General features: G+C 36.5%; 1 long non-coding RNA gene and 1 pseudogene across 2 annotated transcripts; both read left to right on the top strand.

The window, feature by feature from the left end:
* The first annotated feature begins 14,507 nt into the window (after positions 1-14,507).
* LOC145094780 (uncharacterized) lies at positions 14,508-15,771 on the top strand. Of its 2 annotated transcripts, none has more exons than XR_013703552.1 (3): positions 14,508-14,669; positions 15,028-15,096; positions 15,708-15,771. It is a non-coding gene; the product is annotated as an uncharacterized LOC145094780 (long non-coding RNA). The 2 variants fall into 2 exon arrangements; XR_013703553.1 differs by having other exon boundaries at positions 14,508-14,673.
* Positions 15,772-22,199: 6,428 nt separating this feature from the next.
* Positions 22,200-27,879, top strand: LOC145095965 (villin-3-like; annotated as a pseudogene).
* Positions 27,880-72,089: the final 44,210 nt, after the last annotated feature.

Genomic DNA, 72,089 nt, shown 5'->3' with positions numbered 1-72,089 from the left:
ATATATATATATATATATATATATATATATATATATATATTAAAAGCTAAATTTCGATAATTTTAACTATTAATTATACGATTTTATAAATGTGAATTTTCTACCAAATATGATAATGTACTTTCATTTTATACGCGAGTAATATTTTTGGTCATTTTTATTTTTGTGACTTATAATAGCAATTATGTTATTATAGCAATTTACTTATAATCTTGTGATTTTTCATAATAATTATATTCATATTTCACGTACAGTATAAATATATGATCTTTTAACAATCTACTTTCACTTATTAAATTTATTGGTGATTTATCACATTTTTAGATTTCTATTTCATAAACTTTTGACCAATAATATAGTATGATGTTATTTCGTATATAAAACTTGAAAATCATCAAAACTTTAATAGACACGCATATATTCTCCCCCAAATATTAAAACCGTAAAAGAGGGGCCGTAGAAACTCACCCTTGAAGCATGAGTTCGATTGTTTGGAGTTGGTTCATTCGTGTGAAGCTTCGTGTGAGAAACCGCGATCTGCACTTTCTTGAGTCGAAATAAATAATTCTTGAACTTTGAAACATTCTCACGACTACTCTATAACCAATTGAACTAAAGGGACTATTTTTGGCAATGGCTCATACAAAAAAAGGGGTTTATTTTAACTCTTGTAAAATAATTTAATGATTGTTTTGTAATTTAGCTAACACAAGGGACCTGATTTGATTAAATATCTCAACAAGGGTTGTCATTATTGAAAATACAATTGTGTGTATGGGAGGAAGGGTGGGGGTGGTTTTGCCAAGTCCATGAAATGAAAAAAAAGGTGTGTCTTCTACTCCCTCAAATCGAGCAAGGAACGGACGAACGCAATGGGGAGGAGGATTCGATCCCGATGCCTCTCCGTGGGTTTAATATGCGTCGCCGGTGGCAGCAAACCACGGGGAAGAAGAATGCAAACGACTATCGACATTTAGGGATTTACTAGTTCCAATCAGTAGGAAAAAGAAGAAAGAAAAGGGTGATTTTCTCGGTGGTTGTCGCCATAGTATGTGGTTGTGAGGGAGGTCGCTTCGGTGGCTCCCTTTTTGTTTCTTCCTTCTGTAGTCGGTACCAAACACGAAAGGGAATGGAAATGTTTGGATCGACATGAAAATGGAGTAGAAGCGAATAGGGAGAAGTTTCCCTCCGGCGAGCCTTCGGCTTCGATTGGTCATCGCCTCCGTCTACTTAGGGAGGAGAACGAACGGAAGTAGTCAAAAGACCAGTCGCCGATGGGTGGTAGCAGTCGTCAATCGAGGGGTGTTTGGGGGGTGCATCTCAACAATCACATGGGTGTTTGGCAGCTGGATTTGATGAAAGATAATGGAGGGGAGGAGGGCTTCCATCGCCGATGAAGGAGGGGATGCAACCACTAGCTTGCTCGCAGGATTTCCTTCCTCATCGACGGTAGTGTAAGAAAGAAACAGAGAGAGAGAGAGAGAGAGAGAGAGAGAGAGAGAGAGCTGCCATATTTTATAGTTTACAGAAAATGATAGAAAGGAAAATATATCACTTGAGTTTTAAATATTTTGATAGATTTGCAATGATTTTGGTTGTACAAAATCAGTTTTTTAAGGATATTTTGTACAAAATCCAATGCAGTATATTTTTGTGATGTAAATCCCGATTTCTTGATTATCGTGTTATCATACGGTTTCTTAAAAAAAATCTGAAAGTGTTTGTTTATTTTTCTGGTCATGGTGATTCCAGAAATATAGCCGGATTTTAATTTGGATATATTACAAACTCCGAAAACTAGTGTTTATAGTTTTGTGATTAATTGTCCCTGATTCGATAGATTTTACAAATCTGATTTTAGCCGAGATTGAAAATGTGACAAGAATGAAATAAATTAATATACCATGATCTTAGTTCAAAAACATGCTCGAAAGTAATTTACGAGGTTCGTAGCTATTCCAAACGAAGCAGTACACAATTCGTTTCAGGAAAATCAAATAAATACTGATTTTTATAACTTTAAAGAGGCGTACCTTTCTCATACGATCTCCGTTTTGGACGTGATTTATATTCACAGAATTAGGAGAATGTAATCTATTCAAATTTCTTATCCATAACTCTCAAATAAACTTAATTCAAAATTTTATTTTTAACGTCACAAATAAATTTAATTTTTGGTGATTTTCGATTCGATATTCAACGATAGATGTTTTGAGCAGTTTGAGATGTTCCAAAAGTAATTATGAATATAATATCTTCAATATACATTATAAAAATAAAATTATACACAAATTGGTCCTTAATACATAGCGGTTCGCGGTGGTTTGACCGTCGAACTGTGGCCAATTTTTAGCAATTGTTACGAGAAACACTAAAACCTTTGTAGAAAGATGTAGATACACAAGACCGAGTCACACATGATTCAAATAAAACCAAGGTACTTACATAATTCACAAGAAAAGTAACCAACATAGTCAGATAATAAGCATCTATAATAAATAATTCAACAGGAAATATAAAACGGATACATACCAACGACGACGTCGGACGTTGCTTTGGCCTCCTCAGCAGTCAACTGAAAAGCTCGTCCCTGGCCTCCGAGGCCTCAACCTTCCCCCGACACCCATCAGTAATGCACATGGTCGCAGGAGCAGGAGTCGGAACTGACTTTTCTGCAAAAAGTAGACATGCGACCTTCACATGGCCTGCCTAATTACAGCTGAAACAAATTCGCAAACCCTTCGAGCACTCCCTTGCAAGATGTCCTTCCTTGCCACATATGTAGCATATCGATCCCGATCGATAGGGTCTCTCGTGGCCCTTTCCACACCTACTGCAAGTGTTGCTCCTGTGACTCCATGTTCACGAATCAGTAGGCTTTGCCCGCTTAGCCGTCAATGGCAACTGGATCGGCCTCCTGTCTCTGCTCTATGTATCCACCTCGACCTTTCTGTAACACTCAAGATTTTGAAAGCCAAGAAAGTAAAGGAAACCCTAAATTTAGGAGGGACTCGGCGAGTCCAAGGAAGGACTCGGCGAGTCGGAGCGGGATCCGGGTCGAGGAGTAAGTGACCAACTTGGCGAGTCGGCCAAGTGGACTCGGCGAGTCTGGTCTGTGCGAGGAAAACCCTAAATCCGGGGCTTTGAGCCTATTTAAACGTCTCAATCTTCTTCCTAGGGCTCCTTTACTGCCTCTCACACCCAGAACGCCGCACCCTAAGCCTCCATTGTGATGATTTATTCTTTTGGCCATTTTTGAGTGATTTAGAAGAAGAAGAAGAAGAAGTGGGAATCTTTGAAGCATCAAGGAGTGGCTTTGGATCTGAAGTTTGGGGAGCATTTCAGAGCATTGGAAGGTATCAATTCGTTTCCCTCCTTTAGATCTTCTTTGGTTATGAGTTTTGGGGCTTTTAAGCCATGCCTAAGATCAATTTCAAGCTTGAGGTCCAGATCTAAGGTTGCTACCTCAGATCCATGCTTGTGTTGGTTTAGAATCCCGTAAAGTATCAGCCATTGGGTGGATTTTGGAGCCTCTTGGTCTTAAACCCTAGTTATTGGTGCATTTTGCCTAGATCTCCCTCTCTACACGTAAAGTTTGCAACTTTACGTGGGGAATAGGCTTGGGAAGGGTAGATCTACAGTTTGGAGTTCATGCATGACTCGGAAGTCCTCTACATGTAAGTGGATCTTATTGGACTCGGCGAGTCCTTCGAGTGGACTCGGCGAGTAGCTTGAAGATGAGGAGGAACTCGACGAGTGGGATGAATAGCTCGTCGAGTCGGATGAAGATAGGCATGAACTCGGCAAGTTGGATGAAGATTGCCGTGTGCTCGGCGAGTCTGTTCTTAGACTCGGTGAGTCAGGTCGCGTGGTCCCAAACCCTTCGAGTTAAGTCTCGAGTCAGGGAGTCGAGCCAGGACTCAGTGAGTTGGACAGGACAGGAATCGGGAATCAGTATACTCAGCGAGTTAGGGGCTGACTCGGCAAGTAGAGTCGTGAGTGGAAGGACTCTGGACTTATGAACTCGGCGAGTCAGTAGGGTGACTCGACGAGTAGGGTTGACCTGGAAGGTTGACTTTGACCAGAGTTGACTTGGGTGACCTTTGAAGGTCAGTTAGACTAAGTGTTATGTTGATATTGGTAGCTCGGGGAGCTAGCGGAGCAGCAGTTCGGAGTCAGTGGTCAGGTAGCGGTCAAAGGGGTTAGCAGCAGCAGTTCAGCAGTATCAGGTGAGTTTCCCTTTGTATGAATGGGTCTACGGCCACAATGCCGGCCCATGTATTTATGAGTAGAAGACCCGGGGGTTAGCCCTAGGCACAGTATGTTAGTATGATATTCGGACGAGGTCCAATGATAGAGGGCGGGTGCCCAAGGAGCGGTTATGTGATAGTTTATACTTGTTGTCTGTGTGATACTTGTATGTGCCTGGTAGGGAGGTGAGTGTGGGCGAGGTCCCGCATCTCACCAATAGCAGAGTGTGGATGGTGTTCCACATCTTAGTAGCAGCAGAGCAGGGGCGAGGCCCAAGTTAGGAAAGGAGTGAGGGTGGGTTGGGCCCGTATCTCACTATCAGCAGGAGTATGGACGAGGTTCCACGAGTCATCAGTGGCAGGACACGGGCGGGGCCCAGAGATAAGCGAGGCCTTAGAGCAAGAGTTGTTAGTATTGTTTAGTTTATGTAAAGTTATGTGATACGTTTATGTGCTATTATATGTTAGTGGCCGAGGCCCTATGACAGGCGAGGCCTAAGTGAAACAAATCTGTATCCAAGCGGGGCTCGAAGCCCGGCGGGGCCTGGAGTTGCGGGGCCGTTGTAGCAGGCGAGGCCCAGGATAGCGGGCGTGGCCAAGTATGTGAAGTATATGGTTTTGCATGGTATGTGGTAAGGTGGGGAACTCACTAAGCTTCGTGCTTACGGTTTTCAGTTTTGTTTTCAGGTACTGCCGGTAGCGGAGGGAGGAGCTCGGGGTGATCGCATGGCACACTCCATAGATTAGTCAGCCTGGGAATGTTTACTCTGATAATAAGCATGTGTTTTGAAAACTTATACTCAGATTATGTTTTGGAATGATGTCTTTGTTTAAAGTAATGTTTTATTAAAAAAAAAAAATTGGTCTTAAATTTTGGGATGTTACAAGTTGGTATCAGAGCCTTGGTTTGAGGGATTCGGGCATACTCTCGGGTGTGCCTGAACTCAAACTGAGGGGTCGGATAAAAAGTTGTCAAAAGTGAAAAGATAGTTTTGTAAAAAGAGAGTTTAGAGAAAGAAAACAGTTTTAGAAAAGCAAAAAGAATTCAGAAAGAAAAGAACTTTGAAAAGAGAAAAGAGGTGTGGTGCATGCAATCAACCGAGCTCAAGTAAGTACCCCAAAATACCCATACAAGTTTATGTTATGATTATCAGTTGATAGAACAGCATGCTAGAATAGGACTAAGGATCTAGGGATGATGCCTTATGTGCCTGTTATTTGTGCTTTTGAGCTGTATAGTAGTGATGAGTAGACAGTAGTAGGATAGCCTGTTTAGGTTATGCCTGAGTTGTGAGTTTGTGTTGCATGCTAGTTCAGATTCTTGCTATGTGGATATGATTGCTTGAGTATGTTATGGTTAGATTTTTCCCTTGTTCAAATGCTGCTTGCTTTGTGCATTGTGGGATTCTGAGTGATGGGAGTTAGCCATTAGGTGGATACAACACGTCACATGCGATCAGGGTTGAATAATCTCAGAGTGCTGGATTTGGTCCTATTGCGCAGCTCTCGTTTGAGTCTAACCGTTGTAGGGACGAGTCTTTTACTTGAAGGATTATCTGAGCCTCGTCGCATGTGATGGTATCCAGGTGATGGCTAATTGGCATCACAAGGAGACCTTCAGCAGCTGAGGACTGGTTTGAGTTGAGTCAGAGGTTTCCCTAGGGTCAGCCTAGGATGAGATAGTGCTGGGAGCAGTAGTAGTGGATAAGGGACCTGGTGGAGTCAAAGCAATTCCTGAGGAAAGTACGGATAGATGTGGAAGGTAGTATGGGCCCGTACTACTGAAAGCAGAGGATCCGTACTTGATTCGGGAAGGGCCAAGACAAGACCGGGAACCTAGTAAGGGGTGTGTTTGGTCTCGTATCAGTGATGAGTATTCTGATAGTGGTTATGGTATATTTTCAGCATGGTGACCTTGCGAGAGAGACCAGCGGGCAGATCAGGCGCCGGAGAGGGATCAGGCTCGGGTTCAGGGACCGAGCAGCTCGAGGAGCGGATGAGAGAGTTGATATCAGCTGAGGTTACGCGCAATATTCTAGCTCAGACTCCTGTGATCTTTGGCACGGTCAAGGAGGGTATACTGGAGATCTTGGAGGAGAGGCTGGGAGCCTTCCGTATTGAGATGATGGCATTGATGGGAGTGCGTACCTTGACATTTCGAGAGTTTAGAGCCTGTGGGGCACCAGATTATCATGGGGCTAGGGACCCCATTGCTAGCAGCAGATGGTTGGCTGATGTTGCCAACGCTTTTCGTACGAGCAAGTGTCCCGAGGGGGACAAGGTTAGACTCGCTTCCTGTCTTCTGAAGGACAGAGCGAGGGATTGGTGGGAGGAGATTGGTCATGCTTTGGGGGATGATGTCGCGTTGGACGCGATGACTTGGAGCGATTTCTCGGCCAGGTTCAGGGCAGAGTTTTCGCCGATTATTGAGGTGCAGCAGCTGGCACGAGAGTTTCAGGATTTGACGCAGACTACTGAGACTGTGGCGGAGATCACCGCCAAGTTCAGGGAGAGGGCTCTTCTTGTACCGCAGTATGTCGCGGATGAGGAGATGAAGAAGGCTCGGTACCATGAGATGTTGAGGGATGACATCAGGGAGTTCGTGAGCAGATCCAGCTGTAAGACGCTAGAAGATATGATTTCTCGGGCTAGAGAGAGGGAAATTGATTTGGAGCAGATCCGGAAGAGGAAGCCGGATGAGGTTCAGGTAGCTACGGATCCGGGCAAAAGGCCCAAGGGATCGGATTCGAGATCGAGGGATCATCAGGACCGCAGTCGGTGCGGAAAGTGTGGCAGGGCGCACGGGGGTGCGTGCAGGAGTGGTAGCGGTGGTGAGTCTGGCTGCTTCAAGTGCGGTTGGACTGGTCATTTCAGCAGGGATTGTACTGTTACCGCCGCGCAGGGATCATACATGATATGTTTTCATTGCAACCAGCGGGGCCACAAGAAGGCCCAGTGCCCCAGTTTGTCTTCGGCAGGACGGGTGATGGTACCCGCCCCTACAACTTTGAGGATCGCAGATGGCCGTCAGGGCCAGGTAGAGGCACCAGCAGCAGGGAGCAGGGCTTTTCAGATGACGACCTTGGAGACGCGAGCAACGTCGGACGTTGCAGGTATGCAATTTCCCATTTTCAGTTCTTTTATTTGTGCATGATTTCATTGTTATGGTTCTGCATCATTAGTGGTAAAAGTATTTTATGTTGATTGGTTGTTTGTGATCGAGTTATATGCCATCTTCATACCTTGGATATTCGTATGGTAGTTAGGGGATGTGCTCTATTGAAGAAGGTTTCGAAGGATGTAGTAACTGTAGCATGCTTGGGAGGGATTTAATACGTTTCGCTAGTTTTGGAGTGGTGCAGTGATTGTGATGGATTGGCTAAATCCCTAGCAATGGCGGGCTTGGGTTCCTCAGTAGATGGGTCATGGAATGGTAGTAAGGATCGGGATCTCTTTGAGTATTGAGCAGCAAGGGGTAAGCAGGATCGAAGTGGGGGAGAATCCTCCAGGTGTGCCCAGAGAGGAGCACGCAGACCCAGAATGAGTACGTGACCTCCGAGAGGGAAGGGAAGTAGTTCAGCGTTTGATGGATTGAGGATTTCAGGGTTGGGAGTTTGAGAAACTCCACATCAGCTAGCGCGTGTGATGGTAATGGTTGAGAATTCAGGTTGTGGATCGCCCGAAGGACTCGCGGGAGTCGGAATAAGGATCTTGAGAAGCTGATGGCACGTGGGTGCCTTCGTATTAGCAGTCAGTAGTGGAAGTGTTGTAAGACTACAGGGCAGCTGTAGCATTCACTAGAGGTCAACAATGGATGGTGATGTAAGCCTATGGGTAAGTCGTAGCATTCCTTAGTAGTTCCGTTAGTGGAGTTGGGGCGAGGCCCTTATCTCCTAGTGATCAGGTAGGGATCAAGATCGAGTAGTGGATGAGAATGATAGGGAGTTTCATGTATAGCTCTAGAGAGGTGAGACCTTGGGAGAGGCCGCTCCAGGATATAGTTGGGTGAGACCCATGGGCGAGGCCCGTATGAGATTAGCAGTGTAGATGAGACCCGGGAGTAGGGTTGCTCAGTAGTATGGTTGGGTGAGACCCGTGGGCTAGGCCCGAGCGAGAGTGACTAGACTAGTGAGACTAGAAGGATAGAGGCGGGTGGGACCCGTAGGCGAGGCCCGTGAGTTTTAGCAGCGCAAGTGGGACCTGGTAGGGACCTTAGTGTCAAGTTAGGGGATCGGGGATCCCAGGTTTGTGGTGCCTGGATGGCAGGATTGATTGAGCAGTTATAGGTGGTCGAGGTTTCTTTGGAAGTCGCTGAGAGCGACCAGTGATGGTGCTGGGACTAGCTACCGGTGGGAGCCGGTAATCCAGTCATTGATAGGTTGGTAGGGACCAGGGCGGTCCCAGTTTATCAGGGAGTCAGATGAGGAATAACAGAATTGCCAGCCGATGGCAGTGCGAGTATGCAGCGTATGGTGGAATTCAGTTAGTTGAGTCGAGGGGTGCTCGACACCAAGTGTTGGCAGAAAGGAGTGTCATTGAGTACTGACGGTGATAGAGTTAGTGAAGGATAGGACCTTCACAGTGTCAGACGAAAAGTCGGTTATGAGGCTTTGCCTTGGGAAGGCAAGGAAATTGCGTAAGGAAAGAAGTAGAGAACCTCTGCGGGTTCAATGCAGCACTCGGTGAGTACCAGAAGGATTATCGGTTGAGTAAGTTCTGTTTCTAAGTTGTTCAGGGACAGGATTGGCCCGAGGTTTACTTGTGAGGTTGATGATAGTTAGAATGACCAGGTGGAAGACCAGCGCAGGTAGGCGGCTGGTGTTGGGTATTGGAGGCAGATCGCAGGCGGTGGGCCATGGTAAACTTCGAGGACGAAGTTCAGTTTAAGTGGGGGAGAGTTGTAACACCCAAGATTTTGAAAGCCAAGAAAGTAAAGGAAACCCTAAATTTAGGAGGGACTCGGCGAGTCCAAGGAAGGACTCGGCAAGTCGGAGCGGGATCCGGGTCGAGGAGTAAGTGACCAACTCGGCGAGTCGGCCAAGTGGACTCGGCGAGTCTGGTCTGTGCGAGGAAAACCCTAAATCCGGGGCTTGGAGCCTATTTAAACGTCTCAATCTTCTTCCTAGGGCTCCTTTACTGCCTCTCACACCCAGAACGCCGCACCCTAAGCCTCCATTGTGATGATTTATTCTTTTGGCCATTTTTGAGTGATTTAGAAGAAGAAGAAGAAGAAGTGGGAATCTTTGAAGCATCAAGGAGTGGCTTTGGATCTGAAGTTTGGGGAGCATTTCAGAGCATTGGAAGGTATCAATTCGTTTCCCTCCTTTAGATCTTCTTTGGTTATGAGTTTTGGGGCTTTTAAGCCATGCCTAAGATCAATTTCAAGCTTGAGGTCCAGATCTGAGGTTGCTACCTCGGATCCATGCTTGTGTTGGTTTAGAATCCCGTAAAGTATCAGCCATTGGGTGGATTTTGGAGCCTCTTGGTCTTAAACCCTAGTTATTGGTGCATTTTGCCTAGATCTCCCTCTCTACACGTAAAGTTTGCAACTTTACGTGGGGAATAGGCTTGGGAAGGGTAGATCTATAGTTTGGAGTTCATGCATGACTCGGAAGTCCTCTGCATGTAAGTGGATCTTATTGGACTCGGCGAGTCCTTCGAGTGGACTCGGCGAGTAGCTTGAAGATGAGGAGGAACTCGACGAGTGGGATGAACAGCTCGTCGAGTCGGATGAAGATAGGCATGAACTCGGCGAGTTGGATGAACAACTCGGCGAGTTGGATGAAGATTGATGTGTGCTCGGCGAGTCTGTTCTTAGACTCGGCGAGTCAGGTCGCGTGGTCCCAAACCCTTCGAGTTAAGCCTCGAGTCAGCGAGTCGAGTCAGGACTCAGTGAGTTGGACAGGACAGGAATCGGGAATCAGTAGACTCGACGAGTCAGGGGCTGACTCGGCGAGTACAGTCGCGAGTGGAAGGACTCTGGACTTATGAACTCGGCGAGTCAGTAGGGTGACTCGACGAGTAGGGTTGACCTGGAAGGTTGACTTTGACCAAAGTTGACTTGGGTGACCTTTGAAGGTCAGTTAGACTAAGTGTTATGTTGATATTGGTAGCTCGGGGAGCTAGCGGAGCAGCAGTTCGGAGTCAGTGGTCAGGTAGCGGTCAAAGGGGTTAGCAACAGCAGTTCAGCAGTATCAGGTGAGTTTCCCTTTGTATGAATGGGTCTACAGCCACAATGCCGGCCCATGTAGTTATGAGTAGAAGACCCGGGGGTTAGCCCTAGGCACAGTATGTTAGTATGATATTCGGACGAGGTCCAATGATAGAGGGCGGGTGCCCAAGGAGCGGTTATGTGATAGTTTATACTTGTTGTCTGTGTGATACTTGTATGTGCCTGGTAGGGAGGTGAGTGTGGGCGAGGTCCCGCATCTCACCAATAGCAGAGTGTGGATGGTGTTCCACATCTCAGTAGCAGCGGAGCAGGGGCGAGGCCCGAGTTAGGAAAGGAGTGAGGGTGGGCTGGGCCCGTATCTCACTATCAGCAGGAGTATGGACGAGGTTCCACGAGTCATCAGTGGCAGGACACGGGCGGGGCCCAGAGATAAGCGAGGCCTTAGAGCAAGAGTTGTTAGTATTGTTTAGTTTATGTAAAGTTATGTGATACGTTTATGTGCTATTATATGTTAGTGGCCGAGGCCCTATGACAGGCGAGGCCTAAGTGAAACAAATCTGTATCCAAGCGGGGCTCGAAGCCAGGCGGGGCCTGGAGCGGCGGGGCCGTTGTAGCAGGCGAGGCCCAGGATAGCGGGCGTGGCCAAGTATGTGAAGTATATGGTTTTGCATGGTATGTGGTAAGGTGGGGAACTCACTAAGCTTCGTGCTTACGGTTTTCAGTTTTGTTTTCAGGTACTTCCGGTAGCGGAGGGAGGAGCTCGGGGTGATCACATGGCACACACCATAGATTAGTCAGCCTGGGAATGATGTCTTTGTTTAAAGTAATGTTTTATTAAAAAAGAAATTTGGTCTTAAATTTTGGGATGTTACAAGTTGGTATCAGAGCCTTGGTTTGAGGGATTCGGGCATACTCTCGGGTGTGCCTGAACTCAAACTGAGGGGTCGGATAAAAAGTTTTCAAAAGGGAAAAGATAGTTTTGTAAAAAGAGAGTTTAGAGAAAGAAAACAGTTTTAGAAAAGCAAAAAGAATTCAGAAAGAAAAGAACTTTGAAAAAAGAAAAGAGGTGTGGTGCATGCAATCAACCAAGCTCAAGTAAGTACCCCAAAATACCCATACAAGTTTATGTTATGATTATCAGTTGATAGAACAGCATGCTAGAATAGGACTAAGGATCTAGGGATGATGCCTTATGTGCCTGTTATTTGTGCTTTTGAGCTGTATAGTAGTGCTGAGTAGACAGTAGTAGGATAGCCTGTTTAGGTTATGCCTGAGTTGTGAGTTTGTGTTGCATGCTAGTTCAGATTCTTGCTATGTGGATATGATTGCTTGAGTATGTTATGGTTAGATTTTTCCCTTGTTCGAATGCTGCTTGCTTTGTGCATTGTGGGATTCTGAGTGATGGGAGTTAGCTACTAGGTGGATACAACACGCCACACGCGATCAGGGTTGAATAATCTTAGAGTGCTGGATTTGGTCCTATTGCGCAGCTCTCGTTTGAGTCTAACCGTTGTAGGGACGAGTCTTTTACTTGAAGGATTATCTGAGCCTCGTCGCATGTGATGGTATCCAGGTGATGGCTAATTGGCATCACAAGGAGACCTTCAGCAGCTAAGGACTGGTTTGAGTTGAGTCAGAGGTTTCCCTAGGGTCAGCCTAGGATGAGATAGTGCTGGGAGCAGTAGTAGTGGATAAGGGACCTGGTGGAGTCAAAGCAATTCCTGAGGAAAGTACGGATAGATGTGGAAGGTAGTATGGGCCCGTACTACTGAAAGCAGAGGATCCGTACTTGATTCGGGAAGGGCCAAGACAAGACCGGGAACCTAGTAAGGGGTGTGTTTGGTCTCGTATCAGTGATGAGTATTCTGATAGTGGTTGTGGTATATTTTCAGCATGGTGACCTTGCGAGAGAGACCAGCGGGCGGATCAGGCGTCGGAGAGGGATCAGGCTCGGGGTCGTTGTAACTCTCTCATGGAACATCCTAGTGATCTCAGTCACCATCTCTATCGTCTTCCGGAGCGATAGGTACTCCTGATCCAATCGATCTCTTTCCACCAAAGGAACATAATCCTCTTGAAACGTCTCAACAAACCGGTCCCAGTTAACTACAGCTTTATCCACAAGTGATAAATCAACAGTCATGAACTTCCAGCAGTGCTTCGCTCCCAAGAGAAGTAAGTTAAGCATAAAGCGAACCCACAAATCATCCGTACATGAGCAGGTATAAAAGCACCCCTTAATATTAATGATCCACCTCATAGAAGCAATAGGATCTTGGACTCCATCAAACTCTGGGGGTTCATGTTGTTGAACTTCCAATACTCATCGAATCACCCCCATGAGACTTTGCAGCAGCGACAACTGCAGTGGATACGAAAGCAGCAACCTCAGTGACCGTGGCGTAGCGCTCATCAAACATCTCGCTCATCATGGTCTTGATAGACCCAAATACCTCCGGGACAGCCTCCATAACTGCAACGGACACCTCCATAACAATGATCCTGTGGATCTCATGATAACTGATCCCATGTCTCCCGAACCGATGGAGCATGATCCTTGGGTGTACACCATACTGAAAGACACAAGGGAAAAGGTTAAAACCAGACTAAAAGCACTAGCAATCATATAGTCCAAAAAATCCCCTGGTACCCTCAAGATTCCTTCTAAATCTTATACAAATCATGTGCTTTCAGTTGTACGGGTCCATACTACCTTCCACACCTACCCATAGTTGATTTAGATCCCCTATCATGGTTCCGAATCTAAAACACTCTGCTTTCATAGAATCAGCCCACATACATCTAAGTGCTCAAAGAGCCACATCTAAACCCTGAGATATACATCATAGGTCCCTGCATAGCTACTACTCCATTTCGCAAGAAGTCTCTGCTAACCTTGGAAATGGCTCCATGTAAACCGATTTTACATAACTTGGAATCAATAGACATTTGAATAATAGATTCTACCCAAAATCCACTACCAAACAAGGAACATAAAGTAAGGGTAAACCAAGCATTCTAAGAATATATAATCCTAACTATGTACAACCATACAATTTACAAAAATTAATTAGCAATCAGCCTCAACTCTAATAGAGCACCCACAAGTAATCTTTTAGGCTATAAGTCATCATATTTTTAGGAAAACATGTAACGCCCGGGTTTCAGGGCTAAGCATTTTTGTCAATGTAATAGTCTAGGTCAACTCTTGTAACTCTTTTTGAAGTAATAAAGATGAAATATTTGAGTATTATGTGAATTATATGTGTTTATTATTTAATTATAAATGTATAATTAATAAAGAATAAAAATGAGCATCAAAATTAAAGTGTGAGATAATCCCGATATCTCTACATAAAGTTGTAGAATATGTCTCAAGGTTTCCGTGCATATAAGGAACGCCGAAATCCGAGTTATAACGAAGAAGTTATGACCCGTCGAAGTTTCACGACAGAACCGGCACGATACCGGGAAGCGTGAATAGTGAATTTACGATAGAGCGAGATTTAGCCTTAGTGATCTAAACGAAAGTCGTAGAATATGTTAAACTAAGAACATCGATAAAAAGAACGCCCAAATCTGACTTCGTATGAAGAAGTTATGAGATTTTAAACAGACCAATCCTGTCCCGGCTTGTTAAAAATATAACTTTAAAAATAAAGTCAAAATTAGCCGACGGAGTCTAAACGAAAGTTGTAGAGTACGTCTTCACCTACGCGTGGATATAAAGAACGTCAAAAACGGAGTTCGTATGAACGAGTTACAAATTATAATAGCATATTTACGTATTAAAATAAAGTATAAATCATGTATACGTACACATATATATACATATGTATATATCATTAGAAAGGTATCGACGATGCGGTCATTATAAGACTAATGTTGAGTTCTTTCGACATTAGTTTAGTACAAGTATCATTAAATCCATTTATAATACTATTATAGAGGGGTGTTTAGTTGTTTATATAACTAAAAGGTCATTAAGTAATTATGGAGGGTAGTTTTTGAAAATTCAATTAGTATAAATAAGAGCCTTGGGCTCTCATATTTCTTGCACCATTCTCTTGATTCAAGAATCTTTCTCTCCTTATCCCCCGAGCATTTCGGTCCCTCGTGATTCGACTTCTCTTTCTGTAGCTTAGTATAGTAAGGTGAGCGCTGAAGCGTTGCACGAATCTTTCTTAGAAAGATTCAGCGACGAAGTTCTGCCCCTGCAGAGCCCGACTCCTAGCTAAAACCCCCTTGTAAGTAAGTTATGCTTACCTTATTTTAATATAGCTTATATTTAAAATTAGTATTCTTATTATGAACTTATAATAAATATTTGAGCTATTATTATAACTTATATAAGTGTCGTTATAATATTTTTTTTTTTAACTACTCGCGGTACGGGGAATCTGGTTTAAAGGGCCGCATAGGGTTGTTGGATTTTAGAAGTGCTATATGCCAAAATGGTCCTGCCCTCCAGTGTTTTATGTCTGGCCCCTGTCTGTACATAGTGGTTGGAAAATATTGTTTAACGCTTATATAATAATCATAATACTAAGACTAATAGTTGGTCACGGTAAATATTAGACTAAAATTTAGCGATAATAATGCTAGGTTTCGTCGAAGGAAAATAGAATCGTTAGAAGCAAGCGCTGCCCGATTTTGGAATCATCACCTTAACAAGTGAGTGCATAGTTACTTTCAACTTACACATAGATATGAAGTATTTTATATAAATTACGTGCTATGTGTGCATATTATCTGAATACTTGCTATCTATGCTAGATGAATGTTGTTATACATGTTTTCAATGATTTAAACTGTATATGTATTTTATATCTACGAAAATGTTGGGGTAAAACATGGGTAGATGCACTAGGTGATGTGTGATAAAATGATGAGAGGCCTCGATGTTGATGTTGTTGATTCTGCCATCTAGCGGAGTATGGATGACGACCACGGACTCTTCTAGACAGTCTAGTGGAACACTAGCAAGCTCGCAACCTGTAGGTGTTTGTGAACGATATGTTCACCGGTGTACTCCATCCCCCACATGGTTGCCTTTAGGACATTTATTGCTGAGGAATCCCCTTAGCAGTAGTGTCCGTCCCAATGATGATCCTTAGGCTAGGTCCCTTATGATAGGTGTTTAGGGACGTAAAGTGAGGATAACGGGAACGGGTAATCGGGTTATTGTTGATCGATGAAATTAATAAACTTATTTATTGTGGGTTGAAAACCCTATGTGCTCACCAGGCTCCCAAGCCTGACCCACTCAGTTTTATGTATTACAGGTAGTGGCGCATGAGCATAGGTGTGATGTTTTGGACGAGGGATTACGAATATAGGCCTGTAGATATGAAATAATGTAGTAAGGCTTATATTGTACTGTTTATGCTTTTGATCTGTACCAACATGACATCCCGAGTCTTTTAATGAAATACATTTCTATTGAAATGCTTTTGATAAATCTTTATCATATTTTTGTTTTGGGACAAATTCCGCAACACTTTCATTTAAAATGTAACTCTGATTTTTAAACAAAGCATAAACAAACCGGTCTTTTCTGGCTGTGATTTTGGGGATGTCACAAAACATATTCTAAAACTCTTGAGGGATCCTTAGCCTACCAATTAGCATTATTTCTATCAGCTCAATAACTTCAACTACAATACAACATATAATAATGTTATGGATATTTTAAGAGATCACTGCCTCACGCTCTAGTTGACTGTACACTTTGCTTCCTTCGTTCCCTTCTTTAAAACTCATTCTTTTGTAAAAAGGTTTATAAAACTACAAGATACTTAGTTTGAGTCTGGAATCGCACGAATGTTCATCAAATTCTCTCAAACCACGGCTCTATTACCAACTTGTAACAACCCAAAATTTACAACAAAATTTTCATTTTTGTTTTAGAAAAAACTCTCTCAAACCAAGTGTATCAATACAATCGTTCAAAATCAAAGTTTCAAAATATGGAAATCATAAAAAGATCTGCTAGTCGGAGTGTACAGTCATACCTTCGTCTTCCCATGATAATCCGAGGTACCTGAAACACATTTAATCTACAACTATAAGCATAAACCTTAGTGAGTCCTTCCCAAAATATCGATACAATATAACACAATAAACAACTATGAGTTATTCGCAGTCCCAGTGGGATAACAACATGCCATATGGATTAACAACAATCCTGAAGTATCAATAATGCAATTCTAACAAAACAACAAACAAAAAATAAGACATAACTGGTCTCAGACATGGATACCACACTGGTAAAGTAGTGAGAATACTCACTTTGCAGGTAGAAACTTAAAATACAGTAGCTCTCACACACAGGGTCGATAGGATCAACAAAACACCTAACAACTGTAAATTCATACCCTATCAGCCTACACCCTTAAAACTCTAGTTTTGCCCAAAAAGTCAACCTTTGTCAAAATTCAATGGTTAAGGTCAACTTGACAGGCCTCCACGTCATGGCCACTTATGGCCAAGTCGTGGCCAATCCAAGACAAATCAGTTAGCAAATGGGTCAACCCTTATGTCGTGACCGCTATTAGCCACACCATGACAATTGTCTAGTGAGATGGTTGTGGAAACACTAGTCTCCACGCCATGGTAAATGATGGTCACGCCATGGGCACTACGTATCCACAACTTTATTGATTAATTTGTTATGCCTCAACCCAAATAGCTCTAACTCTCAAGTATAAAACCTCTCAAGATCTTAAGTCAACATCTTCATTCCTTAGTTCTTAATGACAACATCAAGGCATGGGTTCACTTAACAACCCATGCAAACCAACTTTACAACCAAAACCAAGGTCCAAAAGCTATCAATTCATTTCAAAGGTTCTAGAGTTCACCTAAAATCCAAGAACATGATGAATTGGGGCTAAAAACTCATAAAATGACCTAGAACAAGATCTAGAGAATTAATGATCAAGGTAGAAACTTTATACCTCCAAAGATGTAGAACTAATATGTAGATGTCGGATCTAATCTCCTTCAAGAAACACCCAAAGGCTCTTTCTTCCTTCAACCATCACAAAATGGAGTTCAAGCTCTCAAAACAAAGAAAAGGCTAGGATTTTGATGGGAATTCCTTTTTAGAGGATGGGAGCAGCCAAATGAGGAAACCCATTAACCATAAAGTGTTTAAAAAACCATTGTTTCAAAAGTATAATCATAATTAGAGTATCCCATGATCCAATGTCATAAAAGCAGGAAGATGCGCATGATCACTCCTTCACTTTCCCATGATCCTCTAAAGTACCTAAAATAGTAAACTGAAACCGTAATTCAAAGCTTAGTGAGTTCCCTTAAAGTACCACCACACAACATAACAAACAACAACATTAAAATATGAGCCTTTAGCCTGACTAGAACACCTCGTAGGCCCTACAACCTATCTGGACCACTCTATAGGCCTTCAGCCTGACTGGACCGCCTTGCAGGCCTTCAATCTAACTGGGCCACCTTGGGTGTCTTGGCCTTCAGCACCACCTGACCCGCCTCAGCCCATCAAACCATAACATGTCGACATATACAATAACAAACAATAATCAACAAAAACAGGTAGTCCTACAGATCTACCAGTCTAATCTCATAACCAGTGAACACATATCTCAACATAACAACACTTCACAAAACATGATATCTAATCCACCGGGCCGACCTTGGTGCCTTCGACTCACAGTTATAGTAAGGAAAACTCATCTCGCCTTCTAAAAAAATAGTTGAATAAGTCTCTACTTCGAATATCAGCTCGACCCGTCACCTATACATCAAATAGTGACCAATATCAAATACAACTCAAAATACCCTTAGCTCAAACTTGGTCAAATCCTGGTCAAATTCGAAAAAGTCAAAAGTCAAAATTTGTCAACACTGTTGAGTAAGCCTAACATACTCAGCTTGTATGCCCAACATACATGATTGTTAACCAAATAACGGGTTTGTTAACTTAGTATGCCCGATGTACCTGGGTTACGCCCAATGTATGCTGCCTTAACTTCACTCAATCCTTCCATTAAGAGCTTATTCTTTAAGCTCTTTTGGTCAAATTCCGGATCTAACCCTAAACTAACGTCCTTAACCATAAAGTTTCCAAATATATGGTCTTGCATGGCTAAAAAGTGCCCAGCAATGAAAACCCTAACTACTTAACCCATTAAGACTCTGTAACTCATGAATGGAAGGGCACTAACAATCAAGTTTACATTTTTATGCTAACTACATGCTCAAAAACGTCTGAAAGGACATCTTGATTGGATCAAGAGCATGACATACTCAAGAACAACATTGATTGGTGACAAAAGCACATAATAACACCACATAAGCTAGATCTAACCAAATGAGCATCAAGGTATGAACTTTATACCTTCTAAAGATGTAGGAGGGTGCAAAGCTTCTAGATCCAAGGTTTCTTCAAAATTCTAAGTTGTTCTCCCTTCATTCTTCTTCCTTTATGAGCACCAAAACACCCATACATGGCTCAATAATGCTCAAGAACGAATTAGGGTTTGCAAGGGTCAAAGTTGGGGCTGGAGGCTAACGATTAAAAGAAGACCTAGGACTTAAGGATGTTTACATAGGGTCTAAACCCTAAAAATTAGGGTTTGCACCCTGGCTACATACACCCAACGTACCAAATGTACACCTAACCTACTCATTAAGACCATAGTACGCCCAGTGTACATGCATGTATGCCCAACATACTAATGTCATTTTGGTCCAATTTGCCATAATTCTCATATTCAGGGCTAATTAAAACGCAATTAATTCTCATACTCAGGGTAAAAAATGGAAATACCCCAATATCAAGATGGTATAGGGCACCAACCCCGAGATTAGGATTTTAGGCTTAAAACGGCTGCCACATTGTGTCTATACAATGCCACGTCGTGACACGCTCGAATCTACGTTCTTCGTTAACTAAGTGTCGTGTAGTGTCTGTGGCAAACGAAAACTTTTTTACTTTTAAAGCCCAGTCAATCAACTCAACTGAGTTTCAGACTCATTGGAAATGAGATCTATCCTGGTTAAAGGTCATTCTAAGGAGTTTTGAGCCTAATACACTTAAGGAATAAGTGTTAGAAAGTACCTGCTAGAACCACAGTGTAGCAAATCAAAACATAACCTCCACATAATGAGTTTAGGGCCACAAGACCATGAGTTTACGACCGTAAACTCATGTGGCCATAAACTCAAGTGTATATAGATGATACTTGGCCATTTTTCTCGTTCTTTCCTTCCTTGGTTGACTTCCTTCAAATCCTCTCAAGTATCATCAAGACTTTCTTCCAAGATCTCCAAAAGATGTAAGTATTCTACCTAGATTTGTTGATACATCTCTTAATCTAGTATCCTTACATGATTCCATCCATAGAAATCGTTCTTTTCTTAGATCTTCAAGTTTCACCAAGAACACACACTAGTGTCTTGGCCAAAACCGACCATTTCAAGCTTCTAGATCGTAAGTACTCTTCCCTATACTTCATATCTAGTTAGGAATCATGCATAGAGACTTGAAAACATCACGAACACAAGGAAAAAAGGAGTTTACGACCAAGCCATCTCCCATGGCCGTAAGCCCTTAAAGGGTGCCATTTTGGCCATCAACCCTCCTAGATGCAAGGCTTGTGACCTAGAACCCTTCCTTGATGATTGTAGGACCTTAAAGTACTCTCATAAACATAAATGGCCATGAGTTTACGGCTGTAAACTCCTTTGGGCCGCAAACTCATCAAAAGCCTCATTAGAAGTGGTATTTCTCATACTAGTGTAGAGCAAAAGTCCCTAAAGCTTCCCTAGCCTTCAAACTTACACTTATACATGAGTGAACATGAGTTTACGACCGTAAACTCCCTTGGGCTGTAAACCCATGGCCGTAAACTCATGTGAGTGTCATTCTACTCTCCTTTGATCAATCACATGTGATTCCAACACTTGGTCAAAGTGTTTCCTAGTCCCAGAAGGCGTTTCCTTTCATACAGTTGCTTATAAACACTATATTCATGCCAATATGTGTCATTATATGTCATTTAGGACTTATTGTGTCCCAGGACTTCATTCGAGGAACTTCTCATCCTTACATGCGTACCCGTTTGAATCACCCACATCAGGTGAGTTTATACCCCTTAATCAACCTTTTAAATGTTTTTAAATGCTTTTATGGGGGGGGGGGGGGAATACAAGTTGAATCATACTAGTTATTATATCAATCACATGTGATTAATAACTAGCATACAAATGGATTTCACTATACTTTTAGCTGTTTTGCCAAACAAACTACTTCAAAATGATTTCTCAAACGTTTTTACATGTTATACTCACTACTAAAAAACAACCCTTTAATGATGTGCAAACAATGACACACAGTGATTTACGATACGCAAAAGCGTGCGTCCTAAAAATAATGTCATCTCTTCTAAAATTTAAAGGATAGAGGACATGTATTTGTGCGCGCCCTGAAATTAGTGTCAGACAAGAAAAAAAATACGGAGGACATCTATCATAAAATGTGTGTCATCTAAGTGTGTTGCTTTATATTTTTTTTAATGAAACACACGTTTTAAGCAGGAAATCAAATCCCCAAAAATGGCCGCTATTCCATGTGAAAAATTAAAACCCCTCCGCTTCCAATTAGCAAGAAAGAAGCCTAGGCTCTTCGTCGTCCTTTCTCTCTCTCTCTAACCTAAAACCCAACCTGCGATTTCATAGAGATCTCCCATGGCTTCGCATATCTCACTTAAATCGTAATATCATTATCTTCACCTATTTCTATCATGTGTCATTTTTCTCTCCCTTGTCCCTATGGTTGCTTTCCCTTGTCCCTTCCTCCTCCTCCTCCCCGTCGTTTTCGGTCGCTAATACGTTGGATTTGGATGAACCTCCTGTGTCCATAAAGGTTAAGGATTTTGGTCACTCAGCTTGCCTTTCTTGCAAAATATTTGGTACACATAGGAAAACGTAAACCCTAAAGGGCTTATACACATGCTCCATCTCATTTGAATTTGGTAACCCCTTCTTGGCACTTGCCCCCAACAACCACTCTACTCTGGGGTTTAGGGTTTATCATATCCAAGACATTGGTACAATACAACAACCAGTTTAGGAATCCAACCATCTCTGTTTAAGCGTATTCAAAAGAGCAAAAATGGCGACGTCAATCGCTTCACAACTGCAAGCAATCAGGTTAATTGTCAAAGCCGACACAGACCCTCTCAAAAGACCGTTTACCCATCCCTCTATCCTATTTTATGCCAAAGAAGCAGCTGATATTGACCTTGATACTCTACTTAAGCTTGCCCTTTCAGGTATTGATATGAATAAATGGGTATTCAGTGCACACCAACTGTTTGATTTTTTGCCTCTTAGAACAAATATAATGAAATTGTTCATCTTACTTTTTTACTGGTGTTGGTTTCAGTAAATCTTATTTTTGTTAAAAGATTCATCTTATAATTCATTGTATGTTAACATCTAGAGTTTAAGTGTTTAACCAAATACAACTAGAAGAGCCATTTAAATACCCCCTGAAACCCTCACATAAAAGAACATGGAGGGACAATAAAGTGCCTCCTTTTTCTGGGAGTAATTTTTTAGTTTTATAAAGTTATTATAGTTGTTTGGGAAATAATGCAAATAATTACTTTATTCTAGTGACGACTATTCTAATCTATGCTTCCTTTCTCAAAATCTTACATATAGGGACTACACAGTGGGAAATTTGATGGTATTTTCTTCTGTCATCATTTAAAGAAATTACAAGCACCATGGCTACTGCAAAAGCTCTTGAACCTGCATTCCAGGGAGTTGGTTCTAAACCGTATCCTTACCCAACATCAATTTCTTTTATAATCATCATCTACTTTCAAGAACACTAGAAATCCAGTCATTATATGCATGTATGATTTGTTTGCATTTATTGTTAGTTTTTCACTTAACACCTTTTAGAGGGCTTGAAATATGGAGAATTGAAAACTTTCAACAAGTTCCTTTGCCAAAATCAAATTATGGTAGATTCTACATAGGTGATTCATACATTGTCTTGCGGGTTTGCTCATAATCTCTCACAATTTCTATTTCAGTTACAAAATTTTATTGTTTTAATCATTCATACATTTGCAAACTTCTAATGGGAGAGGAGGTGCTTATGGATACGACATACACTTCTGGTTGGGAAAAGATACAAGCAATGTATAACAACATCCTATATCCCAAATTAAGTAACACTTTCTTATATTTTTTTTAAAGAAAAGTTCAATTCAAATCGACTAAATGTGATAATTAGGATGAAGCTGGAACAGCTGCAATAAAAATAGTTGAGCTTGATGCGATTCATGGAGGGCTTGCAGTGCAACATAGAGAGATTCAAAGTCATGAATCTTATAAATGCTTGTCATATTTCAAACCATGTATTGTGCTACTTGAAGGTGGTGTTGCAGCTGGGTTCAAGAAACCTGAAGAAATGGAATTTGAAACAAGATTGTACATATGCAACGGGAAAAAAATGTTCATGTGAAGCAGATTCAATTCTCTCGATCTTTGTTGAATCACGATGATGTGTTTATCTTGGATACTAAATACAAGATCTTTCAATTCAATGGAGCAAACTCAAACATTCAAGAAAGAGCTAAAGCTCTAGAGGTTATTCAGTATTTGAAGGACACTTATAATGAGGGAACATGCAACGTTGCAATTGTTGGTATGGGATTTAAAGCATATGATATGATTAGATTCACATTTATCACCCTTTTTTATTTTTGTTTTTATAAATCATTTCAGATGATGGGAAACTACAAGCAGAAGGTGATTCAGGTGAATTCTAGGTAATTTTTGGAGGATTTGCTCCTATTGGCAAGAAGGTTCTTGGTGATGATGATATAGTTCTAGACAAGACACCTGGCAAACTTTTTAAGTACGAATCTCCTTTTGGTTTTCTTTATTCTTTATCTGACAAATTATCTTTACATAATTCTATATTTTTTTATTTTTTTGTAGCATTGGTGGATCAGAGGTGAAGGATGAAATTACAGGATTCACGAAATCGACCATGGAAAACGACAAATGTTATCTAACGGACTGTGGGGCGGAGGTTTTTATGTGGGTTGGTAGAGCAACACAAGTTGATGGTGTAAGTGCAATAAAAACAATAAACAAATTACTTGTTGTGAGTTGAAACCGTGAACTCAAACAGGGACAAAAAAAAGGAAAAAAAGAGGAAGATACTTGATCACAAAGTTACTGGAAGTTCATTAAAAAAACACACAAGAACGAAACATGCTCCTAGCTATTTATACTAAAGAAATTGAAAACTACTCAAACTTCTAAAATAATAAAATAAAACACTTTGACTCCTAATCTAAAACTGAGAATTAATAAAAGGCAACTTTCCTAAAAATAGACTTGAATCCGATTAACCCAACAATCACCCCCTTAATCGGATTTGACATACGAGCCACTCGTTCAAAACAATGTCGGTTCCTCTTCGATTAGACCCGCTTCTTCCTTTTCCCATTTAGGACACTCGTTTTTATAGTGACCAAGCTCACCACATTTGTAACATCTAACGTGACTTTTATCCCGGACACGTTCATTACCATCTCAACTTCTCCCGGACCCCCGACCTCTTCCCCGGCCATGTCCAAAGTCATCCCGATTTGAACGTCCATTGCCACAATGCTTACAAACATGTGATTTTTCCTCACGAGCCAACAACAACCCACCTTGAGTGTCCTCCACTTTCTCGGTTCCTCTTATACGCTCCTCGTATGCTTTCAATCTACCAACCGCTTCATCGAATAACATTGAATCCAACTCGAAACATTGCTCTATTGAAGCCACGATTTGAAGAAACGACTTAGGCATCGAATCTATTAACCTTTTTACCAAATCACCTTCTTCAAGCTCATATCCAAGACTCCTTGCTTTTGACGCTAAACCGGATAATTTCGTCACAAAATCATCAACCGTTTCATCCTCTTTCATGCGTAAACTTTCAAGCTCCCTTTTTAAGGTTGCAAGTCGAGCCGTTCTCACCCGATCCACTCCCAAATACCGTGTTTTTAGCCCATCCCACACTTGCTTTGGGTCGGTGTAACTCGCCATTTGCAACACCATGTCTTCGGGTATCGCTTGAAACAAAAAAAAAAGCTTGTTTTGACTTCTTTTGATCTGGCGCTTTATCTGACTTCTTCGGTTCGACCGTCTCCCATATGCCATGTGCATCCATAATTGACTTGACTTTAACCCCCCACACCTGATAATTCGTTGGTGTCAAAACCGGAACTTGATATGTCAACGAACCTCCTTCTTTAACCAACGACATCCTTTTCTCCTTAACCCTGACTTCTTTAATCAAGCTTGTTCCGAGAGCACTCTTCCACCGGACAACAAGACAAGGTCACGACCACCTTTACCGTCTTCCGTCACCCGCAAAACAAACTTAATCAAAGCCACCCGCTTTGACGTCTTCCCGTTCGTTTACTCCGCGCCTCCAGTTAGTCTCTCACAAGCCCGATTAAAAGAAACCGGGGTTGCTTCTAATCAACCTCGAATCACACCCCCTTCAACGAAACCGATCTGATACCAAGTGTAAGTGCAATAAAAACAATAAACAAATTACTTGTTGTGAGTTGAAACCGTGAACTCAAACAGGGACAAAAAAAAGGAAAAAAAGAGGACGATACTTGATCACAAAGTTACTCTAAGTTCATTAAAAAAACACACAAGAATGAAACATTCTCCTAGCTATTTATACTAAAGAAATTGAAAACTACTCAAACTTCTAAAATGATAAAATAAAACACTTTGACTCCTAATCTAAAACTGAGAATTAATAAAAGGCAATTTTCCTAAAACTAGACTTGAATCCGATTAACCCAACAGATGGTAGAAAAGCTGCCATGCAATGTGCTGAGGTAGGATTTGGTTAATTACATTTTTACCCTTTGAGTGATGCTCACCGTTCAGGTCCATTTGTAGGAGTATATCACTGCTCATGGTCGACCAAAATGAACCCTTGTAACCCAATTAATTCAAGGTTATGAGACGGTTGTATTCAAGACTAATTTTGAGTCATGGCCATCAACATCTGCACCTCCAGCAGAGAATAGAGGAAAAGTAACAGGTAATAACAACCCACTTTCATTCATCGTTTGTATTTTTTATTACTATAATTGGATGATTATTAATATATAATTGGGGTTTGAATTGTATCGCTGCTGAAGCAACAACGTACATTTTTAGGATGCATCTTTTCAGCTTGGTGTTTCCGTTATTGAAGGTTGCAGTCAGGTGCTTCAACCGGTTGTTTGTCGTTTTCTCAACTATTGTATCTTGGACAAAGATGGCCTAAATTATGAGCTTAAAGATTCATATCATGCCATTATATACGAAATCTTCAAGTGTGCTCTAGAAATGCTCATTGCTATTGTACCCAATTTAACTCAGGAACTATTGCTCTCTCTCTCTCTCTCTCTCTCTCTCTCTTTTATGTCCAAATCACATTTCCTTTCTATAGTATCTCAATTACCTGCATAATTTCAAGGAAAAAGCACATTCGAGGTGCTGTAAACGTAATAAAAAGCAGAACAATGGTTTATTATTTTTTAATGTTGGTCAAGTTTGAATTGTTAAAACAAACGAGTGGTATAAAATTTTACCAAAATGCAAACATGAAATAGGATATTTTTGTTTTTTAAATGTAATCTTAATTGTTAGATTTTGTATATTTTTTATGTTATAATAATGACTTTTGTATGTAAATCAAAATAATTAGTTGTTTGAAGCTTGAACAAAAATAATTTGTTTATAAGTTTTTCTCTTGAAGTTTTGGTTTTGGCCCCCTCATTTTTAATGCTTGTGTTCCACCCTGCCAATTGGCATCAAGGATCTTAATGCATATAGCTTGAAACTTGGAGTGGCTTCTCGTAATCTTTGGCTAAGTTCTCCATATGTTGCTGATTCCCATAGTTTCTTTTTGTCATCTGCTAGATCTTTCTTTCAGCAGGTATATATTTTAGTAAGGAGTTTCATATTGTTAACAGGAGTTCCCAAATTTCTAATCTTGTTTTTTTTTTCATCCAGATAATACTTGCCCATGAGAAGTCCTTTGAAGCTGATAAATATTCCTTGATCAAATCTATATTCTTTTCAGCTCAGGTAAATTTTCTTATGGTAAATAATATTTTTATTTGAAAACAAGAGTCAACCGTATGCGTGTGATTATATCTCTTCTAGAATCATCAACCAAATTCATGGATTTCTGTATGCTTCAACCTTATGTCAACCTTATGTCAAACAATCTTAGTTGCTTTTGTGGAGTCCTACAAGTAAGTATATTAAAATATGCCAAAATATTAGCACATAATAAGAGGTTGATTCTTTTTTACCATATAAGTGAATCAATTGCAATTTACCTGGTACCAACCATGAAAAGGTTGAAGTCACATGGATTTGGTACAACACTCATGCATTTGCTTTCTATTTGGTGCTTAGAATCTGGTTTTTCATTGTGTAAATCAAACCCGATAATTCTCTTATCTGCTCCAACAGAAACTACTATTTGGTACAACACATTGTTTATAATGCCCTTAACATGAGGTTTATCTTCCAAGAATCTCACCTCATTTTCCTGCAAAATAGATATATAATAAATAAATTCACTGATTTACTTTATATGTTGCCTAGAAAAAAATTTTGAAATCCATAAATATTGAAAAAACTTTTCTACCTTAGTAAATTACATAAATGGACCTTGTAGTTTGGTGGAATCCAATTTTTGATTTTTGTTGCATGGCTCGTACTTGTGGTTTCATTTTATGTGCATCCTTGGTCCTTGAGTCATTGAATTGTTAAATCTAACTACTCACCTGTTAGTTTTTTTAAATATGACCATTTTGCCCTTGGGCCAAACTAATAAAAAACACACCACATGGTCCAAATTTGTAATTTACTATATGTATATGCATATGCATATGCATATGTATATATTGAAGTATATTTACAAGTAAAAAACACACCATTTTGGACCTTATGGTGCTTTTTTTTATTAGTTTGGTCCATGGGCCAAATGGTCATGTTTAAAAAAACTAATAACTGAGTAGTTAGATTTAATGATTTAATGACTTAGGGACTAAGGATGCATATAAAATGAAACCACAAGGACAAGTTGTAATACCTTTGCTTTACGCAATTATGATAATATCTATTGGTTGTAGCTAAATGAGTTGTAATTGTTTGGATATAGGACATATGTTGGTCAAATGAAGTTGTGTACGAAATGTTATATGAAATGGATGTGGGAGTATTATGTGGATGCTAGAACAGGTAAGAGATCATCATTAATCTTCAATTTCTACTTTTTAATTTCTCTCATAAGTTGAATTTTGATTTCTAGTTTCCATGGATCCAATAGTTGATGTACTAAAGCAAGGTTGGTGTAAGAGTTGATGATGAGAACATTGTTCCAAAACCTTCAGTGAGTTATGATGATGTCCCTTAGTAGCAATGTAGTATTAGGTTATATAGTTAGGGATGATTATTTGTATTTGACATGTTAGTGCAATTAATTATCTTTCTTATTCAATGTATTTTATTTTGTATTTTGTATGACATTAACTTTTGTGCAATGGATTGTATTTTTTGTATATGGTATTTTATTTTCTATTATGAGACATGAAATGCAAAATTAATTTGAAAACTAGTAAATGTATAAATAATTTTTTTTAAAAAAAAATAAAAATTACGATACGCAAAAATGTGTATCATCTTCATTTATGACATGGCCTTTTTTGACATCGGCTTTAATGATACGAATTGTGTGTCATAAATGCGCATCGTCTATAGACGACGCGCAAAAGCGTGTCGTCTCTCGTTATGACAGGGCCTTTCTTGACACGTACTTGCGCGTCGTCTGAGCTTTTTACGACACGCATTGTGCGTCATAAAAGGCTGTTTTTCTAGTAGTGACTCTTTATCATACATGTTTTCTATACTAAATCTTTCCTTTCAAATCTTGTTATAACTATATTTCAGACAAAGGATATCTTATACTTTAAACTATTTATATCAAACGAACCGCTTTTAAATCGTTTTAGAAAGTGACATCAAGTCATCGATTTTTATCATCAAACTCTTCAAATGTTTTACAAAACTTCTTTTAAACTTTTATATTGTCAAATGCATGCCTATATATGTATAATTATGTAACTAATGTTTAAAGGACTTAGGACTGCTAACTCGCTTTAATTCCTTTTCCTTGTTTGGATGTGGCCTTAGGGTATCAGTTATTTGTCTGAATGTCGTCTAAATATTAGTTGCATATTATGTATACATATGTAGAAATAAAAGTTCTATCAGTCAGTTCAGTACCTTTGGGTAGCAAAGGCATACTTTCGTTCATTCATATTCATACATTTCTAGTAAACTATAATAGTTATAGTTTAGAGGTATACTACTTACTATTACTAGTACAAGGTAATACACAAGAGTCATTTCATTCATTAGTCTATACAAATATACTACATACTAAATGAAGAGACACTAATACAGACTATATGAAGAGACACTAATACACGCTACACGAAGAGACACAAATTGTAACACCAGTCAAAATAGGTCAATAACAATCACATGTGATTATGCTAATCATGTAATGTGACTTTGTTAAACTAGTAAAGTGACAAACTTTCTATGTAATTCATGATAAAGAATGAACTTTCATACATAATTTATGATACAACTCATAGTATACGTCCACACAAATCCAAAAATATAGAGAACGTCTAAATCTGACTTCGCATGAAGAAGTTATGATAAACCCTAACACTATAAATCTCTATAATAAGAGGAATTTAAAATAGACTTAGAATTAGCTATTGGAATCTAAAAGAGAGTTGTAGTACTTGTAATTACCTATGCGTGGATATAAAGAATGTCAAAAACAGAGTTCATATGCAAAAGTTACGACCTTCCGAAGTTACAGCTGTCTGAGAGCACGACACGTGTCGGAAACCCTAATTTGACTGGCCTCACGACGTGAGCATCAAAACTCACGATGTGAGGAGTCAAAATGCCACATTTCAAAGCTAGAAGTCTACGGAACGATAACCCAAAAGCTCACGACGTGAGCAAGGTTTTCTCACGACGTGAGGACGCTGCATGACACTATTCGAGGCTAGAAAACACATGTTAAAGCTATGGGATGAGTCTTGCCATAGATCAAGACGTGAATCTATCATTCTCACGTCGTGAGATGGCCAAAATAAGCCTATAAATAGAGGCCTCGACTCTTTCATTCCTTACGCCATTTATCTTCTTTCTCTCTTGTTTCCGAAGGCCGTTTTCCCTTCCCGAGCATGACTACGACGAGCCTCTGACCGTTCAGATTCCACAGATCACACTATTAAGGTGAGTTTCATGGCCCCACTTTCTAATATTTTCGGGGGAAAACGCATGCTAAATATGATATATACGTTATTATTATGACTATATGATAGTATATTAGTATCAACTTAAATATTTATAATAACCGGGATATAGCTATTTTGTATATGAAATTATACAACTATCGTAAAGTTGTTAGTATGTTATTATTATAGTAGTATACTAATGTTGATCTTGAGTTATACTTAGGATTCTACATATATTATGTGTGCGATATAGTTCCAGAGTTATACTCGGAAGTCCTATATGTTAATTGATAAATATGTTGTTATTATTGGTTTTATGTCAAGATAAAACCATGTTTGTTATATGTTGTTGTTATTGCTTTTATGTCAAGATAAAACTGGATACGTTATATGCTGTTATTGATTAGTTTTATGTTAATAAAAAACTTAGTATAGTTATTGATAGTTTTATGTCAAGATAAAACTAGGAACGTTATATGTTGTTATTATTGGTTTTAGGTCAATATAAAACCTGGTTTAACTTCAAGATATAGCTGTTATACTGCCTAAATGTTATGAAGTTAGGAGTAATGTTTAAGCATAGTCTAGTGACTTAGGGTTTTAGACATGAAAATGCTTTTGCTGTTAGAGCTATAGGAAGCCGTCAAAGTCTTCATGAGCTACGTCATTCATCAACTAAGAGTGGGGATCTTAGTGGAAGTCCTCTGACCTGTAATCGTTAATCCCGTGTGAGCGAGGAAGTCGTGTATGAATAATATAGGGGTTGACAACCCCACTCGTGGTTGATTACAACCCAAGACAAGCGAGTGACGATTCTTTCCTTTTATTTTTATTCCGGCGTCGATGAAGCGTGCGGTGTTTGTTTCTCATGGTAAATCATGAGTGTATTGTTTCTCATGGTAAATCATGAGTGTGTTTTGTCAGAGGTTTTGTTGTCAAACAGCGGTTACAGACTCACGGTAGCAACTTGTTAGAAACATTATACTTTGTCGTATACAAGTATTAATGTGAAGTATAAGTTTCCCCTACTTATACCCTAGGTACTACTTGTATATTAAGTAGATAATTATACCTAACACACATACTCGTATAGAATTGAAATAGATTTATACGTAGTGGTTTTACTCGTATAGAACTGAAATAAGATTTATACGTAGCAACTTTCGTTTGTATGGAATTACAAACACTTATATTCATAGTATATGAGACTTATAGGTATATACTTATTTGGTAAGTAAACTTTTATACCTAGGATATATATAGTAAACGTTAGAGAGTCAAAATTATACTTTCAAAACTATACTTTTGAGCTTGAGAAAAAGTGTTATTTTTATATGGGGTCAAAACCTGTGAAGTCACCAACTTTTTGTTGACGTATTTTAAATTGCATGTGTTTTTAGGAAGTTGATAACTATGATACGAGAAATGACGTTACACTGCCCGGTTTTTCCGCCGACGGCTGGGGTGTGACAGGTTGGTATTAGAGCTATTAACTATAGTGTAATAGTACTTTATTAGGAAAGCACGACTATAGTTTAGGGCTTACTCTGTTAGGTTTAGGTATATCCCTTAACATAAAAATAAAAAGTATTATTAAATTATACTACTAAAGGACTACTTACGGGAGCGGTGATAGGATAGACACGTTGCTTGGGTTGCTGGTTTTCAGAAGGGCTATATGCTAAAATGATCCTGCCCTCCGACTGTCCTGACTGGCCGGTACCTTATCAGCTAGACTGAAGTAACAAACAATAATTAATAATACTCATGAATACAACAAACACAAAGAAATAGAGTTATGTATGAACTCAGTCCCACGATGAGAACACATGTATACAAACCAAAAATATAGAAAACCCAAACCCTCGATAAGAATTCAACGTAATGTTTTAGGTCAAAGCTCCTTAGTCGAGTTTTATTGTACATGGGCCGAACAACAACTAAACGTAGACTGGTCACCTATGTTTAATTATGGTTAGACCGATGCACAACTAAAACTGGATATGGTGTTTGATAGACTAAAACACATGAAGATTCTAGAAGATTGAAGATAGATCTCAGATCATGATACCATCAACTCAGAGTACGAGAAGACGATGTTTCGAAAACAACATTTAGGACTCGGTATGGTTATTCAGAGTTCTTACTAATGCCTTTGGATTGAACAATGATCCAACAATGTTCCAGGACCACATGAATAGTGTTTTCAAACCGTACTTGGATAAATTTGTGATAGTAGTTATCGATGATATATTGATATATTCATAAAACAAGGAAGAAGACGGTCAACACTTGAAAATAACCTTGGAACTACTAAGAAAAGTTGTACGCCAAATGTGAATTTTGGATTAGAGAAGTACAAATTTTTAAGCCATGTAGTTAGCAACAAAGGGATTCATGTCCAACCCTCCAAGATTGAAGCAATTAAGAATTGGGAAGCACCAAAGACACCAACAGAAGTGCGTCAATTCTTAGGACTTGTTGGCTATTACCGTAGATTCATAGATAATTTGTCCAAAATAGCCAAGCCACTTACAACACTAACCCAGAAGGATATGAAGTTCAACTGGGAAGATAAACAAGAAGCAGCTTTTCAGAAACTGAAGCAAATGCTGTGTAGTGCACCATTCATATCCCTTCCAGAGGGGACAGAAGATTTCATCGTATACTGCGACGCATGAAATCAAGAATTGGGATGTGTGTTGATACAAAGAGGAAAGGTTATTGCCTACACATCACGACAACTTAAGGTGCATGAGAATAATTAGACTACCCATGATCTTGAATTCGGAGCTGTAATTTTTGCACTAAAAATCTGGAGACATTACTTATATAGTACTAAGTGTACTATTTTTTTTACCAACCACAAGAGTCACCAACACATCTTTGACCAAAAAGACCTTAATATGAGACAAATAAGATGGGTTGAATCGTTGAATAACTATGAATGTGAGATCCGTTATCATCCCGGAAAGGCAAAAGTGGTAGCAGATGCCTTAAGCTAGAAAGAATATATTAAACCCCGTCAGGTACGAGCATTAACCACAACTATCCATTCTAACTTTACCGAACGTATTAGAGAAGCTCAACTTGAGGCTCTAAAAGAAGAAAAAATCAAGAACGAAGCTTTGTGAGGAATGGAAAAGCAACTTATACAAAAAGATGACAGAACGCGACACTTTATGAACCGAACTTGGACGCCTAATTTCGGTAGAGTCAGGGACTTGGTCTTAGAAGAAGCCCATAATTCTAAGTATTCCATACATCCAGGCTCTGGCAAAATGTACTTAGATTTAAAAGTACATTATTGGTGGCCAAACATGAAGGCTGAAATTGCTACTTATGTGAGCAAATGCTTGACTTGTTCTAGAGTAAAGGCAGAACATCAAAAGCCTTCAGGTTTACTTCAATAACCGGAAATACCTTAATGGAAATGGGAGCAGATATCAATGGACTTCATCACTAAGTTACCTAAAACTCCTAATGGGTTCGACACTATTTGGTTAATAGTCAATAGAATGACAAAGTCCGCCCATTTCTTACCAATTAAGGAGAACGACAAGATGGATAAGCTTACTAGAGTTTATCTTAAGGAAATTGTCAGATTGCATGGAGTTCCAAATTCTATTATTTCTGACCGAGATAGTAGATTCACTTAACGATTTTGGCAATCTCTACAAAAATCCTTAGGAACACGTCTAGATATGACCACAACTTACCATCGACAAACTGATGGTCAAAATGAGAGAACCATTCAGACTTTAGAAGATATGCTCCGAGCCTGTGTTATTGTTTTTGTAAATGCATGGGATACTCATTTACCATTAATTGAGTTCTCCTACAACAATAGTCATCACACCAGCATCAAGGCTGCACCATTTGAGGCTCTTTATGGACAAAAATGTCGTTCCCCAATATGTTGGGCAGATGCCGAAGATACGCAGATGGCCAGAGAACGTATAGGCAATACCTTACGTACTAGACCAAAAATAATCCACGAGTCAACTAAAAAGATCGTGCAAATTAAGGATCGATTAAAGGTTGCATGTGATTGTCAAAAGAGCTATGTTGACATAATACGTAATCCTTTAGAATTCCAAGTTCGAGATGGAGTAATGTTGAAGGTCTCTCCTTGGAAATGCATGATTCGATTTGGGAAACGAGGCAAACTAAACCCGCGATATATAGAACCTATTGAAATTCTAGAAAGAATTGGTTCTGTGGCATATCAACTTAAGTTACATCAAGTGCTAAGCAATATCCACAATGTTTTCCCCAACTATTTAACAAAACCTCATCTACATAATAAATTTCGGGACGAAATTATTCTAACGGGGGGAGAATGTAACACCAGTCAAAATAGGTCAATAACAATCACATGTGATTATGCCAATCATGTAATGTGACTTTGTTAAACTAGTAAAGTGACAAAATTTATATGTAATTCATGATAAGGTATGAACTTTCATACATAATTTATGATACAACTCAAAGTATACGTCCACACGAATCCAAAAATATAGAGTACGTCTAAAGCTGACTTCGTGTGATAAAGTTATGATAAACCCTAACACTATAAATCTCTATAATAAGAGGAATTTAAAATAGACTTAGAATTAGCTATTGGAATATAAAAGAGGGTTGTAGTACTCGTAAGTACCTACGCGTGGATATAAAGAACGTCAAAAACGGAGTTCGTATGCAAAAGTTACGACCTTCCGAAGTTACAGCTATCTAAGAGCAAGACACGTGTCAGGAAACCTAATCCGACTGGACTCACGACGTGAGCATCAAAACTCACGACGTGAGGAGTCAAAACACCACATTTCGAAGCTAGAAGTCTACGGAACGATAACCCAAAAGATAACGACGTGAGCAAGGTTTTCTCACAACGTGAGGACGCTGCAGGACACTATTCGAGGCTAGAAAACACACGTTAAAGCTACGAGATGAGTCTTTCCATAGCTCACGACGTGAATCTATCATTCTCACGTCGTGAGATGGCCAAAATCAGCCTATAAATAGAGGCCTCGACTCTTTCATTCCTTACACCATTTATCTTCTTTCTCTCTTGTTTCTGAAGGCCGTTTTCCCTTCCCGAGCATGACTACGACGAGCCTCTGACCGTTTAGATTCTACAGATCACACTATTAAGGTGAGTTTCATGGCCCCACTTTCTAATATTTTCGAGGGGAAACACATGCTAAATATGATATATACATTATTATTATGACTATATGATAATATATTAGTATCAACTTAAATATTTATAATAACCGGGATATAGCTATTTCGTATAGGAAATTATACAACTATCGTAAAGTTGTTAGTATGTTATTGTTATAGTAGTATACTAATGTTGATCTTGAGTTATACTTAGGATTCTACATATATTATGTGTGCGATATAGTTCCAGAGTTATACTCGGAAGTCCTATATGTTAATTGATAAATATGTTGTTATTATTGGTTTTATGTCAAGATAAAACCATGTTTGTTATATGTTGGTTTTATTGGTTTTATGTCAAGATAAAACTGGATATGTTATATGTTGTTATTGATTAGTTTTATGTTAAGATAAAACTTAGTATAGTTATTGATAGTTTTATGTCAAGATAAAATTAGGAACATTATATGTTGTTATTATTGGTTTTAGATCAATATAAAACCTGGTTTTACTTCAAGATATAGCTGTTATACTGCCTAAATGTTATGAAGTTAGGAGTAATGTTTAAAAGCATAGTCTAGTGACTTAAGGATTTAGACATGAAAATGATTTTGTTGTTAGAGCTATAGGAAGCCGTCAAGGTCTACATGAGTTACCTAATTCATCAACTAAGATTGGGGATCTTAGTGGAAGTCCTCTGACCTGTAACCGTTAATCCCGTGTGAGCGAGGAATTCGTGTATGAATAAGATACGGGTTGACGACCCCACTCGTGGTTGATTACAACCCAAGACAAGCGAGTGACGATTCGTTCCTTTTATTTTTATTCTGGCGTCGATGAAGCGCGCGGTGTTTGTTTTTCATGGTAAATCATGTGTGTATTGTTTCTCATGCTAAATCATGAGTGTATTTTTTCTCATGGTAAATCATGAGTGTGTTTTGTCAGAGGTTTTGTTGTCAAGCAGCGGTTACGGACTCATGGTAGCAACTTGTTAGAAACATTATTTTTTGTCGTATACAAGTATTAATGATAAGTATAAGTTTCCCCCTAGTTATACCCTAGGTACTACTTGTATAATAAGTAGATAATTATACCTAACACACATACTCGTATAGAATTGAAATAGATTTATACGCAGTGGTTTTACTCGTATAGAACTAAAATAAGATTTATACGTAGCAACTTTCGTTTGTATGGAATTACAAACACTTATATTCATAGTATATGAGACTTATAGGTATATACTTATTTGGTAAGTAAAATTTTATACCTAGGATATATATAGTAAATGTTTGAGAGTCAAAATTATACTTTTGAACTTGAGAAAAAGTGTTATTTTTATATGGAGTCAAAACCTGTGAACTAACCAACTTTATGTTGACGTATTTTAAATTGCATGTGTTTTCAGGAAGTTGATAACTATGATACGAGAAATGACGTTACACTGCCCGGTGTTTCCGCCGACGGCCGGGGTGTGACACAAATACACGCTATATGAAGAGACACTAATACACACTAAATGAAGAGACACTAATACATACTATATGAAGAGACACTCTTACACACTATATACTATACTAGCGAACTCACTATGATGAGGAACAGGGAAGACATACCCTACACTAGTACATACATACACTACTCACTATGGGACTGACCATCCTACACCTGGCTGCTAGCTACAACAGGATCTGTTCATCCAAGGATGTTCTCGGTTGTACTGTTCGGCGATTTACCACACCGTGTTTATCCTAGACAAATGGATACGATTTCAAGGATTATATAATTTTCTTTATTACCTTTACTTTGTGACACGCTCACATAAACAATGAGGTAGAATATATTTTGATACGATATCAATAAGTATATAATTTTCCCTATTACTGTTATCTTGTGACACATTCACATAAACGATGAGGTAGACTATATTTTGATAATAATAGTTATACGGGGGAAAAACCTTCATTTTTACAGAGGTTCAAACCTTCAAAACAGTCGGGTCTTGGTAGAAGACTACTTTTTATACTAGTAGGAAATATGAGATTTTCTAGGATTTTCATACTTATACAAACTTTTCCTCAAACAATTACAAGTCTTTCATTACAATTTTTACAAATCAATGACACTAAATTACTTATGAATTCACCAACTTAAATGCTGATCTACGCTTTCAAAATAACTTGTATTCTCAGGTGACCAGTAGACACGTACGATGACCAGGTTTTGAGAAGACGGAGCAGTAAATACTCGTCTTTTATTTTGATTGCTTATTTTCATGTCTTATTCTATGAAAGAACACACTTGTATTAAAATTATACTATTAATGCAATGGATGATGTTGTTGCTTGTTTACTACTTTACACTGTTGTGATACTTTACATGACGTCCTCCGCCCCAGAACGTTTCCGCCGTTCTTGGTTTTGGAGTGTGACAGTGTCCATGCCAAACATAATAATTTAATGCTTGAAAAATTAATACCTAGAACATGGATGTTACAAATATGTACAAACTCTTCTTTATAAAAAAAATGTATACAAACACACATTTTATTATAAAATAGGTGTTTATAATATATATATATATATATATATATATATACAAACATGTTTTTATAAAAAACGTATATATATGCATTTCAAAGACGTATTTATAAATACATATTTGTATATAAACTTGTTTTTATAAATATATTTTGTATACAGAATACCTATTTATAAAAATAGATATTTATTAAGTACATAAATATGCACAATTCTGTTTTCATAAAAAAAAATGTCTACAAATTCGTATTTTATTATAAAATAGGTGTTTATATATATATATATATATATATATATATATATATGTTTTTATAAAAATATATTTGTATAAATTTCAAAGATGTATTTATAGAAGTGTATTTGTATACAAACACATTTTTATAAATATATTTTGTATACGAAATAACTATTTATAAAAAATAGATATTTATTAGGTGCATAAATATGTAAAAATTCGTTTTCCATAAAAATATATATACAAACACATATTTTATTATAAATATGTGTTTGTAATATATATATATATATATATATATATATATATATATATATATATGTTTTTATAAAAGAAATACATAAAAATATATTTTTTTTAAAATGTATTTGTATATATTTCTTTTGTAAACACACACATACACACACACACACACACACACACACATATATATATATATATATATATATATATATATATATGTTATAAAAACGTATCTGTATATATTTTTAATACATATGTAATTGTATTCAAATGCATTTATAATAAAATGGGTGTTTCTATACATTTCTTTTATAAAATATGCGTTAGTATATTTTTTTTAAAGCATATTTGTACATATGTATGTACTTAATAAATACGTATTTTTATAAATATGTATTTCATATAAAAAGTATTTTTTTTAAATGTTTTTATATAGTAAAAATTAGGTTTCTTATGTGAAAATATGTTTTTTTTTTTGTATATATATGATTTTATAAAGAAAAAGGCATAGTGAAAACAAATTTTTGAGAAAAAAAAAGATGTAAAAAAAGCAAATTTATGAGGAATTCATAAAAAAATTCTGAAATTCATGCCAAAAATATAAATTTTGAACCAAATTTATAATAAAACTTAAAATCTGAGCCAAAAATATAAATTTCGGACCAAATTTGTATAAAGTTTTAAATTTAGGCCAAAGTATAATTTTTGAAAGTGAGATACCATGATAAACATATAAAATGATCAAAATGAATACATCTATCGATTTTTGAGACTTAATTAAATTAAAAATATATAATTATTAAATCGATTATACGGTAAATATGTAATGATTTATTTTAAAATTTTCTTTAAACAAACTCAACAAACTAACTAACGTGTTTTTAATGAAGATAAATTTAATATGTCTATTTAGCTCGTTGTAATGAATAAGTAATTTTAAATGACTTCAATAAATATCCATTTAGCATCATTTTAATCATATTCAATTTTGTATTTTTAAAATAAATATACGACGACTTTTTCGATTAATTTATATATATATATATATATATATATATATATATATATATATATATATATATATATATATATATATAACCCGTGAGAACCACAGTTACAAAATTATTAAACTTGTAAAAAATTCAAAATTATTAATCATTTATTTTATATAAAATTTTAAATAAGTTATTAATTAAAAGATATTTTTATTAATTATGTAAAATTATAATCATTAACTAAAATAAATATGTGGAGTTACTTTTTCATAAATATTAAACAAATACAATCACATTAATTAGAAGGTTTAATCAATTTAAAATAGAAAATTAATAGAATGACAAGTGGCATCATACTAATTAGAAGGTCTAATATTGCGACAGTTAGCAAAAAAAAACTACTCTTTTATTAGCATAGGATATATATATATATATATATATATATATATATATATATATATATATATATATATATATATATATATATATATATATATATATATTTCAACTATGTGTATTTTGGATAAAAGAAAATGGATACATAGAGGATATTTAATTTCTCAATAAATATATATAATATGAATTGTTTATGGAGGGGTAAAAAGAAAAAACGATAAGACCAAAAATGAAACTACTCGAAGTTCCCTATTTTTGCAAAATGAATTCTAGCTGCCCAAGTTGATTTCAAAAGGGCACCATTCTTACATAACACTCAAATTGAAGACTCAATTTGTTTAAAGATTCCTCTTGATCATCGGGTTCGTTTACCTGGTCTTTATGAGGCCCTCAAATCTCATGTTGACTTCTTATTTTTGCTTTTGTTTTCATTTATATGAGGATTATATTATTATACTATTTTCATTTTGTACTCCAAAGAAGGTATGAATGTATAGGTTGAAATAGTGGCCTCTAGCTAACAATTGACATTCAAAAACCATTTCATTTTGTACTCCAAAGAAGGCATGAATGTATGAGTTGAAATAATGGCCGCTAGCTAACAACACATTCAAAAACTAGACTTCAAAACTATCAAGTTAAATATTTGATAATTTTATTATACCAGTTGCACAATTATATTTTCTTGAATGAGTGGATGTCTTCAAATTTTAGCCTACTTTATAAACATAAAAATTGTAATAGTGCGACTTTGTGTTAATACACTTTCTTTATTTTAAATTTAATAAAAATATTCTACAAATTTTTAAAAAGTGCCCAACAAGTTATTTAACTTTGAATTGCTTCTTTTTCAGTATAATTATGAAAATGGCCAAGTTCAATAAATGACTATTCTATTGTAACCACATGTAAAATGTAAAAATAACAACCATTTTCTAGGTTTAAGAAAAAATTCGGAAAAAAAAAGTTTGGTTCGTGAACATGAGCTTTTAGCTTTTGAATTAAACAAAAAACCCCAAATTCAAAGTTACTTCAACTAATGTTTAATAAAAAACTTTTTCAAATTTTAACAAATTAATTTAAATATCTTTTAAAATATATAAATAATATCCATACTTTTGGTAAATTATCTTATACCATTAAATATAAATATATTTTAATAATTATGATTTATTTATTTGTAAAACTATTACAATGAATTGTATAATTTATTAATCTTCATACGAAAAAATAATAAATATTTATTATGTTAATTTATAAACCAAAATATATATCATACGATAATATTTTTCTTTTAGAACACGACTTCTAATACGTAAAAAATATGTAGCTTGAGTTATTCAAAAATTGAAAAGTCTTATTTGTTTTATTTGTAAAAAAATCATCAAATTTATTAGGGGTGAAATTGGTATGATACCAATTCGTTTTTCTTTAAACCGTGTATCGTAGCAATTATAATTGGGATAAAAAAATTTCTACCAGTACCGTACCAGCTATACTTGGTACCAATATATTTGGCTATCAAGAAGTTTGGTTTGTACTAATTGGTAATGATATATACCGACTTCTTATAATTAACTATTGTAAGTCTTTAAAATAAATAAATACATCGAGTAGTTTTGATGTTTAATAAAGAAATTAATTATGTAGTTCTTTTAATTTACAAAAGAATTCTATTGAAGTAACGCTAAAGTAACGTTTTAATTTTTTGTTTTAGCATGGTAATAACTATTGATTAATATGACCTAATAACTTATATAACGATCTTAAAACTGTAAACAATAAACACAATTAACAATTGAAATATACAATTTCGTTTATATATATATATATATATATATATATATATATATATAGGTTTAAATGTTTTCAACAAGTATTATGTGCACATATGCACCAATCAGATATATATATATATATATATATATATATATATATATATATATATATATATATATATATATAAGAGTTAGGTTCAAATGTTTTCAACAACTATTGTGTGCACATATGCACCAATCAGAATTTAGCACAAATTAAATTTTTAAATAAATCAATAAGGGCAAATTATTAATGTTGCATGTATATTAAATAAATTCCAAAATTAAAATCAAATCAAATCCTTATAAAATTGCAATCACTTTTAAAACCCAAAAAAAAAAAACAACTGATCGTCGCCACTTCTTCCCCTTCATTGCCAGAAACATTAACCAAACTCAAATTGGGTTTTCACGCACAACAATCAAGTTGTCTATATAATACAATAATCGCAGATGCAAGAACTGCTTTTTGCTTGCCCAGAACCACATTCATCGAGTAGTCATCCACTTCCCATCAAACTCATATACTCCGCCTCCATCAAAAGGTACAAACTTTTATTTACAATTTATATAAGATCTTAGTTTACAACCCAATTAACTAATCCCATTCGTGTCAATTAGCTACAACAATGTCTGGAAGTATCGATATGATGTTATGTAATCTCAACCTGGAAACGATCGAATCTTTAACGAAGGATTTTGATCCGACTACTGTGATCAATAACCCTTTGCCGCTGATTGTTGATGATGCTTCCCACATAAATGGTGTAATTTTTCTGCCTTCTAACTGTTCGATGAAATGCCTATAAGACCCCATCTTTTTTTCATTGCAGTTTTGGGATTACATTCTATTAGAATAAATTATGAAGTTGAGAATAGTCATTCGACTTGATTAAGCTTTTCTTTTATTTCAAATGGCATAAAATAAGTTGACATTTTATTATATTATAGGAAATTGCATCTAATCACAATGTGAATGGATGTTACTGATGTTGGGTTTTGAGCATTCTAACACTCCTAAGTGTACATGCAACCCTAAATACATTGGATCTATGTTTTCTCTATTATATATGCAAATATGAACATCCAAGGTATTATCCTAATCTAGCATACAAAACAATGAATATAACAAGACAGAATACATACCTCTTTGATGTATAATGTCCTCATGAAGCTTGAGTGCCTAGTGCCCCAAGTGTGACACCTCAAATGGTTCACACAACATATATGCACTTGGAAGAACTTGAGAGAAACACCACACTTCTAAAATCGGCTAGCCCTTTCTTACTTTCTCTAGTGACCGATTTTTCCCAAAGAATATGATCTTATATAGTTGTTACAATTAGGGTAAACGCTAATTATATTTCCTTGGATCCATGGGTTCAAATACACCATGGAGCATCCATGGAGCATCCTATGGGTTTTATCCCAACTTCATAATCCATGGAGCATTAGCCCACTATACAAGTATGTATGATTTACACAATCAACCCATATATTTAATTAGTCTTCTTTTGATCCCTTAATTAATTCTAGGTTAATTCTTGATCAATACTAATTAAATAATCTTATTAATATATTATAACTTATAATATATTAACAAACCTTAAGTGTTATTTCTCTCATTATAGTCTATCCAAATGCATGATGCCATGCAACCCAAATGGACCATGTCGGGTCGGGTCAAGTCTTACCAATTATAGTTATGGACGTAGACATTAATCCAACAGTCTCCCACGTGGATAAGTCTAAAACTATTATTGCGTATGACTTCAAGAACCAACTGGCAATCGTAGCTCTCAAAGGCTTCCGTCGAACTTTGACCTTGTCGATGATCTCTGACCTTTGTCAATGACTTGTCCATTATATAAGGGATCATATATTCCTCCATTCTAGATATCATATGGATTGAGACATGAATTATGATCATTCTCTCTGTCCATTTGTTGTTTCCCAATTTCCGATTTATGACGACTAACTGATTGAACAAATCAAATCACTCCTGGCTTGGCCTAAGTTGGTCTCTGTTTTATCCAAAACATCACAAATTACCAATTTCAAATGTACAAGAGTAGATAACCTTTTACTCTTACATTTGACTAGTGTTAATAAACCTTCTTTAAGATATGTCACTCAAGTGACAATCTTGGAGTATGACTCTATGAACTGTTTTGGAACGAAGTATGATTCATCTTCTTGATTTAATCACTTCAACAATTCATAACTCCTCTTCTTAGCTATCAAAATGCACTTAGAGGATGAATTGTGATAAGGTCTCTTAATCATTAAGATGATCATATAACATGATACTAAAGTAATCTCCCATCTTTTCAGATTTGAGAAACTTTTATCCTTCTGCCTAATTTGATTCTTCTCATTCGTTCTGCCATACATCGAAATTTTTCAATGTATCAAAATTATACTTGAGCCTGTAAGTATAACCATATTTACTAAACTTAAGTCAATCATGATGAATAGTCTTATTGATTATTTGTGGTGGGCTTGATCAATGCACATATGTACTCGATCCCTTAGCCCTTTACTTGACTCACACATCCATGTGAACAAGTAATTAGTCTTAATTTTCCAATGCTTGAAAGTTCTCATTCATCATAGTATACAACTTGCATGATTCCAAGTTCCGGTCCAATTGAAACTTGGGTGATGAGAATCTTTCCTTATTTGGTAAATTTAGACATTACCACAACCAACATAATCAAATCCATTTTTTTCCAATATTGATATCAATGGAATCTTATAAGCAACAACTTTCCACAAATGTCATCGTAAGGATATTTTAAAATACATAAAATCATAAATTTTTCCTTTTATTTTAAAAACTTTGCGGAAGAACTTATCCTTACAGTCCATATGAAAAACTTGTTGTTATCTATTCCTAAGCAATATCACATAACTCCTAAGAAGTAGCTCAAGAATCCAATCTTCAAACTATGCGATAGAAATCCATCTACGCGATCAGATTCAACATATTCTTTCTTTAAGTTTCTTTACTTTTCTTTGATTCTTAAAACACCAAGATGTGACCCAGTCAAATCTTTAAATAAGAATCTCCAAATAGGAACTTAATAGAGTTAGACAATGGACTTTACCTAAAGTAGAGTCAAACTTATTGTCTTTAATATCCTTAGGTAAATTTGGCAGCTTTGCAACTAGTGCCCCTTCCTTTGGCAATTTTAACAAATGGACCCTTTGTTAATGGTACATGGGACTATCACAGACTTAGCATTTCTCTTTACCATTTGGTCAACCTAGTTGACTATGGCCGATCCCTTTCTATTGGGAAGAGAATGCTTTTTCTGGATTTCCAGTGTCACCATTGTCAATGTACATAAAGTTTTGGGAAGTTAATCTCCTAATCACATTTGCTTTACTAGCCTTCCAAATCATTGCTGATTCAGCAGTACCAAGCAACTAGATAAGATCATTAAGGGTCTTGTCATAGTCTGTTTCATAGGAGTCTCAAAGGAACTCACTATGTGACTTAGAAAGTGATTGAACATCCAACTTTCTCAAGACTTTGACACCCAACTCTCCCGACTTGTCAATATGTGACTACATCTCCAAGATGTGATCACACATAGACCTTTGCTTTGCCAATAGGGCTTGAGTGACCTTGAACTTGTGGGTTAGGGAGAATAATTGGAGGAGGTGGAGGAAGTGAAGTTCCAAGATATTTGGGAAGATCATAAATGTCTGAACTAGACATCTTTTGGGAGATATTCAAGATAGTTGATCTAAAGTCCTTAATATGACACCCAATATGAAATATTAAGGCTAGGACCCTACAAACTATTTATAACTGGAAGAGGGATGCCGTAATCCAAGTTATAAAATAGCTTAAGGTAGGTAAATGATGATTTACCAATTTCCACCATGAAAAACGAAATATAATTAAGTTTTAATTGGATTTGAAACTCCTAGATCTTTTGAGATTCATTGAACTTTTTAATGGCATGTTTCAATCTCGAGTGTGCCCTTCAAGTTTTGTGACTAGGATGCCGAGGATCACAAAACAAGGTGTGAAATAACCATGCAAATTACTTGGTACTCTTAAATATTTATCACCCAACCAATGTGCCGGTAAACCACACACGCTCCACCAGCCTATGATAAACTTTAAGAAAACCCTTTGCCTACCTTGTTAAGTCAAGCTAGTGTGCCGGTAAACCACACACGCTCCACCAACCGACTTAAGCAAAGTGCAAAGTGTAATTTCATAGGTTAGCACCTTATTCACATTTTCCTAAGTAACTAAGATTGGGAATTTATAAAAGGTTTAGTTACTTAGTATTTATCATTAATACTTTTAATGAGGGGAGAACTTATAGTCTTTGTCCTACCCATTCGGCTAACGACCCTCCACCAGTCAAGGAAGCAGTGGGCGAGAGTGGACACCCATTAAACTGCCATTTTATAGGCAGTAACCTTATACCCCCCCCCCCCCCCCCCCTTATAGACCGGCTTCGTGAATGAGGCCTACTAACGGTAAGACTGACTTTTACTCTTATACACACACACACACACACACATATATATATATATATATATATATATATATATATATATATATATTATTAACTTATAGTATTATAAAGTATAAGGGTTGAATTTTAACTCTTTAAAATTCTAAGGGCTTAACTTGGAATTGAAGTATTCATAAGTGAAACTTTTCAAATTCCAAAACTTGAGGGCAAGTTTTGAAACTATTCAAAACTAATTAATTCCATAACTTATGTGTTTAAAGGAGTTTTAATTAAAAGACTCTTCAAGTTCCATAAGTTGAGGACAAGTTATGGAAGACTTTAAACTATTAAAGAATGTAACTTTTTCTTTATTTTATAACTTATGGAACTAATTAAGGTTACAATTTTTTTATTAATTATTTAATGAAGAGACTCCTGAACCTCCATAATTTGAGGACAAGTTATGGAGTCATAAAACCATTTAATTAGAACTAGAATCTTCATTTTGTAACCTTTGCCAACTTTTATGAGTTTTATGATTCTTAAATGTGACTTTTCATATAACTTGAGGAAAAGTTACAAAAACACACTTTGGAATCAAATCTTAGATTAAAATGGACTGAAATCAACTATTTCACACAACTTTTCTATTAATCTAAGAACAAGATAATTCAAATCATCAATCCTCAAGAAATTAGCATGAACATACAAACTAATACAAATCTTGAAATTATGACAATTATCTTAGAAATTGGATTAGCATGAACATTACCACATAAAAAACAAGTTTATAAGTCCAAAAACATCTTAGCGTAATGTTCCTAGTCCAATTCCAGCCAAAAAAGTCGAATATATGTTGTCTGGGGTTCCAACTCGTCGAGTGCACGAACCAACTCGGCGAGTTGGATGCATTTTGCCTTGGACTCGGCGAGTCTGCTGGGCAGACAACATCAAAACTCGATTTTTCAGCTACTTTTGCAAGTATAAAAAGAAAACAAGCCTAGGCTCTGATACCACTGTTGGGTTTTGAGTATTATAACACTCCTAAGTGTACATTCAACCCTAAATACCTTGGATCTATGTTTTCTCTATTATACATGCAAATATGAACATCCAAGGTATTATCCTAATCTAGCATACAAAACAATGAATATAACAAGATAGAATACATACCTCTTTGATGTATAATGTCCTCATGAAGCTTGAGTGCCTAGTGCCCCAAGTGTGACACCTCAAATGGTTCACACAACATCATATGCACTTGGAAGAACTTGAGAGAAACACCACACTTCTAAAATCGGCTAGCCCTTTCTTACTTTCTCTAGTGACCGATTTTTCCCAAAGAATATGATCTTATATAGTTGTTACAATTAAGGTAAAGCCTAATTATATTTCCTTGGATCCATGGGTTCAAATACACCATGGAGCATCCATGGAGCATCATATGGGTTTTAGCCCAACTTGATAATCCATGGAGCATTAGCCCACTATACAAGTATGGATGATTTACACAATCAACCCATATATTTAATTAGTCTTCTTTTGATCCCTTAATTAATTCTAGATTAATTCTTGATCAATACTAATTAAATAATCTTATTAATATATTATAACTTATAATATATTAACAAACCTTAAGTGTTATTTCTCTCATTATAGTCTATCCAAATGCATGATGCCATGCAACCCAAATGGACCATGCCGGGTCGGGTCAAGTCTTACCAATTATAGTTATGGACTTAGACATTAATCCAACAACTGATGGGTAAGCTATCCATGTCTTCCCTTTTATGGAGTTAATAAAATAGATGAATTAGAAATATAATGTTGGTTGCTTTTTCATTTTAACTATAGTGGTTATGAGCTGGAGATGGAGGCTAAAGCTAAGGATTTTGAAGATGAAGCAGGAGGCGTTTTAACTACAGTTTTATATTCTTAATAATACAAATTATTTAAGAATATTCAAAACCATTATGCAAGAATAGTTTATTCTATAAGAATATTATTGTTGTATTCTGATAGAATTGTAGTTAATTATTTGTATGTTTAATGTGCAGTTGTTACAAGTGTATCACTATAAATTACTTGACAATGAATTTCTGATAGAAATGGCTTGAAGAATGGTTTGAAGACCTGATGGGAAAGGCTTGCAGAATGAATTAATGAATGATTACACTCATTGTTTAAGAATGTTGTTATTTTTTAAGAATTATACATGTTATTCTTTCAGAATGTTTTGTTATTATTCAATGAATCACAATCATACAATGTAATTATTTGGTATATTATTAGTTCAAGAATCGAATTTTTGTATTCTTTCAGAATTTATTTATTAGTTTATGGTTGGCATTCTGTCATTCTGACGGAATAAAATCGAAAAATATATTTAGTAGTTTATGGTTAAAATTTGTCACACCCCAAAACCAAGAACGGCGGAAACGTTCTGGGGCGGAGGACGTCATGTAATGTTTCACAACAATGTAAAGTAGTAAACAAGAAACAACATCATCCATTGAATTAATAGTATAATTTTAATTACAAGTGTGTTCTTTCATAATATACAACAATAAAATGAATAATCAGAATATAAGACGAGTTTGGACTGCTCCGTCTTCACAAAACCTGGTCGTCGTACATATCTATCTGTGACTTGAGAATACAAGTTATTTTGAAAGCGAGTATCAGCCAAGAAGCTGGTGAATTCATAAGTCTTAATGTGTCTTTGATTTGTAAAACTTGTAATGAAAGACTTGACATTGTTTTGAAAGAAAGTTCGTATAAGTGTGGAAGTGTTTGTAAGTAATTGAAAGCGTTTGAAAAACCCTAGAAATCCCTATGATTCCTATTAGTATAGATGAAATCTTCTACCAAGACTCAATTGTTTTGTAAATAGTCTTCTACCAAGACTTGACTGTTTTGAAAGTAGTCTTCTACCAAGACCCGACTGCTTTGAAAGTAATCTTCTACCAAGACCCGACTGGACTACTATTATTATTAATATAAGACATTGTATCCTTAGGTACTAGGATACTCAAATATAATTCACCTCATAGGTTATGTGAATGTGTCACAGGATAAAGGTAATAATAATATAAATAACTTAAGTATTATCCTTTTGTACTAGGATAACTAACAATGTTAACTAAATACATCCGTAGATGTACATTTACCTCTGTAGCTAACAACTGTGTGTAGGTATAGTTAGTCCCTTAAAGTATACCTATAATGGTATCAACCGTAGACATCCATAGATGTGCATTACCTCTGTTGCTAACAGTTGGGTGCCGGAATGGTTAGTCCCGTCTAGTAAGTAAGTAGTCTTCTCACGAGACCCGCTGTAAGTAAGTAATAATATGATTGGTAGTCCCTATTCTACATTTGGAACTAAAGGTGACTTCCGCAACGAATCGCTAGGTCGAAATCCATATTTATTACCAAATCATATATAAGCCCAAACTATACCTATAATAGCTTACTAGGGATATATGAACGTATACCTTTGCTACCCAAAGGTACTGAACTGACTGACCATAACTATTATGTCCGTATATGTACACATGATATATAACTAATATTTAGACGACCTTCAGACGGATAACCGATATCCTACCAGACCACATCCCAACGAGGAAAAGGAAATAAAGCGGGTTAGCCTTCCTAATTCCTTTAAACATTACTTATATAACTATACATATACAGGCATGCTTTTATCAAAGTATCCATGTAAAGGAATCCAAGTAAGTGTGTTCATGTAAACGTACTCATGTAAGCGTATCTATGTAAACATACTCATGTAAGTGTATCTATGTAAACATACTCATGTAAGCGTATCTATGTAAACCTGCTCATGAATGAACTGACTCTTGTGATGATTCCTTGTACTTGGAATGGTAAGTAGTATCTCCTAACTATACCTATAATAGTTACTAATAATGTATGTGTATAACCTAAAGTATACCTTTGCTACCCAAAGGTACTGAACTGACAGAAAGGAAAACTTTTATGTCTACATATGTATACATGATATATAACTAATATTTAGACGACATTCGGACGGATAACCGATATCCCATAGCCACATCCCAACGAGGAAAAGGAAACAGAGTGAGTTAGCCTTCCTAAGTCCTTTAAACATTACTTATATAACTATAAATATATGGGCATGCATTTGATAATATAAAAGCATAAAAGAAGTTTTGTAAAACCTTTGAAAAGATTAATATCTAAGAAAAGATTGAATTGATGTCAGTTTATAAAATGGTTTGAAAGTATTTGTTTGATAAAACAGTTTAAGTATAAAGAGACCTTTGTTTGAAACGCAATTGTAAAAGAGTTTGAATTGAAACATACAGTGTATAATAAACAGTTTAATAAAGAGTTTTAAACATATAACACGTTTACGAAAATCATTTAAAGAAATCCGTTTGGTAAAACAGTTAACGTATAGTAAATCCATTTGCATGTTAGTTATTAATCACATGTGATTGATATAATAACTAGCATGATTCAACTTGTATCCCCCCCTTAAAAACATTTAGAAACATTTAAAAGGTTTTTTCAAGGGGTATGAACTCACCTGTAGTGAGCAGATCGGAAGGAAGTGTCGGACAAGTGCATGGTGTCAAGTGAATACTTAGACACTCACAAAATGATCCTAATTACATATGAAGACATATGTATATAAACAATTAGTGATTATAACACTAATTAAACATGTATAAACATCCTATTTCGAGGAAAACACTTTGGTCAAGTGCTAGGAGGCTATCGGGTTGCAACAAAGGAGTGCAAGGCCTCATACGGGAGTTTATGGTCCAATGACCATGTTTGTTGGAGTTTACGGCCCAGGGGAGTTTACTCCTGGCTATAAACTCTCAATTGGTCACCAAAAGGGGCTTAAAACTCTAAGGGCTTAAGTGGTTAACTGCTCCAAAGCTTTAAACAAGTGTTTGGGTGGGTTTATGGTCCTAAAATGACCTTGTATGGTGTTCACGGCCCTGGGACCACTCCCCCATGAGCTTACGGTCGTAAACTCATGGTAAGGAGTACCATTTCGTCAATTGTGGTCCTTAGGTCAATGGTGTAAGGTTCTATGTCACTAACCAAGGCTTACTAAGGTGTTAGGGTGTCATTTGCACCCTTAAAAGGGGTTTACGGCCCAAGAACATGCCTTGGCCGTAAACTCCTTGAATCCTATGATTTCTTATGCTTTCTAAGTCTTAAAAATGATAAACCTAGTGTACAATGAGTTGGATCAAGAGTACTTACGATCTAGGAGCTTGAATGGTCGGTTTTGGCCAAGAACTCGAGTGTATGGTCTTGGTGTTCTTGGTGGAACTTGAAGATCTAAAAAATGGAATGATTTCACGGATGAAATCATGTAAGATTACTAGTTTATGCAAGATAACAACTAGTTAAGATAATAAGCTTACGAGTTTTGAAGATCGGGGACGAAGATCGAGATGATACTTGAGAGGATTTGGGGCAAATGGAAGGGAGGAATGAACAAATGACCACCTCTTCATCATATAAGCAAGAGTTTATGGCCCACATGGAGTTTACAGCCATAAAATCCCGTGTGTTGGCCGTGAACTCCTTGCATGAGTGTTTAAGGTCATTTCTTTGAGCTAAAACTTCAGCCGATAAACCCCGACACTTATTCCTTAAGTGTACAAGGCTCAGAATGCTCAAATAAAATTCTAATTGTGCTAAAAGATAACAATAATGAGTTTGACTTTCAAAGAAGTGTTAGACTGAACTGGATGGAAATTTCGGGTTGTCACAAAATTCTATCATTCTGACAGAATAAAAACGAATTTTTAATTTTAAATTAATTTAAAATATTCAGATTTTTAAAAATAAAGGAATTAATTATCCTTAAAAATCCAAAAATTTTCTTTTTTAATATAGGTTAATTGACTAAAATGCCCTTATGCTCAAATTTGTGTGATTATATGGTATATGTTATCCTATTCTACTATCATAGACCCTCAGATCATGACATTTGATTATATTCCATCCAATGGTCCAAATCTGTGTATTCTGGCACACAATAGTTACTAGAAACAAAATAACCTAACCCGATATATATATATATATATATATATATATATATATATATATATATATGCTGCTTCTTTCTTCAGTTTCCTTGCAGTTCGCTCGATTTCTGGATCAAAAACTAAAGGTGTACCTGAACAAAAGATTATTGGCATAAAACTATTAGAAAGCACGATGTCACCGGCAATGGCGCCAATTTGTTAACACGCTGTCGCGCACGTATTAAAAAAATAAATTTATCACTGTTGGTTGCACTAAAAATATAGCACACGGAAGTAAGGTCGAATCATCAGGGACATAGCCTAATGGTCAATGCCTTTTTGCATCAGGCACAATCTAGTCAGGATAAAAATTATTAAGAAGGGGGCTTTCGATGAAACTAAAAAATAAAAATGCAATGATATTAAATTAAATGAAAATCAATAATAAAAATGGTTTCAGCCCTGTTGCGACTTTCCTAATCATGCAACTAACCCATATCTGATTATTTGAGATGCGCTCTATCTAAGCTGGTACTGAGAAAAACTAACAAGCTCTAATAATTTCTCTTTTACCTAAATTAGATAATCAAAACAAGCTCTTCAATTAACCCTAAATTTTTACTGTTCAACTAAACAAGCTCTTAATTAAATCAAAAAAATTGCGTTAAGTTCTTTGTAAAATTCCCAGCAATACCCAATACTTCTCACAAGCTTAGAAGCGTAAAGATATGATTTTTCAGTATATAATAAAGTCAAATCCCAAACATGGAACCGATTTATTACTTGTTGCTTATTACCAGTTGACGAGCACAATTATGTATTCTATAACTGATTAACTGGAATGATAAAACCCTAATTAGATGATCAGACTAACAAGAATCAAAATCAAACATTCATTAAGAACAAAACTGAAGAATCTAGATAGAAGCACAAATCAAAAACCAGATCTAATGATCAATCACATGAAAAGTACTCATCTTTGCAGAACTGAAAACTAAGGTTTTAGCCAGATCTGGCAAAACTCTTATAAAAACAAATGAAAAGAGACATCAAGCAACTAATCTTACTAATTTACTTGACGGAGATAATCCACAATCTTCAGATATTCATAAATCTTTGAAATCTAAGAAGAAACACCTTCAAATCGCATTTTCGTCGTCTGGTACCTCTGGAATCACCAACTTAGGTTACTGCAAGGTTACGAGGGTCTATTTATACGTCCAGCAGCAAAAACGATGTGCATGCGATCGCATGTTTCAAAGATGCGATCGCATGTATTACCGAAAACGTGTCACAGGCCTTTTAAATGAAGTACAATACCATTTCGAGAAAGTTTGGTCAACCTGCGATCACATGTTCTGAATTTTCACTCCCAGATGAGTTTTTGGCACAAAAAAACCTCGAAGACAAGCTGTGACCAAAGTTACAATCGCATAAAGGCCCCATGCGATCGCATGGGCCATAGTTGTGATCGCATGTTTTTCTTATTACGTCTGAAATTTCGTCTACTTTTCATATCATTTTGAATCGCATCAACCAGAATTACGGTTCTTGAGATATAGTCAAAATACTGACAGGGGGTCAAAGCTGCCAGCAACATCCTTTAACTTTAGATTGCAGATTCTATCTTCATGTGCTCAATTCGATCGAATGTTTCTTGACCAAAGCATCTTCCAATCATTCCTCAACATAATCCATAAGTTCCAAGGTCCATTTTAAGCTCCAAACGCGCATCCAACTACTCCCAAAGCACTGCTCCACTTGAACTATCTGAAATTAACATAAAAACGTGAGTAGTACGGGAATTCTAACGAAATACATGAGCTGAACATTATTTAAACAAATGAAATGACAATGTACAAAATATGATGCTAAAATGATAATAAAAACTACCCTAAATGATGCATAAAACGGTATCTAACATTGAGGGTCTTAAGAAGTTTCCCAAAGTGGAAGAACTCTCGAACCGCAGAACCGACATCAGATCCAACAACATCTCAAGTGGATTTGAAGAACTCACCGTGAAGCCACCAAGAATCAAGGATTTATCATCAACCATATGGAACACAAATTTCTTAACTTCTTCATCTTTGATACGATGAATCATAGACATAGCCTTGGCATCACTAAGCTGGTTTGGGAAGAGAGACACATGGTCATAAATGGGAACAGTGGGGTGAGAAAAGCCAAGGAAATCTTCAAAGTGGGTGACAAACATGTTATGGAGATCATCCCCATGCAACCAGTCACCATTCTTATTTTGGATAGTATCAATGCGGTTCCTGGTATTGTGACTTTTAACGGTTTTATGAAACAAAGAGAATTTTTATCTCCATCCCTAAGTCAATCAACCTATTCTTTTTTGTTTAAAGAATCTCTCTTCATCAAGGCAAGCCTTATTGTAAGCATTAATGTAGCAGCTACGCTCTTCACAGAGATGTTCATTGTGCAGATCCATGTCAAGGTCAATTTGGACTCTGTGACATCCCAAAATTTTCACGTCCATTTTAAAACTTTTATTTATGCTTATTTAAAAACAATGTATTTTATTAATGCAAAATTGTCCCAAAAATATTATTTCGATGTGACATAACATTAATATCGAACATTTCCAAAGAAGTGTTCCACATTAATATTTTTAAAAGCTTGAGATGCAATAACTGATATAAAACATAATCCTAAACAGGCCTTAAAGTGATATATGTCACACCCCCAAACCAAGGATGGCGGAAACGTCTGGGGGTGGAGGACTTCATGTATAGTATCATAACAACAATGGCAATAGTGATGAAAGTAAACGCAACCAACATATATATAATTGAAAGAGTTACACCATTGTATGAATTACATGTTTCAAAATCAATTACAATATGTTGCCAAAATATGAAATGTTTGACGCCTTAACGTTCCATCCTCAAAATGCACTTGATTTCATGTTTAGTGATTTCTTGAGAATACAAGTTGTTTGAAAAAGTGTCAACACAAAGGTTGTTGAGCTCATAAGCATTTGTAGATGGTTGATGAAAAGCTTTTTCTTGTAAAAGTAGTGTTTGTTCCAAAAAAATCTGATATTTTCCTTTATAAACTTATGTGGTCCTAAATCCCAGAAGCAAGAATGAACAGATATTTTCTGTACTTAATGATATAACCATGCTTTTAAATCGACATAAAAACCTTTTTAATTATAAAAATTCCCATAAAATTTATGAGTTGTTAACTTCCTAAGTGAGTCGCTATAACCATACTATGACCGAATGAACCTGCCACGACGTTTCTCAGACGTCGCGAAACTGCTATGACATTTGTCACCACAGACCTGCCGGTCTAGCTGTTGCATGCAGCTTAGGTGTGGGGTGTCTAACCCAATATAGATCTATACACAACTATCACGTTCTCCCTACAAGAGACTCTGGATATAGCTACCAGGAATTTAAATCCCGCACTCGGACGTACGGAAGGAGAATGTCTCACAATTTAAGTTAACAAGTTTACGTGTGGTGTACATGTATGTAAAACCTTTTTGTATGAATGTACCCTTTTTGTATGAGTGTGTTATGTGATGAATCATAAACTATACCTATTATAGTTTATCAAAACAAGGGTAAAAGTGGTAATGTACATAAACTATACTTAACATAGTTTATTCAAATGTTTGTATGCAATAGGTGTACTTTGACTTCAACAAATTGTTATTTCTATACTTAGTCTAGAAAAATCCCTTTGTTAACCGATGTATGTCCAAAAACTAAGACAATACTGTCATATATTGCAATAACATATAATCACATAAAGATATACACCTTGCTCAACATGTTACAAGGTGAAATGAAATTGATAGCATTTTTCTATTATTAATATTTTCATTTACTGTTCTTAGAAAATTTATAGAAAAATCATCAAAGGTCCAAATCAGAATCCGTAAATTTTGAGAGTTTGGGAAATGAGTCTAGTTTTTTCATAATTTTTATTATGAATTTTAATGACCTTTAACTTGTGTGAAAAAGTCAATAATCACAGACTGGTCCGGATTGATGTTTGAAATGATAGGCCGTTTTGTAAAAATCACCACAAATTGTAGAAAAATCATATGGAGATGTGCAAGAAGTCATTTTAAAGCTAAGAGCTGAAACTAATTACACCTAAAACAGTTTTGAAAACAAAAATGTTTAAGTTGTCCAAAACAGTCCGTGAATGGAGCCCAACGTTTCTGATGAAAGCTGTTATAAAAATTTAGTTATGTTTTTGGTGTTTTAACTTGTATTCCCCCCTCTAAAAACTTGAGAAAACCTGAAAATGTAGGGGTATGAACTCACCTTGAATGATGTAAGTGGGTGTATGTTGAAGGAGAGAAGTGTTCAACCCAAGAACACTTGAAGATGCCTAGAAGATTTTCAAGAATCAAACACCAAAGTGATGGAATTTGTGTAAGCATTCTATGATATGAGTAAAGGGGAGTGTAATAATCATAGAGAGGATGAATTATACTTACCAAGAGTGTGAGAAAGCTTGATAATCAGCCTTGAATCTCGAAATATGAGTGAGAGGGTTTGAGAGAAAGGTGATGTTTGATACTTGGAGAAAATGGGGAAAATGTGTGAAGTGAAGAGTGAAAGAGGGTTCTCTAGCTCTTTTTGGACATGAGTTTGCTGGGAAAATGGGTGGGGTAAGGCCTTGAGGTGACTAGGAGTAGGGAGGAGTACAAGGATTGGTCAAAGGAATGGGTATGGGGTGGTGGTTTGTGTCAAATATTATGGCAAGATCCACACTCCACCTCAAGATCTCACTGAAAAGATTTTATTCTCAAATAAATATTTTCATGAACATATGCCCAAATTATGATTATTTAGGGTCTTATATGTTAAAATATGATTTCTGGAGAAAATCCCGCGTTAAGATAATTAATAACGGACTTAAAATGGAGAATTAGTCAAAAACCGAGTGAAAAACGTAAAATCCGAAGTCTAAGGCCGGAGTCTTGGTCATCAGCAGACAAAACCGGATTGGCTTAGTCGTCTGGTGCGGTCCGAGGAGAAGGAGTTGCGGATGTGGAGGTCGAAGAAGGAAGGCACTGCGGTCGGGGGTCCTGACGCGGGCGTGGCTGCGGTTCGCTTGGCTGCGGTCGGGCTGTGGCTCGCCTGCTGCGGCTGCACCCCATTGCGGTCCGAAGACTGTGGCTGCTCAAGGGGCCTCAGATCCAAGAGGACTTGACCCTTAAAGAGAGGCTTCGGTCCTAAGGGTAATTTTCCAAGATTTTTCCCTTCTTTGAGTGGTTCCTTATCAAGCCAAGTATCGGGATGCCCCAATTGATTATAAAAGTTTGAAGAGAGGTTTTCAGGAGAGATTTTACAATCTTGGAGAGATTTCTCATATAAAGAGAGATTTGGGAGAGATTCTCGATAAAGAGAGATAGAGTGAAAACGATTGAGAGAGGTTTCGTGTGTGACATTTGTGACTGTCCGACTTCGCAATGCAAGGTCCGTAAGCCCCATTAAGCCATGTTTAAGGATCTTTCACACTCCCTATGAGTATGCAACGTTGTTTATCGGTTTAGTTCATTGTTTAGCACTATGGCTAAGGAAAATTAAACACACGAATTTTCCAAGTGATGTTTTCTCATTAAAACAGTGAGTTATACAGTAATTACATAACGTAAATCCTAATATACAAGGTTTAATTGACTTGACTGGTTTGTCTCGTTGACTTTGTTTGACTTTGACTTGACCCGAAATTGACTATTGTCACAATATAGCAGCCTACTAACACCTTTAATCTCTCAGTAGATAATTACATTATCTATCAGTACCATTGTATCACTACCTGTGATACTAAGAAACTGAGTGGGTTAGTTTGGGAAACGTGGTGACTATATAGGGTTTTCAACCCACACTATTGTAATCTTTAAGTACATTTATATGGCAAACCGATAAACCAGTTACCTATTCCCGTTATCCTCACTTCCTAATCTTTAAGTAATGATCTTGAGGGATCTCTCCTAAAGGATCTTACACTATATTCATCTATATTCCCCTAAGTAATTGGGCTCGGTAGTAGGATAATATATTGGGTAAGCATGGGAGTACGATGGTAGTTTGGAAAAACACAACAGACAAGGATGTACAATAGTACTTTGGTCTAGCATGACAGTACCATATTACTTTGGATAGACACGGCTTATTATTCCACATGGCGTTCACTAACCTATCACGACCTCTCATTTATCTCATACAACCCTTTACTACCCATTTGTATATATTTAGTTTTATTCAATCATGTCGTATTTTATTTATTAAACACAACAAAACAACACACATATCACTTAAGCAATTAGAATACTTATATATATGTGTAAGTTTGAAAGGGACGTTGCACTAACTTGGTAGAGGTGGATGACTAGAGATTTCGGCAGTGCTTCGCTTCGCACTTTTGAAAGACCTGGACGTGTAGAGTATTAGGTATTACTCTAGTTTCATAATCTTGATGACTATAATAATTATAGTCTAGATTCATTACTAATCCCAATGTCTACATCAAGATCTATCAAGTAAGGATCAACCAGACAGGACAGTTAAGAGGCATGCTCATTTTGACATAATTGCTTTTCTAGAATCCAACAACCAAACCAGCGTGACCATTCTAGACACCTCTTCCGTAAGTAGATCAATCAATATTTTGACTTGGAATTATCGATAAATCTTATATATAGGTTCATAATAACGACTTATGACTATAAATATAAGTTACACTGAAAAAAAGAGAGTGTAGATTAATTTACAAAGGTTTTAGCGAAAACCATGAAATTATAGTGGCAGGACTCCCGTGCGATAGCTACTAGATGTCAGGCTCTCAGGGATTGTAGGACTTTGCCAGGTTGTCAAAACTAAGGAAAAAATGAGCAAAAGTTGTGAGGATTTTGAGAGGGAAAATTGGTGGGTGTGGAGGAATTAATGGGATTATGCTGTTATTTATAAGCTAAATTGAGTACCTACGCACCGCATAATTTGTGGTGCGTGAAGCACACATCAGCCTTGCTGGCTCCTATGACTATTTGACATGTGTCATCATCTGGATTGGCCACCTCACACCTTTCTAGAAGCTGCCCCGTGTCGCGTTCCTATGGAGCCACGTGTCAGATTTTGATGGTGCCACGTCACCATGTCTCGAAAGAGAGGGGGGTCGCGACCAGGACACATGGCGCCCTCTCATGATACCATGTCATCAGTCTAGGTGTTTTCTCGCAGATCTTTAGACGACCATAACTTTCACATATGAGCTCCATTTTTGACGTTCTTTATATTCCCAAAAAGCTCCCGACGATATGTACAAATTTTTATTAAGGTCTTAACATCTAATTCTTGTTGTAATTTCATATTCAGACCGCTTTAGACTGTTAAAGTTCGTGCAAAATTCATAAATTATTCATACGAACTCCATTATCGACTGTCTTCATATCTACTTGTTCATATTTATGAGATCTCTTATTGTCGTTTAAATAGTTTCGTCTAACAATCAACTGATTAAAATCTTGGTATCTGCACTCGCATTGCTACGCTGAAACTTTGAAAAATCATAACTTCCTCTGATGAAATCAGATTTGGAAATTTTCTATATGCATGCTCTTGATTTAACGATTAATACAACTTTCCTTTATATCACTTAGGCTAAAAAGCAATTAATCAAAATTTCACTTTTTACGATACGTAGAGTCGTATCAGTTAACTCGTGAAACTTTGAAGAAGCATAACTTTTTCATACGAAGTCGGATTTCAGTGTATTTTATATGTACATAATCCTTGTCACATATTCTATAACTTTGGTTAAGATTATTTATCCAAAATAATCTTTTATCAAAAATTCATTTTTAATGCTGATTATACCTTAATCAACTAGACCGAATTTGCAGGTATTACAATTATCTCCCCCTTAGGTTCCTTACGTCCCGAAATCATCAACGAAATGAGACTTGTATAATTTCTCCGCATGTTACCTTTCCATCCTTGGTAATAACTATAATTCTGATTTCATTTCTGTTGAGTTTCTAACTCTTAGACTTCTTGACTGTTAATGGTATCCAATCCCACTCCTGTTCTTCCTTCTAAATTTGATCTCCATTGGAGGTTCCTGCTCCTTCTAGGATTGACTTAATCTAAGACAAGGTATTCACTTTTGATTATCGTAACAAACCGATGGATTATCTTCTAATGACCTTTCATCGTATGATGTGACGAATTGACTAATGTCTCTTTGAGTCTGATTCTAACACGAAACATACCCTCCTTCATGTTCTAATGTAGCAGTTCTAGCTACAAGATTCTTTATCCTAACAACGACTGTGATACTTCTATCGATCGCTTCGATTATCTTCTCCTTCAATCTAAAGTCGGACGCTAGGTTGAACTTACTTCATAGATTAGTCAGAATCGATTCAATATGGCCGCTAAGGTCAGAAATAACATTCATCTTCTTAGTCATTACCGAAACGATAGTAACGACAGACATGAATAAAGAAAATTCAACTATAGTTCCATAGTAACCTTGTGACTCATCCTAATTCAAGTACGAGTCACTTCACACATGAATCAATAAATGCTTTAACATATATTAAGAGATTTTATTACTTTAGAAATTATTAGAATCATCTTCAAAGTTTATTACACTTAATGCCTCATATATTAGGCTACATATTATAACATTATCTATGATGGATGACTACTTTGAACTTGGATAGGTAGATTCCTATCCATGATTTCCTAAAGTGCCATCTTCTTCTTCCTTTAATGTATTTAGAGTCTTTTGTAATGCTTGTGCATCTCCTTTTGTTCTTTGGGAAATCCTACTTGAAATGATAGGATTCCCCACATTTGAAACATGCCTTGTGAGCGGCTACACATTTCTTAGCATAGTGATCAGTTTTGCCCCACCTGTAATAGGTTACCGCTTCTATGTATTGTCCAAAATGCTTCCTTACGCATTTCTCGCACCAAATTGCTATGTTTCTACCTTCGAGCTTCTCATCGTTAGGGTCATATTTCAGAAACCTACCCTTCTTATTGGGTTTTAAAATTTCTTCACCCTTCCTCTTCTCTCCAACGTCTTCCTTGGTGGTGATTATCCCCTCAAGTATGTATTCCAAGGATCTTGCAACCTGGATGGCTGCTCCCAAGGTAGTTTCTTGCTTCACCAAAGAACCGAAATCCTTTGGTAGTCCATTAGCAATCTCTCTATATTAGAGAGTTCAGTAGGAGATAGGCAAGGGACTAATTCCATCTTTTCAGTAAAGGTTGTAGCGTACTCTCTGGCGCTCGTGTCTCCTTTCTTTAGGTTCTACATATCATTAGCTATTTCCAGAAGGTCCCTCCCTGAGTATTATTCTTCTTTCAACTTTACAAGGAAGTTCTCCCTAGACATTCTCTTTGTTTCCTGTTTTAGCCTAGTACCAGCTAATCATTTCCACCAACTGAAGACTCTAGTCTTTAGCTATCTGGCTGTGATTTTTTTTTTTATGTTGGTTGCTGCAATCGCAACTATCAAACACCATTTCCATTTCATGGATCCAATCCATAACCTTTATTGGTGTTGGTTCTCCAAAAAGACTTGCTGGTTGGGATGCCATTAAATCTTCATACTTGCATCCATCTCTATCAACCTCTTTATTAGTGTCGTTCTCCCTAACCCTCTGTGGTTCTTCATTCCCACTATGACCTCCTTTAATCAACACTGGTTATACATCGATGTAGTGCGTTCTTTCTTATCTTCTCTAATTAGTTGTCTAATATCCTCCATATGTTCGACAAACATTTCCTAAATCATAGTTTGAACTCCTGCCATTGTAACTGGTTCAACTGTTGGTACGACTACTAGTGCATGTCCATCGATATGCTAAGGCTGAGTTTCGCGCTTTCGGTCTTTGATATCATTTCTCAATCCACTATGCGTCCTTAACATGTCGTTCTATACACCGAAGTAGGCATTCTGTGTACCCAGACGAGAATATATTATGATAGGGAACATTTTATTTATGTTTAGAGACATAAGTCCTCCTTATCACTTCGAAATGTTACATGTCAATTCTAATACAGTAATGATACATTTAGAATCCTGAACACAGAGGTTTCCAAGTTCTAGGTTGGCAATAGACCTTAACTTTTCCCAAGTAATAACAATCTAGGTAAGAACCTAAGGCATGTTATACATATCATTTAGTACATATTCAACATATACGACATCCTCCTAAAGTATGCTAGTGCATAACATTGCAAATAAGGCATTCAACCTACGTCATGCTATATATAATAATTTCTTATTTAGCACTTAATATTATTTTAAGGATTATACCCTAAAATATCCTAGTGTTTGCGTCTATTTAGGTATACAACCTAAAATATCATAGACACACACCTTACCATCATTACTTAATATCTAAGTTTAAGTTTAGAAATCCTCAAAATTCCTAGTTTGCTTAAACTAATGCTCTGATAGCAACTATGACATCCCCAAATTTTCACGGCTATTTTAAAACTTTTATTTATGCTTATTAAAAAACGTAGTATTTTATTAGTGTGTAAACTTGTCCCCAAAATATTATTTCGATGTGAGATAACATTAATATCGAATATTTCCAAAGAAGAGTTCCACTTTAACTTCTTTTAAAGCTTGGGATGCCATAACTAATACAAAACATAAACATAAACGGGCCTTAAATGATATTCTAGCAGCCTACTGACTCCATAAATCTCTCAGTAGATAATTGCATTATCTAACAACACCTTCATATTGGTAACTGTGATACAGCGAAACTGAGTGGGTCAGGTTGGGAAACCTGGTGAGTACATATGGTTCTCAACCCACAATATAGTAACCTTTAATTATATTTGTACATCAAACTGATAATCCAGTTACCTATTCCTGTTATCCTCACTTCCTAAACTTTAAGTAATAATGTCGAGGGATCTCTCCTAAAGGATCTTACACAACATTCATCTATATTTCCATAAGTAATTAAGCACGACACTAGGATAATGTATTGGGTAAGCACAACAATACGATGGAACTTTAGACAAACACGCTAAGCACAACAGTACAATAGTACTTTGGTCAAGCACGCAAATAACATATTACTTTGCATAGACACGTCTTATTATTTCACATGACGTTCACTAACCTATCACGATCTCTCATTTATCTCACATGGACCTTTACTACGCATTCGTAAATATTTCGTTTTATCTAATCATGCCATACTTTATATATTAAACATAGCAAAACAAAACATATAGAACTTAATCAATTAGAATACTTACATCTATGTGTAAGTTTGAAAGTAACCATACACTCACTTGTTAAAAGTGGACGAGTAACGATTTCAGCAGCGCTTCTCTTTGTACTTTCAAAAAAACTATACGCATAAAATATTAAGTCTTAGTCAAGTTTCATAATCCTGGCGACTATAATAATTATACTCTAGATTCCTTACTAATCCCAATGTCTACATCAAGACCTATCTAGTAAGGATCAACCTGGCAGGATAGTTGGGTGGCAAGATCATTTCGGCATAATAGCTTTTATGAAATTCAACAATTAAACCAACTTGACCAATCTAGACACCCCTCCCGTAAGTAGATCGATCAGTATTTTGACCTGGAATTTCTGATAAATCTTATTTATAGGTTCATAATAACCACTTATGACTATAAATATTAGTTACACTGAAAGAAAGATAGTGTATCTTAACATACAAAGGTTTTAGCGAAAACCGAGAAATTGTAGTGACAGGACTCTGACTTGATAGCTCCTAGATATCGGGCTCTCAGAGATCGTAGGGATTTGCTAGCTATTTAAAACTAAGGAAAATTGGGCAAAACTTGTAAGGATTTCGAGAGGGAAAAACTGGTGGGTGTGGAGGAATGAATGGGATTATGTTGCTATTTATAGGCTGAATTAAGCACTTGCATGTCGTGCAAGGTATGGTGTGCCCGCGCACGTCAGCCTTGCTGGCTCCTATGGTTGATTGACATGTTTCATTGTCCAGATTGGCTACCCCTATAACATCCATAAAATTCATGAAAAACTTAAACTTTTAAAACAAACCATAAATCATCATTGTTCACAAAATAATTTTCAAAACATGTTTAATATCAGAGTTTGCCCAAAACCACAAAAACCAAACATGAGGAGGTGCACGATCACGCCTTCTCCTTTCCCCGATCCTCTGAGGTACCTGAATATAATCCAAAACTGTAAGCCCAAAGCATAGCAAGTTCCCCCAAAATACCAATTCACAAACAAATATCATATAAATAATAATAGCATGTAATGGGTCTATAGCTAACATACTGGATTACCCCTATGCCCACATCATAAGTCTGGCTTCCCTTATCCCATAGCTTACGTCTAGTTTGCTCCCCGACATGATCAATCATCAGACTGAATATCACTAATCCCTCAGTACGAACAAGCGCAAATTTAATGGGAAGAATCCCATACAATCATTTGAGGAGAGACAAGAGGTGGCAACTAATTATGCAGCCACAACAGCAATACCCCTACAACCAAGGAAGTATGCTGGAAAACTCCCAATGTGCACTCAGTGCAATCGTCATCACATAGGTAACTATTCATGGTGCAGTCAATGTAACCGACTGTTCTATTTGCATGAAGTACAAAAAGAAGGGACACACTGCCAGTTACTGTAGGAGCACAACACCTACAATAGAAAATCAAGGAACAAACATTGGAATAGGCTATGATGGAGGAAGAGCATGTTTTGAGTGTGGTGAAATTAGACATATCAAGAAGGAATGTCCAACGTTAAGGGGTCAGTGAAGTTAGGTCGTGGTAGCGCAATTGTAATAGGAAGAAAGGAATCTATCTAATACCCTTCGGTGGTATCTAGTTAAATATAAATTTCGGGACGAAATTTTACCAACGGGGGAGAATGTAACACTAGTCAAAATAGGTCAATAACAATCACATGTGATTATACCAATCATGTAATGTGATTTTGTTAAACTAGTAATGTAGTAAACTCACTATGTATTTCATGATAATTCTAATATAAATATGAACTTTCATACATACTATATAGTATAAATCATAGTATATGTCCATACGATTAAAAAAATATAGATAACGTCTAAATCTGACTTCGCGTGAAGAAGTTATGATAAACTGAACACTATTAAATCTCTATAATAAGGGGAATTTAAAATACAATTAGAATTAGCTATTGTAATCTATTAGAGAGTTTTAGTAATCGGAATTACCTACGCGTGATTATAAAGAACGTCAAAAACAGAGTTCGTATGCAAAAGTTATGGCCTTTCAAAGATGTCACTGTCAGAAAACCCTAATTTAACTGAACTCACGAGGTGAGCATAAAAACTCACGACGTGAGTATTCAAACTGCCATATTTCGGATCTAGAAGGTGTGACGAGGCTACGGGGGGATAAGATCCAAACTCACGACATGAACAAGGCATTTTTCACGTCGTGAGGGCTCATTTTTCCACCTTCGGAAGCTAGAAGACGGATGACAAGTCTACGAAGAGATAAGATCCAAACTTACGACGTGAACAATGAGTTTTTCACGACATGAGGGACAAAAATCTTACTATAAATAGAAAGATCGACCCCATCCATTCTTACACCTGATCTCCTTTCTCCTCTCTCATTTGCTGAAGCCCTCTTACATCCCGAGCCCCGACGACCCCGTACGCTGACCGTTTCTGCTTAGATTACATAAAATCACGCTGCTAAGGTGAGTTTCAGGGCCCTACTTTCTAATATTTTCGGGGGAAAACACATGCTAAATATTATATATATATATATATATATATATATATATATATATGTTATTATTATGTCTATATGATAGTATATATCAGTATCAACGTAGATAGTTATAATAACCGGGATATAGTTATTTCGTATTTGAAAGTATACAACTATCGTAAACTTGTTAGCATGTTATAGTCATACTAATGTAGATCTTGAGTTATACTTAGGATTCTATATATATTATGTGTGTGATATAGTTCTAGAGTTATACTCGGATGTCCTATATGTTAATTGATAAATATTTTATAATTATTGGTATTATGTCAAGATAAAACCATGTTTGTTATATGTTGTTGTTATTGGTTTTATGTCAAGATAAAACTGGATATGTTATATGTTGTTATTGATTAGTTTTATGTTAAGATAAAACTTAGTATAGCTATTGATAGTTTTATGTCAAGATAAAACTAGGAACGTTATATGTTGTTATTATTGGTTTTAGGACAATATAAAACCTGGTTTTACTTCAAGATATAGCTGTTATACTGCCTAAATGTTATGAAGTTAGGAGTAATGTTTAAAAGCATAGTCTAGTGACTTAGGATTTTAGACATGAAAATGCTTTTTTTGTTACAGCTATAGGAAGCCATCAAAGTCTACATGAGCTACCTCATTCATCAACTAAGATTGGGGATCTTAGTGGAAGTCCTCTGACCTGTAACTGTTAATCCATTGTGAGCGAGGAAGTCATGTACGTGAACAAGGCATTTATCACGTCGTGAGGGCTCATTTTGCCACCTTTGGAAGGTAGAAGACGGATGGCAAGTCTATGAAGAGATAAGATCCAAACTCACGACGTGAACAATGAGTTTTTCAAGATGTGAGGGCGAAAAATCATACTATAAATAGCAAGATCGACCCCAGCCATTCTTACACTTGATCTCCTTTCTCCTCTCTCACTTGCTGAAGCCCTCTTGCATCCTGAGCCCCGACGACCCCGTGCGCTGACCGTTTCTGCTTAGATTACAATAAATCACGCTGCTAAGGTGAGTTTCACGGCCCCACTTTCTAATATTTTCGGGGGAAAACACATGCTAAATATTATATATATGTTATTATTATGTCTATATGATAGTATATATCAGTATCAACGTAGATAGTTATAATAACCGGGACATAGTTACTTCGTATTTGAAAGTGTACAACTATCGTAAAGTTCTTAGCATGTTATTCTCATACTAATGTAGATCTTGAATTATACTTAGGATTCTATATATATATATATATATATATATATATATATATATATATATATTATGTGTGCGATATAGTTCCAGAGTTATACTCGGAATTCCTATATGTTAATTGATAAATATTTTGTTATTATTGGTTTTATGTCAAGATAAAACCGGATATGTTATATGTTGTTATTGATTAGATTTATGTTAAGATAAAACTTAGTATAGCTATTGATAGTTTTATGTCAAGATAAAACTAGGAACATTATATGTTGTTATTATTGGTTTTAGGTCAATATAGAACCTGGTTTTACTTCAAGATATAGCTGTTATACTGCCTAAATGTTATGAAGTTAGGAGTAATGTTTAAAAGCATAGACTAGTGACTTAGGGTTTTAGACATGAAAATGCTTTTTTTGTTACAGCTATAGGAAGCCATCAAAGTCTACATGAGCTACCTCATTCATCAACTAAGATTGGGGATCTTAGTGGAAGTCCTCTGACCTATAACCGTTAATCCATTGTGAGCGAGGAAGTCATGTACGAATAAGATACGGGTTGATGACCCCACTCGTGCTTGATTCCAACCCAAGACAAGCGAGCGACGATTCGTTCCTTTTAATTTTATTCCGGCTTCGATGAAGCGCACGGTGTTTGTTTCTCATGGTAAATCATGAGTATATTGTTTCTCATGATAAATCATGAGTGTATTGTTTTGTCAGAGGTTTTGTTGTCAAGCAGCGGTTACAGACTCATGGTAGCAACTTGTTAGAAACATTATACTTCGTCGCTATACAAGTATTAATGCTAAGTATAAGTTTCCCCTACTTATACCCTAGGTACTACTTATATATTAAGTAGATAATTATACCTAGCACACATACTCGTATAGAATTGAAATAGATTTATACGTAGTGGTTTTAGTCCTATAGAACTGAAATAAGATTTATACGTAGCAACTTTTGTTTGTATGGAATTGGAAACATTAATATTCATAGTATATGAGACTTATAGGTATATACTTATTTGGTAAGTAAACTTTTATACCTAGGATATATATAGTAAACGTTGGAGAGTCAAAATTATACTTTCAAAACTATACTTTTGAAACTCGGAATATGTATTATTTTTATATGGAGTCAAAACCTGTGGACTCACCAACTTTATGTTGACGTATTTTAAATGCATGTGTTTTCAGGAAGTTGATAACTATGATACAAGAAATGACGTTACACTACCCGGTGTTTCCGCCGACGACCGGGGTGTGACAGATTGGTATCAGAGCTATTAACTACAGTGAATTAATACTTTCTTAGGAAAGCACGACTATAGTTTACGACATACTCTATTAGGTTCAGGTATATCCTTTAGCCTACAAATATAAATTATTATTAATTATACTACTAAAGGACTACTTACGGGAGCGGTGACAGGATAGACATGTTGCTTGGGTTGCTGGATTTCAGAACGGCTATATGCTAAAATGATCCAGCCCTTCGATTGTCCTGACTGGCCGGTACCTTATCAGCTAGATCTGAAGTAACGAACAATAATTAATAGAGCATGAATACACCAAATAATAAATATAGAGTCATATATGAAGACTCAGACCCACGATGAGAATACACCTAAATACCTGGAATGTTTTTTATCTCAAGGATTTAGATTAGATATTCCAACTAAAGTTCATATGTGCATAGATCTTATCACAACTAGATGTAGGTGTACAACTATATTTTATTTTGATCAGATCATCTGAACTATTTAAATTGGAAGTAATATTTGATAGACTAAACACTTGGTGATCCAAAATGTATAGGCACTATACAAAATGCCTAGAAGAAGTAGCGCTCGTCTAAAACTGAACCAATGACCAGAACCAGAACAACAACAACTGCAAGCACCACTACTAGAAACAAACTCTCCAATAAGTTCAGCAGACTTGAAGAAATCATAGCCCAGAGAATCGCTGCGGCTGTTGCTAATGTCACAAGAGGAGGAGTTAGAAACGAAGGTAATGTAACGACCACCAGAATGTGTACCTAAAAGGATTTTATGAATTGCAAACCTAAGAGCTTCCATGGAAAGGAAGGGGTCGCTAGCTTGATTCGGTGGATTGAAAAGACCGAATCAGTATTTCAAATAAGCTTCTGTCCTAACGAATGTAAGGTACGATTTGGTGCGTGTACCTTCGCTGATGCAACACTTACATTGTGGAACAACCAAGTGAATACAATGGGTATGGATGATGCCAATTCGATGCAATGGGAAGAGCTGAAGAGGATGATAGTAGAGGAGTATTGTCCCAGGGAGGAAATACAAAAGTTGGAACAAGAACTGTGGACCCTAACCATGAAGGGTTCAGAGATAAATGCTTTTACTGCTAGATTTAATGATCTTGCGGTGATGTGTCCAGCACTAGTAACCCCAGAGTATAAGAAGATCGAGCGATATATATGGGGTCTATCATCGCAAATCAAAGGAATGGTGATTGCATCGAAGCCTACAACATATGATAGTGCAAAGCGTATATCTCATCAGCTAACCAACACAGAAATCCAAGTGAGATTTATAACTGAGTCTCCCAAATCTGGAACGAACAAGCGTAAATTTAATGGGAAGAATCCCATACAATCATTTGAGGAGAGACAAAAGGTGGCAACTAATTATGCAGCCACAACAGCAATACCGCTACAACCAACGAAGTATGCTAGAAAAGTCCCCATGTGCACTTAGTGCAATCGTCATCACATAGGTAACTGTTCATGGTGCAGTCAATGTAACCCTCAGCACGCAGGTGACTGTTATATTTGCATGAAGTGAAATAAGAAGGGACAGACTGCCAATTACTGTAGGAGCACAACACCTACAATAGAAAATCAAGGAACAAACATTGGAATAGGCTATGATGGAGGAAGAGCATGTTTTGAGTGTGGTGAAATTGGACATATCAAGAAGGAATGTCCAAAGTTAAGGGGTCAATGAAGTTAGGTCATGGTAGCGCAATTGTAATAGGAAGCAGGGAATCTATCTAGTACCCTTCGGTGGTATCTAGTTAAAGATAAATTTCGGGACGAAATTTTATCAACGGGGGGAGAATGTAACACTAGTCAAAATAGGTCAATAACAATCACATGTGATTATACCAATCATGTAATGTGATTTTGTTAAACTAGTAATGTAGTAAACTCACTATGTATTTCATGATAATTCTAATATAAATATGAACTTTCATACATACTATATAGTATAAATCATAGTATATGTCCATACGATTAAAAAAATATAGATAACGTCTAAATCTGACTTCGCGTGAAGAAGTTATGATAAACCGAACACTATTAAATCTATATAATAAGAGGAATTTAAAATAAGCTTAGAATTAGCTATTGTAATCTATTAGAGAGTTGTATTACTCGGAATTACCTACGCGTGCATATAAAGAACGTCAAAAACGGAGTTTGTATGCAAAAGTTATGGCCTTCCGTAGATGTCGCTGTCAGAAAACCCTAATTTGACTGAACTCACGAGGTGAGCATAAAAAAATAACGATGTGAGTAGTCAAACCGCCATATTTCAGATCTAGAAGGTGTGACGAGGCTACGGGGGGATAAGATCCAAACTCACGACGTGAACAAGGCATTTTTCACGTCGTGAGGGCTCATTTTGCCACCTTCGGAAGCTAGAAGATGGATGGCAAGTCTACGAAGAGATAAGATCCAAACTCACGATGTGAACAATGAGTTTTTCACGATGTGAGGGCCAAAAATCTTACTATAAATAGCAAGATCGACCCCAGCCATTCTTACACCTGATCTCCTTTCTCCTCTCTCACTTGCTGAAGCCCTCTTGCATCCTGAGCCCCGACGACCCCGTACGTTGACCGTTTCTGCTTAGATTACAATAAATCACGCTGCTAAGGTGAGTTTCACGGCCCTACTTTCTAATATTTTCGGGGGAAAACACATGCTAAATATTATATATATGTTATTATTATGTCTATATGAAAGTATATATCAGTATCAACGTAGATAGTTATAATAACCGGGATATAGTTACTTCGTATTTGAAAGTGTACAACTATCGTAAAGTTCTTAGCATGTTATTGTCATACTAATGTAGATCTTGAGTTATACTTAGGATTCTATATATATTATGTGTGCGATATAGTTCCAGAGTTATACTCGGAATTCCTATATGTTAATTGATAAATATTTTGTTATTATTGGTTTTATGTCAAGATAAAACCATGTTTGTTATATGTTGTTGTTATTGGTTTTATGTCAAGATAAAACTGGATATGTTATATGTTGTTATTGATTAGATTTATGTTAAGATAAAACTTAGTATAGCTATTGATAGTTTTATGTCAAGATAAAACTAGGAACGTTATATGTTGTTATTATTGGTTTTAGGTCAATATAGAACCTGGTTTTACTTCAAGATATAGCTGTTATACCTGCCTAAATGTTATGAAGTTAGGAGTAATGTTTAAAAGCATAGTCTAGTGACTTAGGGTTTTAGACATGAAAATGCTTTTTTTGTTACATCTATAGGAAGCCATCAAAGTCTACATGAGCTACCTCATTCATCAACTAAGATTGGGGATCTTAGTGGAAGTCCTCTGACCTGTAACCGTTAATCCATTGTGAGTGAGGAATTCATGTACGAATAAGATACGGGTTGAGCACCCCACTCGTGCTTGATTACAACCCAAGACAAGCGAGCGACGATTCGTTCCTTTTATTTTTATTCTGGCGTCGATGAAGCGCGCGGTGTTTGTTTCTCATGGTAAATCATGAGTATATTGATTCTCATGATAAATCATGAGTGTATTGTTTTGTCAGAGGTTTTGTTGTCAAGCAGCGGTTACAGACTCATGGTAGCAACTTGTTAGAAACATTATACTTCGTCGCTATACAAGTATTAATGCTAAGTACAAGTTTCCCCTACTTATACCCTAGGTACTACTTGTATATTAAGTAGATAATTATACCTAGCACACATACTCGTATAGAATTGAAATAGATATATACGTTGTGGTTTTACTCGTATAGAACTGAAATAAGATTTATACGTAGCAACTTTTGTTTGTATGGAATTGCAAACATTAATATTCATAGTATATGAGACTTATAGGTATATACTTATTTGGTAAGTAAACTTTTATACCTAGGATATATATAGTAAACGTTGGAGAGTCAAAATTATACTTTCAAAACTATACTTTTGAAACTCGAAATATGTATTATTTTTATATGGAGTCAAAACCTGTGGATTCACCAGCTTTATGTTGACGTATTTTAAATGCATGTGTTCTT

This window comes from Lactuca serriola, chromosome 3, assembly GCF_051521515.1.
Source record: "Lactuca serriola cultivar US96UC23 chromosome 3, Lser_US96UC23_V15, whole genome shotgun sequence".
NCBI classification, from domain to species: Eukaryota; Viridiplantae; Streptophyta; class Magnoliopsida; order Asterales; family Asteraceae; genus Lactuca; species Lactuca serriola.
The sequence above is the reverse complement of the archived record's forward strand: the minus strand, read 5'-3'. Positions and strand labels throughout refer to the sequence as shown.